This window comes from Globicephala melas, chromosome 16 (assembly GCF_963455315.2).
Source record: "Globicephala melas chromosome 16, mGloMel1.2, whole genome shotgun sequence".
Classification (NCBI taxonomy): domain Eukaryota; kingdom Metazoa; phylum Chordata; class Mammalia; order Artiodactyla; family Delphinidae; genus Globicephala; species Globicephala melas.
The window spans coordinates 13,845,927-13,909,742 of NC_083329.1; the positions used below are offsets into that span (position 1 = coordinate 13,845,927).

General features: G+C 40.5%; 2 protein-coding genes across 2 annotated transcripts in view; both read right to left on the minus strand.

Moving 5' to 3' along the window:
• The window catches only part of LOC115843400 (inactive pancreatic lipase-related protein 1), a 14,139-nt gene extending 3,054 nt beyond the window's left edge, over window positions 1–11,085 (minus strand). The window contains exons 1-10 of the mRNA XM_030839349.2: window positions 11,037–11,085; window positions 10,340–10,494; window positions 9,736–9,861; window positions 7,950–8,084; window positions 7,030–7,138; window positions 5,417–5,536; window positions 5,190–5,309; window positions 3,559–3,677; window positions 2,512–2,641; window positions 498–606 (exon numbers count right to left, since the gene is read on the minus strand). Coding sequence (XP_030695209.1) covers window positions 498–606; window positions 2,512–2,641; window positions 3,559–3,677; window positions 5,190–5,309; window positions 5,417–5,536; window positions 7,030–7,138; window positions 7,950–8,084; window positions 9,736–9,861; window positions 10,340–10,494; window positions 11,037–11,085 — 1,172 coding nt within the window. The remainder of the gene's footprint in view (window positions 1–497; window positions 607–2,511; window positions 2,642–3,558; window positions 3,678–5,189; window positions 5,310–5,416; window positions 5,537–7,029; window positions 7,139–7,949; window positions 8,085–9,735; window positions 9,862–10,339; window positions 10,495–11,036) is intronic.
• Window positions 11,086–19,700: 8,615 nt separating this feature from the next.
• On the minus strand, window positions 19,701–56,679 carry LOC115843396 (pancreatic triacylglycerol lipase). The gene is made up of 13 exons (XM_030839340.2): window positions 56,599–56,679; window positions 38,134–38,179; window positions 36,744–36,898; window positions 36,018–36,140; window positions 33,963–34,097; window positions 31,591–31,702; window positions 30,221–30,340; window positions 29,985–30,104; window positions 29,349–29,467; window positions 27,082–27,211; window positions 25,871–25,979; window positions 24,577–24,741; window positions 19,701–19,764 (listed from the first exon to the last, which is right to left on the minus strand). The coding sequence occupies exons 2-13, from the start codon at window positions 38,177–38,179 to the stop codon at window positions 19,701–19,703; spliced, it is 1,398 nt and encodes a 465-aa protein (XP_030695200.2). The 5' UTR covers window positions 56,599–56,679.
• Window positions 56,680–63,816: the final 7,137 nt, after the last annotated feature.

The window sequence follows — 63,816 nt, forward strand, 5'->3', positions numbered from 1 at the left end:
TCCCTGACCAGGGATCGAACCCGTGGCCCCCTGAAGTAGAAGTACAGAGTCTTAACCACTGGACAACCAGGGAAGTCCCTTAAACTACTATTTAACTAGTATTTCCTCAAACGTAAGTTAATTTACCCTCAAAACTTACCTATAGAAAACTATATAATTCCTTCATATTATTTTTTTCTGGTAGAATTATTTGTACAATAACAAGTTATCCACTAGTTTAACACAACAAACACGTGTGACTAGGCTAATCAGAAAATATGATATCTGGGCTAACATTAGATTTATCATAAAAAATCTGATCTATTGAGAGAGAAAGAATAAAATGCCTGGATTTATAATAGAGAAAAGAACACATGTTAGCAAAAATCTGAAGTTAACTTCAGTACATAAAGTAAATAATTTAGAATCCATTGATAAAGAGACAAGAAGTATATCAGTGCACGGATGTGAAGGCCGTGTGTATCAAGTGAGAGGTGGTACCGAAAAAGGAAATTTACTTGAAGACATTGTACTGGTGAGTGTTTCCCTTATTTCCAAACAAAGCGACTTTGATTTGACCAATGGCTCTTCTTCCAGACAGTGTTATAGAAACTCCGTATCTCCAGCCTGCACAGGACATAGAAAAGTTTTTATTCATGCACAAAACAATTGACAGAAATCTCAGGTTCTTGTCACATCCCTTACACTGAGGCATCGAAGTAGAAGTTCTACATGTTAACCTATGACTCAAACTAGGCCTTAAGGAGAAACACGTATCTGGCAGTGGACCCCTGTAGACTTGCCCGCCCAGGAAAGGGGTCACTAGCCACATGTGGCTGCTTAAATTTAAACCCAAATTAAATAAAACAAAAATCAATTCCTCGCTTTCCCTAGCCACCCTTTAAGGGCTGAATTGCCACATGTGGCTACTGATTACTGCATTGGACAACACAGAGCATTTCCATCATGGCAGAAAGTTCTGTTGGACAGCTCTGTTCTCGAAGGACAGTACTATGAGTTGAGGTGGAAAGAGAAGGAACAAGGGCTGGTCCCCACATTTGGAAAGGTAGTTCAGGGGTGCAGTCCTGGGAGCCTCAAGGGCAAGGTCTGTGTCTTCCCTCTGCCTCTCCAGGGCCCTGGGCAGTCTCCAACACAGTGGTCATCCAGATTTATGCCTGAAGGGCTGTCTTGGCGCCCAGGAGCTCACACACATACACAGGAACCTATACACACATGACCACACACTCATGCGCACATAAACACACACACACACACAAACATACATATACACATGCACACACATGCATACACACCACATACTCACATACACATTCACACATATGTATGTAAGCTCACAGACACATCCTTTGCCTAACCCCTACTTGTCCTTTACATGCTCAGAGGTGTTTTCCCTGCCCCTTCCTCTGATCAGGGCCAGGTCCGCTGTCCTGCCGTGTCACAGCAGCAAGCCGTCGAGCCAACACACTTGTAGCTAGCTGCTCAGTTTCAGTTTTCTCTGCCGGGTTATAAATTTCATGCTAGGGTGTCTTCTTCATCCCTGCACCACCCCACATCTAGCATAGCCTGTGGCCCATACATAAATGTTAGTTGAGGAATGAATATATGGTTTTGAATGTTTAATTTGTTGTTTTAAAATATTGGCAAGTATTTTGTGCATCACTACATCAGAGGAAGGATTGATTAACCAACGCCTTTTAAAAAAATATGTAAACAGTGATGGAAATGTTCTATACCTTGATTTTGGAGATGGTTACATGACTTTTTATTTATCAAAACTCAGAATTATACACTACAAAGGGTGACTTTGGCTGTATATAAATTATACCTCAATAAACCTGACTTAAAAAACTATATGAGACTTGTATATATTTATGTATTTATATAAACACAGTCTCTTTTTTACAGTACAATATCTTAGGGAACTGTCAGAAGGCAGGTTGGCACAAAGAGGCTGAAACATGCCTGACTCTACCCTATGTCCTAGCCCATTCAGCAGAATTTGGAGAGGAATTACCCCTTTCTGATCCCCTCCAACCCTCCACCAGAGAGGCACCCGCCATCAACGGGCATGAGGGACACATGGACAGAAGGCTGGAAGTTGAGGAGATTGGAACTGGGCTTCTTAAGTGGGCTAGATAAGCAAAGAGTTGGTACCAAATAAATTTTGAATGGATAGAACAGGTGCGGATGACACAATTTTTAAAATGCATAGGACAAGGAACTGTGAGGTGGTGAAAATTCAGAGAAGATGGCCACAGAGACAGGTAAATTGCTATTATCCCATGAATTATGCTGTTTGTGTCCACTCATTTCATGCCATAGAAACAAAATGAAAGTAAAGCAGACCCTTTCTAAATCCTTGGTTGAGTCTTAAATGGGGTGGTTTGGGTGGCTGTGTCCTTTTACTAAGATGAAATGTACCCACAAATATTTCAGGTTAGAGGCCACCCCTGTATGTAAAACAGAAAGGAAACCTCTTTTACTTGGGTGGGAAATCACAGCGCAACTTACGAGCAAATTTGCTGGAATCTCCCGTGTTCAGGAAGAATTTCTGCTGCTCCTCACGTGTCTTGCCAGCAAATCTATCAGCATAGTGGCCCATCTGCGGGCACCCTTCATCTGGACAGGGGAAGCACTTGTTCTAATGAGAAAGATGGATCCGGCTGTAAGGTGTGAATTTGTCTTTTTATGATCCACACGTCTGGGGAGCAATTTTCCTATAGTCTCAGTTTCCTCTTTCATAACTGGAAAGAGATTGGAATAGATGGTCTCTAAACTAACTTCATCCAGGGTGTAGTACCCAAGCCTGATGCACATCACATGAGAACTATTTGGGGAGCTTCAGAAAATATTGATGCCTGGGCCCCAGGTTAGATCAAATATGCCTTCCATCGAGTGGTATGCTGGTGAATGACTAACAGGCAACTCTGGGACAAAAAGTCCTGTAGAGTTTACCGATTTCTGTGGTGTAAATATGCTGTGGCTGGGGCCAACTTCAGGCTATCAACATGATGTCATTGAATGTGGGGTCGGGAATAGATGTTCACACCGGCTCTAGTGAGCCCGCATAGGCAGGCTCTGGGGTATCGTTTCGTGCATCTCTCTCCTTGTTGCCGGCTGCACACGGCACAAACTCCCAGCCCAGCGTGTAGAACCCCAGCATCCACCTTTCCTTCTCTCTGGCATGTAGATTCTTCTCTCCCACATTCCATACTTGCTCCGCCCCTGTCAGAAATGTGCACACCTTCCCCTCCTTCTAAACTCTATGATTTTCCAGCCAGATTCTAATTTTGCCCCTGCAGGAAGCCTTCCTAGATCATTGAATTGACTGCTCTACTCTCCGATTTCCCAGAATCTTCCGCTCCCACATGACTCTTCTAGAATTTTAGCTACCTCCTGCCTAAGGCTTTTTTCCCCCTCCACTCTACAGGACCGTGAACTCTGACATGCGGTGCAAAGCAAGTAGGGAATGATCAGACCCTGGTGAGAGAGTACTGCAGATCCCAACGCAGCAGGACGACAGCCCCCCTTGGGACTCAAGGTGGCATAATAGCTTACAGACTCAAAGTCCTTGTAGGAAGCACAGGGGTACGCAGCGAACCCATCGGGATTGAGGATGCTCTCCGAGTAATACTTGTAGCTTCTCAGGTGATTGCAAGCCACAAAGTCCCGGGTTCCTGGGTAAGCAAAGAGGGAAGTCTGCACAGGTGGTCAGGACCCCATGACAACTTCTCTGCCTCTCTCTCCAAGTGGGATGGTTCCAAAGTGGGACCATATTTTCAGAAATTGAAGATTAGTCCAAAATCCAGCCACAAAATGACAGTTAACATATAAAGGCTGCTTTCTGTGTGCCGGGCAATGTTCTGAGCACTTTACATGTATTGTCCCTGTGAGCTTCACCTTTCCTCAGAGGTGGGTAACTTACCATCCCCAATTACAGAAAGACATACAGGCTACAGCCTCAGATTTCAGATTTCAGCTAGGAAGCGGTGGAGCTGGGATTTAAACCCAAGCCCCTCTGGTGCTTGAGCCCAGGCCTCTAACCTCTGTTCCATTCTGTGTCCCAGGCACCAGGCTGGAGGCCCTCGAAGACACAACCAGATGTGACTTGACCTCCTAGGCATGACCAAACCTGGGCAAGGACACTGTCATGCCATGTTTAGGTGAATAAAAAGGAAGTAGCTTTAGGTGGCTTTATGTGAGCATGCCTTTCACTCTCATGTCTTGTTCCTTCTTAGAACCTTCCTTGGCTCCTATAAATTCCTGCCAAGGGGCAGATGTCGCACCACGCATTCCAGACCTGGCCTGAACTTGCTTGGCCGTTACTGATGGGGAGTCTAGGCTACTGGTTACTGGTTACTGGTTACTGATGGGGAGTCTAGGCTACTCTATCCGCGCAAAGCCTCCTAAAGCTGTGAAAGACACACACATAGGTCCTCATCCTTAATAGTTGCTTTGATGGTGTCCGTACTTGCCAAGCCATTACGCTCACGTTCAATGAAAGTCTTTACTCATTTGAGTTAAACCTGTGCGGTGCCAAATGATGAGTCTGGCTGAAAATCTCACCTGTTTGTTGCCATTTTGACCTTATTAGATACAGAGTCGGAGCTGTATCTGAAAGATGCCCTTTATCCCAGGTGTGCTGATCAATGATAAAGAATGGCCACCTTGAGTAGCACAGTCTCTGCTCTAACCTTCCTTAGCCGTGATTGCTTCTTTTTCTTTCCCCAACATAGAGGAGTGGTGACTCTCACGTGAATGGATTTGCCGTGGACATGATTGGGAATTCTGTCTATGGAGTGGAAGCCAGTTACATAAGCTTGAACCATATCACTGACTCCCAAGGGACAATTGGCAGAAAAATTCTCTTAGATTCAGGATATTTACTTTTATGGTATTTCCTTCCTTTATTAGGTAGCTATCAACTGATTGTTGGAGTTACAGCTCTAAGCAATGGTTTTGTAATTCTTTGTTGCTTGTTCACTCCAGGACACCACACAATGTATAAGGAAGTAAATCAGCAGAGCTGAGATATAACAAATGATACGTGGCTATATTTTTAAGAAATAAGGTCTAGAAGGGGGGATTGTATATTTTCAAAGAGCAGTGTGCTTTCGTTGTTAAGATTTGCTGTGGGAGTGGCGTTGCTCCCCCAGGGAAGTGATGTCCCCACTCTGCTCTGGCTTTACCTGCCCAGATGCCGTCTATGTCCACGATCTGTGACAGGGCATTCTTCTTGCATCCGGGCATTTCCTCTCCTCCGTTTGGGAAGAAATCAAGGTGACCCACGAGTTGTTTCGTTCCAAAGCCTGAAATGTTTAGAACAGCAATGAGCTTTTCATAATGCAGGGCTCTCATTAAAAGCACATGCTCTCACAATCGCACGTGCTTGCAGCTGGAACGTGGAGGGGCTCACCCATGAATGGGATCAGGGGAGCTGCATCCGTGTGGATCACATCAACAAAGTCAGCGTCGGAGGGATCGAGTCGGACCTCTTCAGGAGTACCCTCGAAACTTGCTTCTACAGGATCCAACCCTAAAAGAGATGGCCAGTGTTGCACACAATGGGCCTGGCTATAGGTGCCAGCAGGATTGAGGTTGTACAGTTGCCCAGGCTGTGCGCTACCTAACTCAAGGGATGCCATACCCTGGAGTTGTGCAGTGCCATGGCCGGGGTATGGAATATGGAGACATTGAATCTCAGTCATGCTCATTACATTCCAGTGGAGTGGATAGAGAAGGGCAGGTGAGCAAAGACATTTAGATTTTGTTTAGGCAAGGGCTTTTCTCCACATCAGATTCTCCCACTTACTTGTATATCTTTCTCCTTCAACATTCTCTTTCTCTTCCCAAGTTTGAAGGAAAAAGGGGCGAAATAGTATGGTATCACAATTCAAAACACAAATTCTGGGACTTGGGTACCTTGCTCCAAATCCCTATATTTTTTGAGCAAGTTGCATGACCTTGGATGAATCACTTGACTTCTTCTACACCTCAGTTTCCCCTTTTATAAAAGGGGGTAATAATAGAGCTATAAGATTAAATGAGATAATATATGTAGCATTTAGCACAGTGCCTGGCACATCATTATGGGTGTATAAGTAAATATTTAGAATTATATCTCTTATATCTCTGTTGTTTCGTTCCAAAGTCTGAAATGTTTGGAACAGCTATGAGCTTTTCATAATGCAGGGCTCTCATTAAAAGCACGTGCTCTCTATTTCCTTCTTGACGGGACTCCTAGATTTAACAATTGTTTTTGAAGGTTTCATCAGAGCAGATGAGAAGGCACAAACGTGATTGTCTGTTGAAAATAAAAGGGAACGTTCTTATAAAGGTAGAGACTTGAACCAAAAGACAGCAGAACCGGGATTGAATGTCAGTCCTACCACTGATTAGTTGTGTGACCTTGGGCAAGTCATTTGCTTCCCTCAGCCTTTTTCTTTAGTTCTGAGGATTAAATGAGAAAACGTAGAGCACTTTGCACAGTATTTGGGATAAGCAGGCACTTAATCTATGCTTACTATAATTATTATATTAGCATTATAATGACTATATTGATATACTTTGTGGTTATAATTTAAAGGCTTTGCTTGGGTTAAAAGGATGCTTTTGGTGTGATGGTGTCTGGGTTTCTTCTACCAACGAAGGCAGTGGAAGCAAAATTTTTGTGTTCTATTCTGCCCTTGATTTCAGAGAAGGGGGAAAGGAATGACATTATGGACCTGTCTTAATTATGTTTGCTCACGTTCATGCTAGCCTTACTCTGCATTTTCCTGGGTGTTCAGTCCTGCTGAGAGACCCACATCACCAGAAAATGGATGGGGACAGAGGCGGAGGAAGTAAAGAGAACAAAGACACCACTTCCCCTGTCACAAAGATAGGCTTCTGGGGGGGCTTCGTAAAATGCTCTGTGCAGACTCTAATCTGGATGGACTCTTTGGGCCCAGCTCCAAGCTAGGCTGCAGTCTTGTATACGCTCCGGGGCTACTGGGGACCAAACCTTGGGCCCCAGCCCTCAAGTCTTACCTGTAATCCTGCCCAGGCCTGGAGTCTTTCTCCCTGCCTCTCCTGCCACGTGGGCCCCCAGGCTGTGGCCGATGAGGTGGACTTGGGAAGGTAAGTAACTGTAGTCTGACTGGAGAGGGAAGATTGTCTTTTCAGGACATTTCTGTGCTGTGGTTTTTGCAAACCTAATGCCGGTACTCCTCTGCTGAAAACCTGCCACTGCCCGTAAGATCCAGCCCAGCCCTTTATGAAAGCCTCAGAGATCTTCTGACTCAACACCTGTTTTTCTAGACTCTTTTCTAGCTAGACCCTTAGTGGAACTTTCGGGCCCTCAGATATGTCGTAGTCTCTCACCTCTGGGTCTGGTTTAGCCTCCTCTTCCTGTTGTCATGTCTCCCCAACCACAAGTCAGTCCAGTTCACATCGACACAGCTCAGCCATTAGCTCTCAACTTAGACGTCTCTTCCTGAGAGACATCCTTAATCACCGACCCCCGCTCCCCAGACTGGATTAGCTGCCCCCTGACCCCCACACACACTCCTATAAAGCCTGTAACCACCCTTCCCCCTCCCCACATCAGAACCCTGATCACACTCAGTGGTCCCTGTAAGCTCCCCCAGGGCCTTCTCTTTATTCCCTAGCAGAGCTCCTGACAATATGCCCCCAAATATTGGATGAACAAACAAATGACACAAATTCAAAGTATTCACACCTGTTGGTCTCAGAGATGTTCACCCAGAAGTACTCATTTATTATAGGTGTACAGCGCCTTGAGCACAAACACCATAGGTTTTGATCTGAGGTGAGTTTTAGAAGTAAGACTCCAAGAGAAATATCAATTCTTTCTATTTCCTCTTTAAACAGGTAACCCTCAGCTGTGTCTTTACCCAGCAGAGACCGGTGGGTGCCGTGTGTCCCCTCGCAGCCCGGCCACCACTCACCTTGAGCATGGCCAGCATCTGGGCCACCTGGGCGCCCACCACACGCGCGTTGTTGGCAGCCTGCGTGTAGGTGGTCTGGGAGCCTCTTTTCCAGTCCACGCAGATGCAGTTCACCTTCTCCACCTTGAACATGTTCTGGTGTTGGAGAGACACCAGGGGGTTATCGTGGGGGCTCATGAAACCGCTTCCAACCAGAGCTCAGAAATGGTCGCTGAGAGTTACCACTGGCTGTCCTTCTGTCTCTTCCTAGCTGGGGCACAGGGATGAACTCGACTTCGTTAGGAATCCCGTTGCCAATAGGAGTTATCCCTCAGGGCAAAAGCTACAAGAAAGGCAAATCGATTCCCTCTCTAGTTCGTAGACTAATTAAAAGCTGACCACTCTCTGGTTTTCTTCGACCAGATTTAATCAGGTTGATTCAATAAGGTGGCTGAAACCAGGGCATCATTCAAAGAATCCTATTTCAAAAAGAAAAGGTCTCAAGCGCATTCTCCGGCAGCCAGGGTCTAAACGACCTTGTGGATTTGACTGCTAGGGGTCCTTTCAGCCTCTTGGCAAAGGCTGGACTTGCTTCACCCCAGGCTGCTGGGTATTTACGAAGTTTTAAGGTGGGAGGGAGGTGTCACTATTTTTACAGTCAGGACAGCACAGTATTTCATGGAGGAAACACACTAAAGATATTTTAAAAATAGAACTGCACTGATTTAAAAGATATTGAAGAATTCTGAAAGGGAAACTTCTTCTTGGATGTCAAAGGAACTGATATATCCTTAGAAGTTCTGCCGGGCAGGACGTATGACCAGCTGGAGTCTAAAATGGTACTATAAATTTAAAATCCACCTAGAATCTTTTCACATATACGATGCTAATATGTGTGATCACACACACACGGATACCAAAAACCGTTTTCTCAGGACTTTTATTTTTAAAGCAGCCCTGAGGAATCTCTTACAAACCTGGAGAATTTGGGATATAAACTATATCTTACAGTTTATACAAGAAGATACTTATTAATGATGGGACAGAAGCGATACCAAGAGTTAAATGGCTGGTACAACCAAGGTCAAATGCAGAAGGATTTTAATTTTCAGGGTTTGTAACTTTTCCTGTTGACATTTTAAGTCGGAGGGTGGAAGACAGGCTGCTAGGGTAAATTCTTAGGTGTCAGAAAAACGTACTGAATCAGTGAACACAAGAAAAGAAGGGACGATGGTATATCATGTGTATTTGTGTGTGCGTGCCTCTGCACATGTGTTTTTGTGTGTATGTGAACATGTGTTTGTTATTCTGTTGTCTATCGTTCTGAGCAAAAGATGCTCTGTTACAGTGGGTTTGGCATTTTCTATTCTGCCATTTGGGGCACCCCGTCAGTCGAAGCTCTCCGTATCTCAAATAAATGGTCACAGCACACATCTCTGACTCTCAGGGAAGTGGGAAAGCCTTGAACAAAAAGAACATAATCCTGCTTTTATAGGAACACAAAGTAGCCTCACTGAAATGGAAGCAGACAATATTTAGGCTTCGTTTAACCAGAAATGAGAGGACAGAAGTGTTTGTTCACGCAGCAGATGCCATTGCTTCAGGCTACAGATGTAGTCTAGAAACTTGGAAGGGGATTTTTATTTTGGTGAAGAGGCATTTTTATTGCATAAAGGTACCTCGATACGTCAGGATTTCCTGTTCCGAGCTCGCTAATTGAGATTGCGTAAAGGGAGGTGGAGACATTAGTGGGAAGCAGTGGCAGCTGCCCGCAGCGCAGGCCACAGGGGTTAGAGCCAGGCCCTACCTTGCACATGTCCACCAGCCAGCTCTCATCTCCCTTGCCTATGAAGCCGTGGATGATGAACCGGGTCTTCCTGTCTGTTTGGAAATTGGATGCCTCAATCGTTGATGGATCAGAGGGAATAAGAATCTGTGACAAACACAGAAGGGTTCCGTGTTTTTGCAGCCCAGCCACTTTAGCCTGTCTCTTTCTTCCCCATCTCTGCCTGTTCCAATGCACAACCTTTCAAAGTTTAGCAAAAAGCCACCTCTTTCAGGAAGCCTACCCTGACCTCTCTTTCCCTGCCCTACCTTCCAAAGTCAGGAATCACTACCTCTACTGGGTCTGGACTGTGGCTCATGGTCTTACACCTTCCATATGTTCTTCCATAAGCTCTTTGCCCAACACCAGAATCACATAACTAGCTAGAGGTTCTGGCAAATGTGAACCGTTCACTCATTCAAGCCAGCTTTTTTACCGGAGACCTACTCTGTCCAGGTCTGGCTAGGCCTGGGGGCAGCTGGCGGGATCGGGTAGAGGCAGAGGGTACAGAGGTAAGAACTCCTGGTCCCCCGGTGGGCACAGCCCCTCACCAGTTACAACAATGTTAAAATGGCAGAGGTCTCACTTGAAAGTTGTTTGGGTTCTCGTTGGTGTAGAGCAGGAAGCGAGTCCCGATGTCCTCAGGGCTCCAGGGGAGAACTTTCAGGGGCCTGATGGCGGTCCCAGCCCAGGGCTCAGAGTCAGAGAAGCACCCAATGGAATCATAGCAAACTTCCTTTCCTGTAAGAGAAAAGATGACCCTGCTCAGGGGTTAGCTCCCAAGGCTGGCCTGGTTACTCCCCTGCTTGGGGACAGGCTGAAGACCATGCAGACACTTGCCTCTGCCCCATCAACTCTCTCCTTGCCCCCCTCCCCCCGTGCCCACCTTCTGATCAGGGAACAGTCTCACTGAATCCCACAGAGACCTCTCTGCTTCGAACCACCGTCAAAACTTAAAAGTCCTGTGTTCCCTGCCTAGATCTTCCGATAGTTTTATTTGACTAATGTGATAATGGGCACTGGTAAGTCAATATGTTAACCCAGGCAGGTGTCTAATGCTTTATCTGGAAGAGTCTGGCCTCAGGCCTCCTGGACATGAAGGCAGGTTGGTGGGGAGATGCTCTGAGACGGACCCGCACAAACTGCAGCCCCAACCGTGTCTCTGTGGAAACTTGGAGCTGTCTGCAGCCGCTGGAAGCCCTGCCATGGCTGAAGCTTTCTCCGGCCAGTGCCGAGATGACGGGTTTATGCCCTTCCCAAGGGGCAGGTGGGATGTGTTTTACCTTTGGCTGCTCCCAGCAGGAAAAGAGTGAGTGTCCAGATGCTCACCATCTACAATAAATTCAGATATTTGGCCTCACCAAAAGCATGACCAGAGCAGTGAGCAGACTCCAGAATGCAAGGCTCGGGCTTCCCTGGTGGCGCAGTGGTTGAGAATCTGCCTGCTAATGCAGGGGACACGGGTTCAAGCCCTGGTCTGGGAGGATCCCACATGCCACAGAGCAACTAGGCCCGTGAGCCACAACTACTGAGCCTGCGCGTCTGGAGCCTGTGCTCCGCAACAAGAGAGGCTGCGATAGTGAGAGGCCCGCGCACCGCGATGAAGAGTGGCCCCCGCTTGCCACAACTAGAGAAAGCCCTCGCACAGAAACGAAGACCCAACACAGCCAAAAGTAAATAAATAAATAAAATTTTTAAAAAGTAACTGTACCATTTTTTTTTTAAAAAAAGGAATCTTAAAAAAAAAAAAAAAGAATGCAAGGCTCTTTGCCCCACCTCCCTCCTTCACAGCTGGCAGGAGACTTACCCTGTTGGATGTTCTAGGCCTTCCTTCTGGATCAAGTGCCCAGGCTGTTTTCTTATATTCGAGCCTTATCAATTGTACACTGCTTCGAGGAAACAGCAGGTGATTATAGAACATACTGTGTGCACTTAAAAGCTTAATCTGCACAAATACACAAAACAAGATTAATAATAGAGGTCAAATCTTCCCACAAGTCTGGGAAGATGAAAGAATGCTTGAATAAAAGGAGGTGAAAGGTCTCTAACTTTGCGCCTATGTACATGTGCCTGTAACTATGAGCTGAGTGGGCCCCACTTTCCAATTTTTTATTTTATCACCTAGTACAAGTCCCGCTGAGGACACTGCAGCAAACTCTAATCGTGGAGGGCTGTGTTTCTCACTTAGAATGGCTGGAAATGCCCTTGCAAATCGCTGATAGTGAAAGGAAGTGTCTAAGAAAACCTCCTCTTTCTTTTTGTCTGTCTGTCTATCTCTGTCTCTGGCAGTCTAGTAATACTTGAGCACATGAGCTTTGGAGACAGAGTCAACGGCCCCCATAATAGCCTCTGACCACAATCTCCCACTAACTAGTGTTCCAGTTACCTATTGCTATGGGATGAACCAACCCAAAATGTAAGCGTTTAAAACAATAACAATTATTATATTATCCTGCTATAATTTGGAATAGCTGTGTTCAGGAGCCCATAAAACCCATGTCACCAGACCACGTAATGTCTGTCGAGTTTCCTCAGACCGTCCAAAGTTTGCACACCTGTCCTACAAGACTCTACCCTCTGAGGCTGTCATGAATTACCCACTGACCCAAACATCTGTGAGCAGCTTGTCTGGTTCACACAACAAGCAGATAAGCCTTCACATGGCAAATGCCATTGGTGCCCTACCCCGCCCCCAAGTTAAATATGCCTCCGTGTCAAAGTTCGCTCTGCTCCTGAATAATCAGGACACTGGGGTCCAGGCTGGAGGGCCCTTCTATGAAGAAAACAGAAAAGACTTGCCCTAGAGTCATAAGGAAGAGCAGACAACAGTTAGTGAGGCTTAGTATGTGCAGTCAGAGTACTTTCCATGTATTACCTAATTTAAAGTCTTACAACAACCCCAGGTAGGTACCATTATTTGCCTCCCTTTACAGATGTGGAAACAGAGGGACAGGTCTTTCGTTGCCTATAAAGTCACACAGCTAATGAGTGATGAGATGGCATTTGAATCCAGAGTGAAATAAGGAGCTGCTGAATATCAGTTGTTCTGAGCAAGTTATCAACAAGTTTTGTTGAGTGTCAATCCACCGCGAAGAATAGGGGAAGTACTTACACAGAATAAGTTGAAATAGAAAATAAATGTCCCCCTTCTCCAGACTTAAGCCATCTGGTTGACCTAAATGATGAGGTATTCAAGCTTTGGAAGTCTGTTCATATGGTCCAGGCAGGTGCTGGAGCACTTGACAAAGACCATGGAGAAGACAAAGGCATTTATGCTTTCCTTTGACGTTGCAGTGCTGATGCAGGACGAGATTTGTGATAATCTAACAGTGGGTAAAATAGGTAATTTGGCTGATAGGAGATGTCAGATGACTCTGTCTGCCTCCTGGACCTCTTCTCTTCCTGCTGTCCACTTGACCTTCCCCACATGACCACAGTGGCCTCCATCAAACATGCCAAGTTCTTTCCTACTTCAGGGCCTTTGCACTTACCATTCCGGTGGCCTGAAACTCTCTTCCTTAGACCTCCATTGGGTTGGCTCCTTCTTGTCATTCAATTATTAGATTAAATGTCACCTTTTCAATGAGGCCACCCCTGGCCACCTTCGAATCCCCTCCACTGCCAGCCTCCTACCCAATCCCTAGCACCTTATTTGTTTCCTTCTCATCACTTTGTCACAAGTTATAATTATCTCTCTTGTTTTTCTATTTATTTGCAATCTTCCTTTTCCCACCTAGAATGCAATTCCATGTGGACACAGACCTCATTTACTTTGGCCACTGCTGTGCCCTCTGCCTTCTGACACTGACACTGCCTGACACTGAAGTGGTTATAAATTAATGAAAGAAAGAATGTACATATGAATAGAGTTCATAGACATTTTATCCTTATTCTCCGAGTGGATTTCAGTCCTGGGAGTGGTGAGAGGGCACAGTTCTAAGGAGGAGAAAAGATGTTGTTCTTCAGAGAAGCAAGAATATAAACATCTGATTAGATTTAGGAGAAACAATCTTCACATGATCTGTCACAGGTTCCCCAAAGGTCAGGCGCCCATGCCTACTTCCCCCTCAGCTCACCTCACTGCCAAGTTCATCTGTGGGTTCCACGCTCACCCCTGCAGAGCAGTTCAATGGTTGAAACTGCCTTAAGGTGATCAGAGCTCATGTGACGTCCTCTGGGCAGGAAAGGAAGGTTTAATCTCCAACAGCCGCTCGTGTGGGGTGGTGAGAGCAAGTGTGGGCTCCAGACACTCAAGGGGAGAGGCATGGGCATTTAGGGCTTAGTTTTTCCTTCTTAAAAAAATTCTTTTCACTCATGTTTGTAAATAGGTAATATATGCCCCTCTACATCTGATACAATACAGAGTTAAAAATGATGCTTCACCAGCTCCTTGTGTGTCCTTCCAAGATATTCTATCCACTATGAGTATATATATATATTATATTTTATTTAAAAACATACAAAATATAAATGATTAACAAATCCTATACATTATTTTGCAAACTGATTTTTTAAAATTAATTAATTATTTTAGTTTTGGCTGTGTTGGGTCTTCGTCGCTGTGCACGGGCTTTCTCTAGTTGTGACGAGCAGGGGCTACTCTTCATTGCGGTGCGTGGGCTTCTTATTGAGGTGACTTCTCTTGCGGTGGAGCAGGGGCTCTAGATGCACGGGGTTTCAGTAGTTGTGGCACGTGGGCTCAGTAGTTGTGGCTCATGGGCTCTAGAGCACAGGCTCAGTAGTTGTGGCACATGGGCTTAGTTGCTCCGTGGCATGTGGGATCTTCCCAGGCCAGGGATTGAACCCATGTCCCTTGCATTGGCAGGTGGATTCTTAACCACTGCGCCACCAAGGAAGCAATTGCAAACTGATTTTGAAAATTAATTATATGTCTTGAAAACCATTTGTTATCAGTGCATACAGATGTGTTCCAATCTTTTTACCTGCTGCACAGTATTCTGATATTTGGATATTCACTATCAGTCCTCTACTGATGAGTATGTGGTTGTTTCCAATCTTTTACTATTAAAAAGGATGCCTTACTGAATATTCTTTTTTTTTTTTTTTTTTTTTGCGGTACGCGGGCCTCTCACTGTTGTGGCCTCTCCCGTTGCGGAGCACAGGCTCCAGACACGCAGGCTCAGCGGCCATGGCTCGTGGGCCCAGCCGCTCCGTGGCATGTGGGATCTTCCCAGACTGGGGCATGAATCTGTGTCCCCTGCATCAGCAGGCGGACTCTCAACCACTGCGCCACCAGGGAAGCCCCCTGAATATTCTTATACATTTGTCTTCTGGATGGATGGTGTGTCTGTAGGATAAATTCCTACAAGTGGAATTTAAGGAGCAAAAGATATGTACATTGAACATGTTGATAGTGGTCTCTGCTCCTTGTGTATGTTGGCTACTCTCTCCACCCCACCCGTGAAACAACAGTGAAGGAGAGACGATTAACTATTTAAACAGTAACTTTTTAGAGGTATGTTAGTTATAGGGCTTTTGTTGTAAGCAACAGAAATCAATTCTGGATAGTTAATTTTTTTAAAAAAGGAGAGATTTGTTGGGAGAATATTGGGGCATCTCATGGAATCCATGAAGTTGTTGAACTGTGACACCCAGGGAAACCCAAGAAATGAAACCACTCTGGAGACCTCGGCAGGTCGTCCTCAGATCCCCTCCGCCCCTCTGTCCCTGAATTAATTAGCAATGGGATATGGGTCCTATTGGGAACGCCTGGATGTGCACCAAAAGATGGAGGTGAAGTTGTGAGCTGGGCACCTTCAGCAAGAAGTAAGTGGTTCTGCAGTAGTAAATTTAGCAATCCTAAATCAACTGACTCTACTTAATTTGTACCAAAGTGCACAGTTAGTGGCTCAGTGCCAGTGGGCAGGGGATTTGAAATAATGAAGAGATGATCTTCTTGAGTTATCAAGAGTGACTGGCAACACTGGGGAGTGGATTTGCTGATCAGGAAAGCTGATCAGGACTGTTGCATTATGTTGATAAGAAGAAGCAACCCTGTATTCATCAGCATTAGTTGTTCAAGAATAAGTGTGCTGTATCGAAGCACTTTGTTTTCTACAAACATCAAAAGCAAGTGAACCAAAAGGGCACCCTCACTTCTGATGACAGCAGTGAGGAAAAGGCAGTATAAGAAGGCCAGAGGGCTTCGCTGGTGGCGCAATTGTTGAGAGTCCGCCTGCCGATGCAGGGGACACGGGTTCGTGCCCCAGTCTGGGAAGATCTCACATGCCGCGGAGCGGCTGGGCCCGTGAGCCATGGCCGCTGAGCCTGCGCGTCTGGATCCTGTGCTCTGCAACGGGAGAGGCCACAACAGTGAGAGGCCCGCGTAATGCAAAAAAAAAAAAAAAAAAAAAGGCCAGAGTCTGGAGCCTGGGTTGACCCCTTGCTGTGAAAAGCCTCCTGACACCTGACCTGTTCCTTCCCCAGCCCCAGGCTTCCCCGGGTGGAGAAACAGTTTAGATGATGACAGATGGATTGTGAAAATGGTCACAGTTCTTTACCCCCTCCCCTTCCTGAAGCTGCCCTTTGCCATGTGATCTTGCAGCTTCTTCCATCAATAACTGGAGTCTATTACGCCACCACCTGAATCTGGGCTAGCTGTGTGACTTGGTTTGGCTATTAAACATGATGGCAGCAACATCTTGGAGCAGCTCAAATCCAGCCGACCCCTAAGTATGTGAGAGACCCAGACAGGATAAGCTGCGCTTCTGACTCAACCCACTCTGACTGCAGACACATGCGTGAATCCAGTCAAGACCAGAAGAAACACCTAGTTAACCTGGAGATTTGTGAGCAAACCTGTCTAAAGCCACCGAGTTTAGTGATGATTTGTTATGCAGCAGCTAACCAATACAGAAACTCAGCTCAGCCAGGCCTGGGATTCAGAGAGAGCAGCTCTCATTGCACTCACTGTCACCATTCTTGGGTACACAGAATCAGATGAGCGTCTATTCTTTTCTAAGACAGTGAGAAAACTCCCACATCTGTCAATATACGCCGTGCTCTAATGCACTGGCTCTTGTTTAAATGCCCTGAGGGATTTAATTGGACAAAGCCCCTAGCAAGACTGGGGTCTAAGCTGCTTCTCCTTTAAAGCCTCTTAGACCAGTTCATTCACTCCACACTAGATGGAAAGATTCCTGGGCGAGGCTGTTAAATAAGAGTAACAACTGAAATATGTTGAATGAACTTATATCCTGGTCAGATTCAGGGAATTAAGGCAGGACTCATGTGCCTACAAATCTGTGGATCTCTTCTGAAAATGCGACTTCATTTCCACCAGACAGCTTTCCTGTCTTCAAGATGTATGACGCCTTGAAAGTCACAAAGGTGAAGAATGAGGTTGCCAGCCATTATCTGCCATGTCCACACATCCAGATGGAGCCGAGTAGCTGCCTTCCTCTAGCCAGTCAGCTCTGTCCTTGTTTTCTCCTTCAATTTCAAGTTCACAATGTATAGATACCTTGCCATCTTGTAAGAGAACGATCTTGTAAATTTGAGGGGAGGAGTAGGTTGGCTCAAGCTGGGTTCTAGCAGCCCCTTAATTCCAGAGAAGTGTTTGCCCTGTAAAAGCTGTTTTCTAAGTCTTTTTCACAGCCTGGACACTCACCTGCATTCGTTTGAACCACAGCTCTAAATATCCCTTGAACTGGTTGAATGTCTCCCTGGGTTTGTAGTAACAGAAGTGGGGGGTGCAAAACTTTGCCTTATCATCAGTCAACCATTGACTTCTTTCTTTTTCTTTCATCAGAGATGCCCTGTCTGTGGGATGTGAATTCAGGTTCTGAGTGTAGCTCAGACTTCCCAAAGTCCTTGAGGGCCGTTGGTAGATTCCACCCGTTCTTGTGGGCTGGCTAACAAGTGAAAGTCTCAGGGCAGACAGACTCTGGTGCCAACTGGGGAGAATTAGGCCCAAAAGTCTGCACCCTCAATAGGGGGGCCTGGGAATTTCCAGAACAGCCCCAGCTTTCAGGATCCCAGAGTACCTGAAAGTTCTGGGCCAAGTAGAGCAGGATTTAGATCAAGAAATGGATCAGAACTTGCATTCCATGCAAGTACCAATTGGATTGATTTAAACCCCAAACATGGGTCAAGTCACTGCCCTTCTCAAAGCCCTTTGGGGGTCTCTGCTCCTCACTTAGAGAATCTTCCATCATCTGATGGTCATGGACCTTCAGAAGCAGGCACTGGGTCCCCCTTTTGCTCACAGTGTGTTCTTCGTGCCTAGCAGAGTGCCTTACACACATTAGGTGCTCAACATGTGCTTGTCAGAGCAATAAGTGGTCAATCGAGCCCAATCTGTTCCCATCTCCCATGACTCCCCTCTCTGAACATGGTCTACAACATGTAACACACTGCAGTTTGCCAAACACTCCATGGTCAGGTACTATACTTTTGGACAAGCTGTCCCCTCTATTGGAATGCTCACCCCTGGTCTTATTTTAGGCTCCCCTGAATACAGAGTCTGAGATAAGGGCTTGGGTGCAGAGAGTTTATCTGGGAAGTGACTCTAGGAAGCACGAGTAAGGGGAGTGGAGAGTAGGAGGAAAAGTGTTACTGGGGATTGACTCTGCTGCGCAATCTGAACCACAGAGAGAAAGTGTCAGAATTGTTCATAGGATGGGTACCTGGGGCACAGGCTACCCTACCCTTGGCCCCTACACTCCTTGGGGAGGCTTAACCCCCTTTTCTTTCCCTTTACTTACTTTATATAGCCTTTCTCCATCCTACCCCTGCTCTCAACCTCTCTCCCCAAATCAAATGCCAACGCTTCTTTCCTCCCAGGATAGTAACTCATACTTCCTGACACTGTTTCATAACTGTTTCCTTGTCCAGCTCCCTCATCAGACTACAACCTCCTGGAGGGTGAGAAATGTAGTTTATTTATTTTACATCCTTCTTGCCAACAGCAGTGTCTGGAATATAGTAATGGGGGCTCCATAAATGTTTGTTGAATTAAGTAATGTATTTAATTCAGTTCCAATGAGGAAATGACCAAGCTGGTGTCATTTCCAGAGAAATCCAAAAAGGAACAAGGTGGGACACTGTGGTGGCCACAGAGGTGTGCCGCTCAGATCCCTTCAGGAAAACCTGCTGCAGGACCAGAGATGACTGGCAGCCCAGCTGCCGCCCCTTGGATCCGCGGGGCACTCACACAGAGGCCACGCTGCTGCCGGCTGCATCAACCCATGGCTGAGCACGGCATGGGTACAAGAGCCCGTCTACTCCTGCCTGAAGTAGGATTCCTGCCAAGGGTCACCTTCCCTTGGGGACTCCCCATCGACCTGGCCAAGACTTTCTCAGACATTTGCTGAGGGCTGGGGCTCTTCCCACCCAATCTTTCCTTCCTTTCCCCTCTCATGGGTGTTAGACCTGCACTGAGGTCTGAAGTGTCTCCTGCCTACTCCTGCTCTCTCCTCTTTCATCCATCACAGACATTTCCCTGGCGTCTGATTCTCAGAGGGCCCAACTGACACAGACACAGAAATAGACATGGCCAAGGATTTGAAAGAGAAAAGTTCAGATTAGAACTGGAGACTCCCTATGTGTCAATCCTCCTGAGATATCGATTAAAGATGATGGAAAAAGTGGCAAAGGTGGGTACTTATCATGTGTGCCCACCACCAACAAGAGGGTCACTTTGGACCTGGAAGCCTGCCTTAAGTGATCAGAATGACATCAGTAATAGTAATGGGCATGACGTCAGTATCAAGTAAACAATATTCCCAAGTTCAAATGCCAGGTAACATGTAGCAAAATTCAACAGTCATTTGTGGGTTTTCAGACCAGCTCCAAATATTGGAACTTAATCACATTATCCAAACATTTCATTGGAAATAATGGACATGATGGCAAAGAAAGGAATGTAGTGCTTCACCACTAGATTTTATTAGCAGTAAGATTCAGTGTTCACATGTCAGCAGCTCCTAACACAGGGTGAGGGTAAGCAGAATATCTTCCCTCACAGTTTCTTGGCTACAGAAGTTGAACCTGGGGAGAGAAAACAAAAAGTCAGCTCTTCCTGACACACAGTTGGTGTGTGGAGTTTGATGACAGCCACTTCCTTCCCCTCAGGCTGAGTGAGTGGCACACTCTGTGCCCCAAACTAGACACTGGCCGAGTGAATACCTCTTGGGTATAAAGGACTGCATTTTCCTTTCTAATTTTATCCCATGGCTATGCAATAGCAGAAAGAAGAGGTATCATTGGACACGCCAGAGGACACGGAGGGTCCATCTGTCACATCCCCAAAGCACCTACTAAACACGGCACACCGTCAGTGAATGCACCTGAGGAAGAGTAGGGTCAGCGGCATGACAAGAAATCAGCCAGAGTAAAGATCCTGAGGTCCTGGTGTTACAGTGGCTAGGCATTCTTATTTTAATTCAGTATTGAATTGAATGACTAATTTACTCATTAAGACTGAGCAATACTTAGGAGGCTTTGGAGCTAACGTTCTTTAATAAGATACAGAAGCATATATAAAGTGCCTGGCACATAAAAAATGCTCAGAAAAATGCTCTTTTCTCTTCATCTTCATTTTCTTCTCTGTAATCTAATGGCTAGTCGATGTGCAAATAGCAAATTAAAGAAAGGTTAGGGGCAGGACAGGAACAAAGATGCAGACGTAGAGAACGGACTTGAGGACATGGGGAGGGGGAAGGGTAAGCTGGGACAAAGAGAGAGTAGCATGGACATATCTACACTACCAAATGTAAAATAGCTAGCTAGTGGGAAGCAGCTGCATAGCACAGGGAGATCAGCTCGGTGCTCTGTGTCCCCCTAGAGGGGTGGGATAGGGAGGGTGGGAGGGAGATGCAAGAGGGAGGGGATATGGGGATATATGTATACGTATAGCTGATTCACTTTGTTATGCAGCAGAAACTAAAACAACAAGGTAAAGCAATTATACTCCAATAAAGATGTTAAAATAAATAAATATTTTAAAAAAGAAAAAAATAAGAAAAATATTGGACAAGATGAAACTCAGTGCAAATTAGTGAAGGACTTTGACTAAAAGCTCCCTCTCATTTGATGGCAATCCGTAAGTTAATGTTGTTCTTCATTTTTCCCATTAGAATATAATAAATTAAGATACACCATCAAAAAAACCCCTAATATTGAAAAGGGTCACAAGAAGTGAAGGGCACACAGTATATATAAATAAAGGTGATCTGAATTTCTATTGTGGTAGTTAAGGATTTGCTGAAGTCAGATTTCCTGCACATGAATTCTGGCATTGAGCTTTCACTGAATTATCTGTAAAATGGGGATAATAACAGTACTTATTTCCCATCACCACAATCAAGAGAGTAAACATATCCATTATTCCAAAATTTTCCTCCTATCCTTTGTAATCTCTCCTTCCCATCCCTTTCCACCTTCCCTTTCCCCAGGCAACCACTGGCCTACTGTCGTTATAGACTACTTTGAATTGTGTAAAATTTTATATGAATGGAATCAAAGGTGTATGCACTCTTGTTTAGCTTCTTTCATTCAGTATAATTTTGTTCAGTATAATTATTTTGAGATTCATCTATGTTGCTGCATGTATCACTAGTTTGTTCCTTTTCACTGCTGAGTAGTATTCCATTGTACAGAAGACCACAATTTGTTTATCCATTCCCTTGTTGGTGGACTTTCGGTTATTTCCAGATTTTGACTATTGCAATAAAAGGTAATATGAATATTTATGTACAAATCTTTGTATAAATATATGCTTTCTTTTCTCTTGGGTAAATACATAAAAGAGAAACACAGCTGAATTTTAGGTAGGTGTATGTTTGGCCTTTTAGGAAACTATCAAAGAGTTTTCCAAAGTGGTTGCATCATTTTACATTCCCATCAACAGTTATATGAGAATTCAAGTTTCTTCACATCCTCACCAGTGCTTGATATTGTCAATCTTTTAAATTTTAGCCATTTAAATAAGTTTATGTTGGTATCTCATTGTGGTTTTAATTTGCATTTCCCTAATAATTAATAGAATACCATTTTCTGTTCTTTCACTTCTAATCTATTTGTGTCTTTATATTTAAAGTACATTTCATGTAGGTAGCATACGGTTGTGTATTGAGTTTTTAAAATCCAGTTAAACAATCTCTGCCTTCTAATTGTCGTATTTTAATTTAATACATTTATTGATACGGTTATTATCTTGCAAGTTGTTCCCTATGCTGTTTTTCCCCCTTTTTATGCCTTAAAAAATTCCATTTAACCTCCTTTTTTGGCTTATTAGCTATAGTTCTTTGTTTTACTATTTTAGCGGTTGCTTTAGAATTTATACCATATATTTTTAACATCACATTTTACCTTCAAGTGGTAATATTTTAATTTACATATGGTATAAGAACATGATAAGAGTGTGTTTCCATTTCTCCCTCCTACCTAATGCCTGATGGCATTGTTCTCATATATTTTACTTATACACGTTATAACAGCCCCTCCCCCAAATATTGCCATTACTTTTTAAACTGTCAATTATTTTTAAAGACTTAAATAACCATATTTTAAAATCTCATACGTTTCCCAACGTAGTTACTATCTCCTACGCTCTTAACGCCTTTCTGTAGATTCTTTTACAACCAGAATAACTTTCCTTTCTCTGAAGACTTTCCTTTAACATTTCTCATGGTGTTGATGGGTTGGTGATGAATTCTTTCAGCTTTGATATGTCTGAAGAGTCTTTATTTCATCTTTTCCTTTGAATGATACTTTTGTGGATATAGAATTCTAGGTTAACGGTTTTTTCCTTTCAGTACTTTAAAGATGTTGTTCCACTGTTTTCTCACTTGCATTGTTTTTTATGTGGAATCTGCCTGTAATTGTTATCTTTATTCCTCTGTAGGTAATGTGTGTTTTTTCTCTGGCTGCTTTTAAGTTTTCCTCTTTATAACTGGTTTTGAGGAGTTTGATTTTCATGTGTGTTAGCATAGTTCTCTTCATGTTTTTTGTGGTATCACTTGGATCTATATGTTTACAGTTTTCACTATGTTTGAAATTTTTGAAGCCATTATTTCTTCAGATATATATTTCTCTCCTTCCTCCTTTGGAGTCTTCAATGAGAACTATATTAGACTTCTTGTTATTTCACAGATCACTGATATTCTTTTCATCAAAAATTTTTTTTCTCTCTGTGTTTCATTTTGGATACTTTCTATTACCTCTTCAACTCCACTAATCTTTTCTCTCACAATGTCTAATCTGCTCTTTCATTTCAGATATTGTAGTTCTCATCTCTAGAAACTCAACTTGGGCCTTTTTTCTATATATAGGCCATACCTCTACTGACCTTTTTAAACCAATGGAATACAGGTTTACTAACTGTTTGAATCTATGTCTGCTATTCTAACAGTTGTGTCGGCTCTGGTTTGGTTTCAATTGATTGATTTTCTCATTATAGGTTGTGTTTTCCTGCTTCTTTATATACATGGAAAACTTTCATTTAATGTCATATATTGTGGATTTTAGCCTGTTAACTGCTGGATAATTTTGTATTCCTATAAATTTTCTTGAGCTCTGTTCTGGGGTGCAGTTATCTGGAAACAGTTTGATCCTTTCAGGTCTTGCTAATTCTAGGCTAATTTTTTTTCCTGCTACTGAGGGAAGACCTTCTTAAATACTCTACCCAACATTTCCTGAATTATGAGCTTTTCTGGTCTGGTTGGAGGAAACAAGTACTGTTCCCAGCCCTGCAAGAGTACTGGGTACTATTCTCTCTAATCCTTTCAGGTGGATACTTCACAGACCTTGGCTAGTTTCCTCATATATATGTGCTGATCAGTCCTCTGCTGAATGTTTAAGGAAATTGCCCAGCTCCCTGAGATTTCCTCTCTGTAGCTCTCTCCTCTCTGGTCCTCTGTCCCGTGAAGTCCAGTTGCCTTGGATTTTTTGGATTCTTAGTTCTGTTTCTTCAACTCAGGTAGTTTACTGGGTTCTGCCTGAATTTTTCCTCTTTGTGTGACATCCTGGAGACTCTGTCAAGGCAGTAAGCCAGGAAAATTTGAAGACTCTACCTTTTTGTTTCTTATCTCTCAGAGATCACTTTCCTTTGTTGCCTAATGTTCAGAGTCTTGAAAACTGTGGTTTGATTATATTTTGTCTGAATCTTTGTTTGTTTCAGTTAGGAAGGTAAATCTGGGCTCTTGTTACTCCATCTTTGCCAGAAGCAGAAGTCTCCACACTGGACTTACATGAGGACTGAACGATATGACGGCAGAAGCAGCATAGCACCGTGCCTCAGAATTTGGCTTTATACTCAAAACACTTGGGCTGATATTGGTATTGTTATGATTATCATCATCATCATCACCTCATTGCTTCTGGTAGTTCACTCTGGTAAATATCCGTTGGTTCACACACACTTTGGTCTTGATTAGAACCAAGAGTTGACCTTTGTCTTCACTAAAAGGACTAATGACACAGGACAATCTATTTGTATTCCTTGATAAGTTGTTTTCTCGGTAATTTAAGTGGCAATTTGGTGAACCCAGGAAGCTTGGGGAAGATACACATAGCACAAGGCACAGCTGCTAAATGAACTCTTTCTTTTCACCTTAGGATTGTGAAGCCAGATTCTCATTCTAACACTTGTATCCGATCATACAACAGTCAGCTACAAATCTATCAAAGTTGTTTTCCTAAAGATGTACACTTTCTTCTAAAGAAACAAAAGGTATTAGGAAGCAGTGGTGACTGAGATATAGGAGAACCACTGTAGGTGACTTAAAGTTGTCTTTCAATGGGAGTAGAATTATAAACGTGACTCAATGATTCAAATCTCTTTGGATTTTTATTACTTACACTTTTCCATCATTGCGTTCCACACTGATCTTGGATGCTCCCACTCTGGGTCGAGTTGGGTTGATCACGTTATTGTACCAAATAAATTTAACCTTCTGCACATCTCCAACTTCCACATCTGAGTCAAATTCATTGGAATGAGTACTGTCTGGTTGGAGAATGCCCCTTGGGAATGAAGAAGTTAATAAAAACATACATGAATATACATAAACATACATATAAATATACACATATATGTTTCTAAAAGCAGTTAACAATGTATCTCTAGTAAGATGATTGATAGTACATTTGTGAATCTAATGGTTAAATAAGTGTAGACATGTATGCCAACTCAGTGGTAGTTCATTTGCCATCAATATTTCATACTACTTTGAAGTCATCCTTATTTTCATAAAACTTCAAACATGTTATAGTCACAATCCTCCCACAATTTAATAAATGATGACATCATTATATCATCCTTTTCCAGTTGTTTTGTGGGTAGAATAATTATTTAGTGATTATAAATCATGCATCAAAATAAACATCTGTGGTTTTCTCAGGAAATAGCAGAGAAAACATTTAGAAACAGAGTTCTAAAATGTATTAAGGTACAAGGGTGAAATAGTCTCTTCCCTTTAATGACACATGGCAGTACTGTACTTCTGAAGGGGTTCAGAACAAGTCTCCCCAGAATGTGCCACTTTGGCAGGTGGACTATTTTGAGCTGAAGGAAATCAAGACCCAGCAGACTCAAGGATAACTTTTACCTCTCCCTTAACTGCCTAAAAGAATTTAGATAGAAGGCCTGGTTCAGGAAGGGAACTATCACCTGAGATAGCTACAAGGAATATGGGCTAGGTGTGCTAGGCTGGTGGGGAGCTCAGCTGGGCCTGGAGATCAAATTCCTCTCCGTGTCCTGTTGTCTCTGCCTGTCATGGCAAACCTTTGTGCACCAAACCTTTGTTCTTCCCATCTTACTGTGGATCGTCTTTCTCCCCTTTGAAGTTCCAGACCCCTGTCCCTTCTCCTTAGCTCAGAATGGCATATAAGCCTCAATTGTCTCACTGCCTGTGGGTCTCATATTCTTCTGGGACCCCCATATGTACATAATTAAATTAGTTTTTCCCCCTGTTAATCTGTCCTATGTTAATTTGATTACCAGACCAGCCAAAGAGCCAAGAAAGGTAAAGGGAAAAAACCTTTCCTTCCCTATGTTCCCATATAGTAATGAATAAACTCTTATGTCCATGATATACATTGTATGTGTGAAGTATTCCAACATTGAAGGAGCTTAGAGTAGTAGTTTACTCACTTGAAAATTTCATACTGCTTAGAGTTTCCTCTATCTCCAAACAAAGAAACTAGTATGTGTCCTCTAACCTTCTTTCCAGACAGTGTGACAGCCACCTTATACCTCCAACCTGCAAGGGGGAAATATTTGCAAACTATCAGCTTTTAGGAAAATTATTCTGGAAACAGGCTAACTTGGATTCCACTACTGCTGAATTTTGAATAATTTTTGTATGGTTTTGGTAGTTCTTCTAATCAAATAGTGATGGATATTCCTTTAACTAAATGTTCAGAGGGCAGACATTGGGGGAGGGGAGGAACACAGACCCTTTCCAAAGTCAAAAGATTTCAAGCCAAGGGACTAAGTTATATATTTTGTTTTCAATTTTTTTAACCTAACAATTTATTCTTGAACATTATAAGAACTTTATGTTAAAAGATAATGGAAAAATAATAGTGTGGTATTTTCATCAGTTTATTTCATTTTTACAGATCACAAAATTTTAGAGTACTGTCATCTTTTTGTCTAAATAATCTATATTTATCTTTAACATTCTATAATTCAACTTTTCATCACCATTGGAATTGTATTAATTTATGGTAACCATTTTATGGTACTAGTCAATAGTGAACTACAATTTTTTGCCATTTAGAGCTAGCCTGGGCCAAACTGGGAAGGGGATAAAATTTAGCTTTAGTTTTTACAATGCAGCTAATAACCCTATTGACTCCCATCAAATAGTTTTCCTCCTCTATTACCCAGAAAAGAAACCCAGGGTCTGTCCCCAAGTCTCACCATTCCTGCATTCGCTGATTCCCATCACACATGGAGTCTACAATCCTAATATCTCTGGAATCTGTCACCTCCTTTCCACTCCCACAACCTCTGCCATCTCTCTCCTGGGTTGCTTTTCTGCTTCTAAAAACCTCAGAATTTTGCACAGTGAAACTTTTAATAGCGTATGAAGAGGCTGGAGCAGAAGAAGCCTCCTGAATTTGGTACCAGAATCAACTGTGAAGAAATTTATTTTTGCATCATTGATAATTCAGGCCCTAAACTCTGTTCTGCCACCCAAATTAGCATGTTCACATTGAGCATGGCATTGATGTGTTTTTCCATTTTGGGGAGGAGTGTTTAAAACTTTTGTACAGAAAAGCAATTTCACATATTTCCACTGGATGTGATAAGATACATAGTATTGAGAATTTAAGACAAATAAAATAGGGGCTTACGGGCAAAATTGCTGGCATCACCGGTGTTTAGATAAAATACCTGGCCCACTTCTTTGGTTTTCCCAGGAAATCTATCAGCATAATGACCCATCTGCGGGCAGCCTTCACTTGGACAGGGGAAGCACTTGTTCTAAGGAGAATAAACAAATGATGAATGAGGAGGCTCTTTTTTTAAAAGTGTACCATCTTATTCTACGTGTTGAATTTTCAAATATTTTAAAGCCAATCGTCTTCTGATAGTAAAAGAAGACTTTAACAGTATCTCAACAAAGGTTAAAAATGTCTCATTATTTACAATGATAAGTCAGCAATTTCACTATTAAATAACATGACACTAGCATAAATATTATAAAAATTAACTAAGAGAATTTATTTATTTATTTACATTTTAATCCTTTCTCTTTTGCCTCTCTAAGTTGTTCTGGTTGCCCCAAGACACCCATCTGCCTTTAGGTGGTTAGAATTTATTTTAGAAAAATTGCAAAAGAAAGAGCAGGAGGTGATAATCAGCTTCTGGCTCACAAAATAGGACTCACTGGGAGGACAATAGACTTAAAAGTCAAGCTTTTCTCAATTTTCTCTAGCTCCCACTTAGCATATCAAGTCTGGAAGATTCAGATCTCAGAATTCTCCCAGTGTGAAGGGAAGATGCTCTAGTTGGTCAGTCAGGCTTAGCCATGAGGTCTGGAGAAGATGGATATCATATAGGAAAATGTCCTTTTTTCGTGGGCCAAGAAACTGCAAGGAGAAGAGAAGGAGGGGGATGAACAGAGGCGGAGGCAGATGGACATAAAAATTCCTGCTATGAAAGGGCAAGGCTGCCCCACAGTAGAGGAAAGTGGTGAACTCCTGAATCAGTGGACCAGATGGGGAATGGGCTGAATCTCAGGGTCCGCATTCAGCAAAAGCTAAGGGAAACTGAGCCAGCCAGGAAGAAATGGCCAAAGCTCTCTGAGAGCATTGCCCAAGCCAGTAGCTTGGACATGCCCAGACATCACCTGCAGATGACAGCTATGAGCCCGTCAAGAAGGCGGACCCCCAAGCCTCCTCTCTGCGCTCCACACACACACTGACCACCACCACCATGATCACCTTGCCCAATACCAGCTTGGAGAGAGGTGGTCCAAAGGCTGAGAAATCTGCAAAACTGAGAATTGTTTTCCTATAAAAGTGTCTGAGCATCACTTAAAAGGACTGTTTATATTATTGAATCAGATTAAATTTTAACTGGATGAAACCTAAAGCTTCTGTGTTTGTTTGTTTTCCCCATTACCTAGAAAATACGGATTTGGGAAGAAAATAAAAATAAAGTTAGACCAAAGAAGGGGGGGCATTCTCGTTGCATATGCAAGCTACATTGTGAATAGAATATGCACCCAGCCCCTCTCCCCTACACATAATAGCTAACATTGGTTGAACGCTAATTATTATATTTTAGGTTCTGGGCTAAGCAATTAAAACATGTTATCTTATTAAATCCTCCCACCAAATCTATGGAATCTACCATTTTATTTACATTTTGAAATGAAGGAAGTGCCTTAGAGAAGTTAAGTATTTTGCCCCGAATCATTCAACTATTTAATGGTAGAACCAGGAATCAGATCCTGTCTCTTCATTGCTAAAGTATATCTACTTGATAATTATAATTTCACCTAGCATGTTACTTGAAAATTTACATATTAAATAACATAGGGTATACATTTTTATTTGAAAAAAAATTATTGTGAAAGGAAAAGCAATAGTAAAAAAAAAGCCAGGCAATTGATATGTCATATTCAAGATCAGATTTAAGGATCCCAACTTAGATATTTAGAGAATACCAAAAAAAAGATGGACACTCAAAAAAAAATCTTGGCAATTATGAGACTGCACAGAAATGTCCACATGCCCATAATCATATACCTTTATAAGGTTAACATTTAAAACAAGTTGTTCATGTTCATCAGCATCCTGCAACCATAGATCAGATTTCCATAGACAATTTTTGCACTTAGAATTATTTCCAAACCAAGTGTGAACATTTAGCTGACACATACAGAAGTGATAGAGAGCAAGGTAGATTTGGGATATTTCAGTTTACAAGCGCATTTCTCCAAAGTTCTCCAATGCTTTATCACTATTAAAATAAACATGTATTATTGAAAGTATAAATCATGTGGCAGTCATATAGTAACATTCACTGAATGCATGTCATGTATAGTGAACCACACTGGTCATGAGAAGCGATGGTCACAAAATTCTTTAGGTGCAAGATAGAATCTACTTACTGCACTGAAAACGCTGTAAGAGGCACAAGGAAATCCAGCAAAGCCATCAGGGTTGAGGATGCTATCAGCATAATACTTGTAGCTTCTTAAGTGATTACAGGCCGCAAAGTTGCGTGTTCCTTTAAAATCAGACATGATTACACATCAGTGACAGATTTTATTTTTCCAAGTTAATGCCATGGTCAGAATACAGTTGTTAAATAGATTTTTCTAATTAGTGTGAACTCATGGCAGTCACAGAACAAAATCATTTATGAAGGGTAGTTATGATTTGAGATGCAAGCAGAATTTAATATAATCTGTTTAAGATTATAATAGTTATGCCATAGCTAAATGAAATGGAAAAATAACTCTAGGAGGAAAAGATTGGTTTGTAAGGGATAGGTATGATTGAGTAGTGAATTCCCTGAATTAGATCCTTGAAAAGTTGACTACAAATACACTTTCTTTCCTATAGTCTTCTCATGTCCACCTCCGCCAGTGAAAACCTGTATCTTGGGGATACAACTAAAAGTTCTTTGTTATAGAAAATGTGAGACCTGTACAATACCAAAATATTTAGCAAGTTTATCAAAAGGAAACACAGATTCACACCCCACCCCCAAGAAAATCTCTTCATATACATAATCATTGTACCTTCCCAGATCCCATCTATGTCAACAATCTGAGAGAGAGCATTCTTCTTACATCCGGGCATTTCCTTTCCTCCATTTGGAAAGAAATCTAGGTGGCCCACAACTTGGCTCATTCCAAAACCTGAGGAATTTTAAAATATGGGAAAGTTGATGTTAATGTAAAGACTCAAAACACTCTAAAACACTCTTATGTATAGACTCAAAAAACACTCCAGGGGGACAAATTGAGGAACTCACCCAGGTTGGGGATTATGGGGGCAGCGTCTGTGTGAATTACATCCACAAATTGGGCATCACTGGGGTCCAATCGGACTAATTCAGGTGTGCCCTCAAAGCACGGTTCTGCTGGATCCAACCCTAAAATAGATAGGATGCGTCATGTCAGTGTCTATCAGTGGACATGCATGTTCACCTTTCTCTTTAGAGACCTGAGTGCAGCTTTGGTGGTAATCATGAGTAATGCATGCAAAGAAATAAGCTGGTTCTTCCCTATCTCACCAATTTCTAAGGGAAATCTGTGTCTAATTTACTATTTGCATTAAAGTGAATTTTCCTCAAACCATGGAATTTGGCCCTACTTACGGATGCTTAAGTCATTGGGACAATCCCTGTCAATAGCACAGTTACAACAGAAGAGCCAGACTCTGGGAAACACTGGACTCCTAAGAGATTTTCAAGCTAAAAGAGTTCCACCTATACTATAAAGTCCTGTGAGGGCAAGGATCTTGGCTTTCACAGTCACTGCGACCATAGCTTGGCAAGTGCCTGACTGAGCAGGCTCTCATAAGCATTTATGGACTATGAGAAAGAATGTTCTCTCCAGCAAGTTAAAGAGATATCCCAGACACCCCCACCGATGCAAATGTAACCAACTTATCCAAAGTATTAAAAAAGAGAATCAGGGGGTCAGAGACAGGGGATTTGGGAAGAACATAAAGAAGGGAAGATGCAAGAATAAAGTAATCATTTCCTGAAATAGTCACTTCTCAGATCCAGGATAGCAAAGTCTTTCTTATAAAGTTACAAGGTTGTTGTAGGACCTGGGTATCCAACATATGACTCCATTGGCTAAAGGCAACCAGTCTGAGATTTGTAAAATCATATTTTTTATCTAATTAGCAGCATGTAGCCCGGGCAGCCCAGGACACCCAGACTATCTGTCCCCACCACTCTCGGGTTGTGGTTCATGAGGACTGGACTAATTATCAATTGCTATGAAGCAGAATATAATTAATGATACATTTTTGAGCTCTTTGGGTTTAATTCTATTGCTTCTATTATTTATGCCATTTCTTCTATTCACCAAACTCATCCTTTGTGAATACCCGACAAAGAGAAAATAGATATGAATAGGACATCCAGATGTTCTTAATTCACATTTTAGTCACATGCAGTATTTATATGTTAAACAGGGCTCTGTAGACTAAAGATTGGTATTAATAACAAATTCATAAGGTCTCAGAACGCACCGATTTCTCTGATCATGTGATCTAATTCGGAAAATGTGAAAACTTGTCTCCTCAGGTAAAAGCAGGTCTGTGCCAAATTTCTGTCCTTTTAGACCCCGTATAGGCTTCATTTAGTCCAACTTTGCAGCTTTGACCAACCTGTGATACGTCCAATGGTCCCATTTGTCCTCCTTCCTGACTCACCAGCAGCGTGGGCACCTAGACTGTGGCCAATGACGTGGACCTTGGAAGGTGAGTATCCAAGTGACGACTGTTGGAAAGAAAACTTCTTCAGAATGTTTTCAAACTAGCAAAATTCACGATGGGCAGAAAAGAGAACGCTCTGAAAACTCAATTTTTAAGAAGAGAAGCTTCTCCTTTAAAGCAGTCAATTTTCATGGATTTTTCTTTTCATTTATCACGAGAAATGGCGATGGTGTAATGTTTAAACTGGTGGAAGTAGTGTTCTCTTTTATTGTTCTACTACGTAGAGGGGACTCTTGATGGATATCAGGACTTGTTACCCAGAGGTGGTGAAGCAGTATTTGGATTAGAAAGTAATGATTATTCTTCAATAAATGGTGTTGTGAAAACTTGACAGCTACATGCAAAAGAATAAAACTGGACCGCTTTCTTACACTATATACAAAAATAAACTCAAAATGTATTCAAGACTTAAATGTAAGACCCGAAACCATAAAACTCCAGGAAGAAGCATAGACAGTATATTCTTTGACATCCATCTTAGCCATAGGTTTTGGATCTGTCTCCTCACGCAAAGGAAACAAAAGCAAAAATAAACAAACGGAACTACCTCAAACCAAAAAGCTTTCGCACAGTGAGGGAAACCATCAGCAAAACAAAAAGGCGACCTACTAAACGGGAGAAGATATTTGCAAATTATATATTTGGTAAGAGTTTAATATTCAGAGTGGACAAGGAACTCACGTAACTCAATATAAAAATACATAATCTGATTTAAAAAATGAGGCGAGAACCTGAATAGACATTTTTCCAAGTCAGACATACGGATGGCCAACAGACATATGAAAAGATGCTCAACATCACTAATCACCAGGGAAGAGCAAATCAAAACCACAATGAGGTACCACCTCCCACTTGTCAGAATGGCCATCATCTAAAAGACAACAGATAATAAGCATTGGCGAGGATGTGGAGAAAAGTGAACCCTCATGTACTATTGGTAGGAATGTAACTTGGTAGAGCTACTGTGGAAAACAGTAGGGAGGTTCTTCAAAAAATTAGAAATAGAACTTCCATATGGTCCAGCAATTCCACTGCTGGTTATCTTTCTGAAGAAAATGAAAACATGAATTCCAAAGGATATATGCACCCTTATGTTTATTGCAGAATTGTTTACAATAGCCAAGCAATGGAAAAGACCTAAGTGTCTGTCAATAGATGAGTAGATAAAGAAGATGTGGTACAGACATACCATGTTTTATTATGCTTTGCTTTACTGTGCTTCACAGATATTATGTTTTTTGCAAACTGAAGGTTTGTGGCAACACTGCATTGAGCAAGTCTATCGGCACCATTTTTCCAACAGTATTTGTTCACTTTGGGTCTCTGTGTTACATTTTGGTAATTCTCTCAATATTTTAAACTTTTTCATTATTATAATATTTCTCATGGTGATCAGTGACTTTTTTTTTTTTTTTGCGGTATGCGGCCTCTCACTGCTGTGGCCTCTCCCGTTGCAGAGCACAGGCTCCGGACGCGCAGGCTCAGCGGCCATGGCTCACGGGCCTAGCCGCTCCGCGGCATGTGGGATCTTCACGAACCCATGTGCCCTGCATTGGCAGGCGGACTCTCAACCACTGCGCCATCAGGGAAGCCCAGTGACCTTTGATATTACTATTGTAATTGTTTCGGGGCGTCACAAACTGCACTCAAGTAAGATGGTGAACTTAATCAATAACTGATCTGCCAGCTCCACAAACCAGACATTGCAATACATATTTTGGCACCTGAAACTAATAGAATATTGTGTGTCAACTATACTTCAATTTACAAAGAAAAAAGAAAAAGAAAAAAATTAAAAAAGAATAAAAGAAAAGAATAATGAAAGCAATTACTTAAGCACTTTCAGGTTTAACATTTTGTAAGTTTTTAGTTACCAAATCAGGTTAGCTTGTCATCATTGTGCTTCTCTTAAAAAAATAAAAACAAACAAACAACAAAACCTCTACTTTAATCTTCAGGTTGACATTATCATATCAACTCGGCTTAATAACTGGTAAAATTAAAAGAACTAATGATGGAATTCAGTAGAAACAACCTACCTGGTTGCTTGAAAAATAGCACTTAAAAATCAGTTTATTCACCTTAGTAGGCATATTGATGAAGCCCAAATCTAGATTTTTTTTTGCATTTTTCTTTTTAATCAAGGAGAATGCCAACTCTAAGTAGAAAAATACTTTACCAGTTATCATACATACAGCAATTATTCTGGAAGAGAATCCAGAGAGCAATGTGCATGGGCTTTTGTATAACCCAGAGGTAGTTACCTCAAGAACGTCAACGAAATACGCCACTTCTGCTCCCACAATCCGGATGTTCTGTGAGGCTTGTGTGTACCCAGTTCGTGAGCCACTTTTCCAGTCTACACAGATGCAGTTCACACTTTCCACTTTAAACAGGTTCTGATGGAAGAGACACAATAAATAAGTAAATAATTCAACATCTTTCCTAATTACTAATTAACACTCTTGAAGACCAGGATAAATTCCCTCCTTGACCTACACAATATCATGCTCGCTTTTTAACCCCAAACCAATAAACAAAACTTTTAATCTGTTATGGTTATGGAATCCTTTTTAAAGCTTAACATTGGCTCCAAACTAGAGATTTGGCCATAATGGGAACGGGATTCTTGGGATTTCTACAGCAACAGATGCATAGACATTTGTTGCAGGGAAAAGTGTATAAAATATGGTACAATGGGTTGTCTCATTAGAGCATCATAAACATCACAAGACATTGTCCCTTACTAGACTGTACCTCAGGGCATTGCCTGTCTTGTTCACTTCTGTATCCTCAGTGCCTGGAAAAGTTCCTGGCACATAGTAGGCACTCAGTAAATATCTACTAAATAATAGAATAAATGAAAGACTATGTTAGGACCCTTTAAATATAGGTATTGAAGGCAAATGAATAAGCTTCTCCATGATGGAAATACTAATCAAAATTTTTGTGCGAACACGTTTTATTGTACATGACTGAAGTTATTTCACATAAAAATATAAACTTTCAGATATCTGCTGGAAGCCTTTTTGGATGGGGGTCAATGATAGTTTCATGAATGCTAGATCTGGCAGGAATTTTATTTATTTGAGTATTTATTTATGCATATCCCCACCTGTTTTCCAAGAAGAATTTGAGAATGCAGCAATATTAGAAACCATCTCCAATTGTTTCATTTTACAGATAGAAAAATCCAAAGAGGGGAAACGATTTGCTAGTGTCCTGGTTAGCTAAAGAAAGAATCAGAACTTGAATCTACTGCATATAAACTCCTAATTTAATGTACTCATTCCTCCATTACAATGCCCAAAGCCAAGTCAAATGCAAGAAAAACACATCTGCTTTCGGATCTCAGAAATAAATTGTATACGCATATCTGAAAATCTACATACCTTTTGAGCTGAGAATCATTTATTTATTTTTTCTTCACTGTAGTATAGAAATCTATTACTACCCTCCCTTCTACCCCAGCCCAATAATCATCATCTATAAATTATTTTCGAAGACAAGTTGTGGTTTTACTGATTATTTTTCAACTTGTGTAGTTAATTAGCCCCTTCATTTTAACTGTCTTCAAGATCAGTCGAAACTCTCTGGAGTTAACTCGATCAGCCTTTGGCTTGAGTCAGAGGCAGGCCTGAAATAAGACCTCTAAAGAAATGATTGCATCTTTGCGCCACAGCTGGCCACAAAATCTTGATGAAGAAATGAATCAATGACAATGTTCCTTAAGCACTAGCAGTTACTGGAAAATTTATTCTGTTTGATTTTCTGTCTTTTAATTCTTCATTATCACAGGGCACATAGCCAAAGGCAAATTTAAGAAAATAGGATCACTACTGCTGAAACAACAGAAGCCAGAAATGAAAATCTACACAGTTTTCTTAGCTATTGCTACCATAGGAGATAAAAGAGTAGCAAGGGAAAATAATTAGTTTGGGCAAAATGAGTTATCTTAGTTCTTCACACAGAAATCAAAGCCTATTGAAGAGACTAAAAGCTATTGAAAATGCAACAAATGTTGCATCAGTATGGCAACATCCGTTGCTAAAATTTAGAAATATCTCTGTATTAGTTATTAAATAATCGCTACCCAGAGCCACCAAATGCCTGCCAGCCTTGCTGCTCTGACTGTCCCAGGTCCCCTCCACCCCGTGTCACCTCCTGGACCTCCTCTGGGAACCCCAGGCCCAGTGGGGTCAGAGGATCCTCCAGCCTCATGGTGGCAGGCATCTGTCCTGCCTGGGTAGGGCCTTGCCTTCTCTGTTGTTAATTATCACTCTGGAAACAAACTTTCCTTAAGAGATTTACAGTCTCACCTTGCAAATGTTGTGCAGCCAGCTTTCTTCTCCCTTGTCTATGAATCCATGAATAATAAAGACAGTTTTTCTATTTGTTTTGAAATTGGAGTCTGTGATAGTAGATGGATCTGCAACGAGTTTCTATTTGGGGGAGAAAAATGTTTAATGTCAAGTTTCTGAAAATATCAAATAGAACTGTTACGAGGAGGGAAGTGGCAGATGGGAGAAGACTCCTGGGACTTGGGATCCTTGTGAGTAAGGATTCTCTCATTACAACCAAGCTATTCGCAATTATCACCAAGTCGATACTTTCCAGATGTCATGACATTTTTGCATTTGCTCTACTTGGGGTAATATGTCTGCTATAATATTGGTGGTAGGGTCTTGTCTCCACCCAAAGGAAGGCTATGTACGTGTGTGTGCGTGTTTTATAGATACAAAGTATGTTGGGAGGTTATACATAATACTTAGAGATTATATATATGTAATATCCATATTTAGAATATTGTATTAAATGGTACCATAGAGGTAGAATAAAAATAATATCAAGTAATGTATACTTTAAACAAATTATCAAACAAACCTTTTATAAACAAGTTATATAAAATAATACGGTCACTGTGCTAACAGTCTGCAGAGGTGCAAATTCCACTGTCTGATTTGTTCTCTTTAGAAGACAAAATTCAGTATCCTTATTACATAAAACAGATGAAACTTAGTTCTGAAAACCATGAGTGTTCTTACTTGAAAGTTGTCTGGGTTCTCGTTAGTGTATAGGAGGAAACGAGTGTTGACATCTTTTGGAGACCAGGGCAAGATTTTGAGGGGTCTTTCTACAATTCCTGCCCAAGGGGAATCATCACTGAAGCAACCAAGTCTTTCATAGCAGATTTCTTTTCCTGCAATCACCCAGAAGTGTTAGTTTCACCAGGATGTTCTTTTTGATGGTCTCTCTGACAATACATGAGTTAAACTACATTTTGTGGCATATTTTCTTCCTCCACATCTTCAAACACCTTCCTTTATACACACTCACAAAACAGCTTCAACAGACAACATCCAGCTAAAGACAGGCTGCTGCTTCTCATTTCCACTATGTAGGACCGCCTCACTCCCCTTCTGCCTCTGTCCAGTCCCATGCCAGGACTCATTTGAGCCTCTCAACTCAGATGTCTTCTCTGGGCCCTTGGTGCCCAAGAAGGGAGCAGTCTGGTGTCCCCAGGTCTTGGTAGTAGGGGATGAGGCGCTTATCTCCTCGTAAACATCTTCTGGCATTGGGCTTTGGGTTGAGAGCTTAAGTTTCGTGCAAATGCCAAAACTTTACGTCTCTCCCTGGGTGAGTATTTAGGTCTCTGACCTATATCTGAGGGGCATCCTAGATTCTTGTGATGAAGAAGCTGCCCACAAATAATCAAACAGAAAACCCATGGTTTGACACAGCTCTGTGCTTGAATGTTAACCCATAAAAGAACAACACAAAGGAAGGGTTCTCCAGGGGGATAAAGTCTCCATTAATAGTGGGAGCAGGAATAGGAGGAGTAGTCGTTGTGGGCGCTGCATTCTTGATATGTGCCACGTGCCGGGCAAGATGATCTACGTGACTTATCACACCTAAGCCTCACAGTTACCCTACAACAGGGGTGGCATTATATGCCCAGTTCACAGATGAAGACAGTGAAGCACAGAGAGGTTAAGAATTTTACTCAGGGAAATACAGTTGTGGCTGATGGAACCAGGGTTCAAAGCTTACGCTTGACTCCGAGCTAGGGTTGCTAAATTTAGCAAATGAAAATACAAGTTAAGTTTGAGTTTCAGATAAACAATAAATTTTTTATTATAACAATAACAATAAATTTAAATTTTCTTAACTTTAAATTTTATTTATTATAATGATAAATTTTATCATTTATATAACTATGTCACATATTCTTCGTTTTACCTGAAATTCAACTTTAACTGGGCGTCTTAGTTTTTATCTGGCAGCCCTACTCCCAGTGCTGTGCTCCTAATCATGGATCTGTCCCCCTTGCTCTACTGCTCATCCTCATAGTAGCTGGAATTCAGGTGTTGTAGCCCTTCTTCCAAGTATTGAGCAGCAAGTCTCTTCCAGCATGACATAAATAGTTTTTCTTACCTACTACTGCTCCCAGCAACAGCGAAAGTGTCCAGATTAGCAGCATCTAAATAAAATTTTAAAATATAATTAAGTCTGGCTAAGTAAGTTCTTAAAAGATTGGGATAATTCAAGTTCAGTTAGACCTCTGAGGGAAAATGGGTAAATTCGACTAAATTAGACCTGGTAAACATGTTCCAGACTCACCATGGCAGTTCTGTCAAGTTCTGCCCACAAGATAGCACCTAGAGGTCCTTTTATAGGCAAAGCTTATCTTTTTGAGCAGTTCCGTGGAAAAGTGGCATGAGAAAAGAGGAGGTTCCAAGGATGTATTTCTAATTTTAATCATAAATAAACCAAGATTGATAGAGTAGGTAAAGTTTTCCACAGTACTTTTAGAAAGATGAGAAAAGGGTAGATAAGCACAGTTCTCTTTCAATGTGATTATACAATGCTTAGAATCACCATAATTTCATTGTAGTGAAGGTTGTAGCCTGCCCGTTTTTTAGTTTACAGTTCTCTGTGCAGGTCTGTGGGTATGGGTGAAATGCAATTGTTTTCATAGACTTGATAGCAGCAGTCTTGACCACAAATACCAAAAGCTTACCAGCTCATGCAGTTTTTGTACAACCTTGCCTTACCTTCCGAAACAGTGAAATAGAGGCATTTCTTCAAGAGAGTTCATTTCTTTTAGGAAAGATGTTGACAGTTTATTTTGATAGTCCATAGGACTAGTTTATTTCTCAACAATAACATGGAGGAAAGAATAAATGAACTGATGAAAGGAACTGGGGGTACTTCTAAGAACATAGAGGTGAAATCAGTGACCCCATCACCAAATGAAATTGTGCATAAGAGAAAAACAAAATTCAACTTGGAAAAAAATGGTCTGGGAAATATAATATGGAAGAGAAGTATTTGATAGAAAAGAACTGGTATGTTTTCAGTTGGTGATCGCATTGCTTAAAATTAATTTCAAAAAGACTGGGATAGGCTACTATATTTAAGAGACTGGAGCATTTGGCCTGACAGCATCACAGCTATAGGTCGAATCATATGAAATTGTCACGTTTGTAGGTCAAAAATGGTCAGAGAATTCAGTTCCCTGACAACGTTTACAGGTACAGAAAAAAAGCGAGAAAATTATTTGTGTATGAAGAAAATTCAGGAATGTTGGGCAAGGGAAATGTTAAAATCAGGACAGAAGTTGCAAGGAAGGAATCCCATGGGTGAGAGCAGTGGCGAAGTCCCACTGAATCCTTCATGTCTCAGCATTTAATCCTATCCTTAGGGACTCCTCTCCAGCTCTGATTAGGTTGGTTTCCCTCTCTCCTCTAGAAACACCTCCCTTCAGAGCTAGCCTCATTTGACACCCATCACAATCAGTTGTGGATCATAAACTCTGAGAAAGCTGGAATTCTCCAGGCCTTGTCTTACGTCAGCATCTAGACATGTTGACATGAAGCAGGCCCTGAACACATCCCCCATGAATGAAGGAACAAACAAATGAGGAAATGAATATAAAAAGCAATATAGTTTGAATAATTTCTATAGGAACAACTGCCTACACAATCTCACAGTAAAGAACTGTGATTTTTAACTGAAAACAAGCAAAGTAAACAAACCAAAAAAAAAAGGAGCCAATGTTCACTCTGGAGTTGACTATAAAATAAAATACCTTCTGTGTGAATTACCAACTAATTCACACAAGATTTCTAAGTTGGCATTTTAGATAGTACAAAATTTAATCCATAGTTAAGGAGACATTTGTTCAATATAGGTTGTAGAATTAGAACCAAAAGTCACTAAGTTCTGAAACAGAGACTAGAGTTCATGGAGAATTTTTTTTTTAATAAACTAAAATAAGTTCAAATTTTATAGTGTTTTGGGAAGAGTCAATTTCCCAAACTGTTATAAAAGCTAAGAAAGGAATTGTATGTAATCAGCAGTCTATCATGTCAATTCTGGATGAATGACTTCCCCTAAACTCAATCTCACTGAACCCTTTAGTTGGGTTGTAAAATTTTATGAACTATATTGTTTCATTCAGATCACTAACATGCTATTTATGTCTGTTTATAGTGTGTATAGGAGAGATTGCTGGCCTCTTCCTACAGGGAATAGAACTAAACTCTATTACCCAATCTGTCTTGCAGTATGATGTGCACATGATCAACTGGCCAATGAGATGTGAGTGCACACACGCACATCAATTCTAGTCTTGTTCATAAAAAACCCACACATGATCTGTCGTATGCCTTCCTTTCTGTGGCATGATGCAGACAAGAACAGTGACTTTGAAGGCCGTGTGTTGAAGCTGGTGGAACCATAAGCTGGAAGGAGCCTGGGTTCCCTGCTTAGATGAAAGCCACCCATCAATCGCAAACACCCATTTTGAACTGTACATAAGCAAGAAATAAATTCCTATTATGTTAAGCCACTGATATTTCAGGGCTACATCAACTAGCATTACCTCAACCAACAAAGATTATTTTATTGTGCAATGACTTCTCCTACTTCCAAGAACAGTTCAGGTACCAAACATTGAATCCTCGGTTGCAAATTTTACCATGAGATTTGGATGCAAACATTATGCAAAACATTAATACTTTGCCAGTTTACTTTCCAATTCTTGGCTTAAAAAATCCCCTTTCCTGCCACTTCCCAAATTATAAAAAGTAATTGCCCAATTCTTCACTCTATTTTTGTAGAATTTTAATTTTACTGGGTATTTTTCAGTTCAGACCCTGATAGTGACCATTGTTTCACAAGCAACCTGAGGCCATATGATACTTCAAGGTTTAGTGAGAATTCACCCAGTGTTGCCTGGGCCCCCAGATGCAACTTACTTGTAGTTAGAGCAGTTCAGTGTGCTGGGTACCTAGGAAACCCTCAAGCACCACAGGCAGGTGGATTGGAGCTACCACCAAAATTCTGCCCTCCACTAGCTTTTGTTACTCCTCACATGTCAGGACTGTGGGCTAGAGGGTGGGCCCTGTGAAGGCTGATAGAGCCACGGCAGTCCTTCTCCAGCTATTGCATGGCACTGAAAGTGGGCTTTCATTGAAAAATAATTCTATGTCTCCTGGATTCAGCAGAGCCCTACATAACACTGATTCAGTTTTGACTCTGAAACCTTGGACATTTAAAAATAAAAAGATAAACTTAGATGTTTCTAATCCAGTAGCCATGTTTGCAGAGGAGTTAAATATTGACATATGTTTAGGCTCTGATTCTGGCAGCCTTGTGATAACAAACTCCAGGTGAGAGAAAGAAAGACCCTGGGACACCTGTGCAGACAGATAACTGACATGTTAGCCAAACGGGGTCTCATTTACTTAACCTTCACAGAGCCTGTCATGTCCTCCCTTATCCTGCTCAGCCCACAGCCAGGGCCTTCGATGGGAGGGAGAATATGCCTACACGAGAATGCCAGACTTCCCTGAGCAGAAGGAGACCGCAATAATCTGAGGGTTATTGTGGCCTCACACCTTCCAGAGCAACCGTCCTGCCAAATGTGAGATGTTTCTGGGACTTCCCTGGAGGCGCAGTGGTTAAGAATCCGCCTGCCAATGCAGGGGACACAGGTTTGAGCCATGGTCCGGGAAGATCCCACATGCCACGGAGCAACTGAGCCCGTGCACCTCAACTACTGAGCCTGCGAGCCACAGCTAATGAGCCCATGTGCCACAACTACTGAAGCCCATGCACCTAGAGCCCATGCCCTGCAACAAGAGAAGCCACTGCAATGAGAAGCCCGTGCACCGCAACGAAGAGTAGCCCCCGCTTGCTGCAACTAGAGAAAGCCCTCACGCAGCAGTGAAGACCCAATGCAGCCAAAAATAAATTAATTAATTAATTTTAAAAAACCCACCAAAACACTTTGTAGCTGAGTGTGCTTATTAAAAAAAAAAAAAAAACAAACGTGAGGAATTTCAGTTCCCCCAGACTCAGGGACTGAAATTACAGTCAACCCTCCTCTGTTATGTATAAAGATGGTTTACTTTGTGAAAAAGAAGAACAAGCATACTTAACATTTTATAGCATTGATTATTCAGTTTTACATACTTATAAAGTATGCATTTAATGTCCTGCAGAACCTATGGAAGCTTTAGCTATTTTTCTTATGAGGATAGTGAGACTCAGAGAGTTTAAGCAACATTTCCAGGGTCACAGTGTTGGTAAGCAGGAGAGCTAAGTCTTGGGGACAAATTCTTTCCTCCAGCTCCAGATGACTTGCGTAAATCTACAAAAGGCCACGTTCTCCAAGGCTGTGTTACAGTTGATCTAAAAATGGTCAAGAATGGGTACCGTAGAAGATGTTAAATGTGTATGTATATATATATATGTATAAGACTGGGTATCTGCTTTCCAAAACAAAGCCACACATACTTTTTAGATAACTTGTTTTATTTGTATTTTGTTCCCTTACTACTAATGCAGCAAATGGCAGTATTTTTTCAAACGGAAATGCAACTTTTGTGATATTAACTATGATAGTCATTTCTTCCCTGGGCCATCACACTTCTAATTGCTTTTCTTGCCCTCGGGACACTGTCTATCCTCTACACACTGCCTGATAGTCAGGTTTAAAATGCAGACTGGCCACTATTGTTTTTAAAACCCCAGCCCTGTGCTTTCTAGATCAGCACAGCCTAATAGGAATATACTGTAAGCCACATTTTAAAAAGTAAAAAGAAATAGGTGAAATATATTTTAATAACTTATTTAATCTAAAATACCCAAAATATTATCGTTTCAACATGTGGCACATTTCAAGGGACCACATGTGGCTAGCACCTATCATATCAGAGAGCACAATTCTAGATCAAATTAACTCTTCTTATCACAAGTAAAGCTTTACAGATATGGTTACCTTCTCTGAGGTTTTTAACCTTGTTGCATACCCATTTGGTCCATTTTCCAGTCACTTTGAACTCCTTTCAAGACATGAGCTCTCAAGAGAGTTTAATGGGATCCAACTACAGGGTACTTAACGAATGGAATAACAAGATTTTCCAGATGTCATTGAGCAGGAAGAGAGAGCAAATAGGTAGAGAGATGCAAAATTCAACAGACCCAGAGATCACAGCTTGGATACTGAGAGCTATGGTGAAAGAGGGACAAAAGAGAGATAGCAAGCAAAGGAAAAAGAAAAAAGAAAGAAAGAAAAATATTAAACTAATAATTTGTACCAATTTTTTTTTATACCTAAGATGCTTTGGGGGTCAGACAATTAGAAACGACCTGAAGAACCTCACAGAGAGGCAGGCAAAGCCAGAGGCTGTCTCACCATGTGCATTTCATAACCAACCTTGTAAGGCAAGTAGCAAAGTCCACTTAAAAAATTATAAGCTGAAGGATTTCTACTTCTAGTAAGGATGGAGCAACTGGTATCAGACTTGCCCTTTTACCATAAATAATTAAAAGTTTGGGAAAAAAAATATATAAATGATTTGCAAAGACTGAACAATGGGTAGTACAAGACTGTAATAAATGGAAAAAAAAGGAAAACAAATGAGGTGAGACCTTCAATCACTGGACCCCAGCACAAGGAGGGAGATTCCTATTAGAGCAAGGCAGGCTCATTTTGCTGAGGAGATAGAGAGCAGAGGCTAAAGTAGTTAGAATTTGCAGAGCAAAGTACTGGAGAGCAGGAAGCTATGAAGATGGAGAGTTTTCAGAAATTGGCACGGGTGTCCGCTTGCATCTCTGGATAAATACTAAGCTGTGTTTGCAAAGAGTAAGATCTATGAGGCTGATTAATAAAACAACTGTTAGGGAAAGACCAAATATCTAAGGGAATTTATAATCTGAACAACTCCTGGAGTAATTAATAGTGCATAAGGAAAATCACAGTCAACACAATAACAGATAATTAAGCCAATTACATTTTTTTTGTTTATACGATGACTAGAACTTTGTCTAGAGAGTACTGAACACGTAGCTGAAAAGCAAATACTTCAGATGAGGCAGTAATTTGGATAACCGAAGTTATATTAAATATAGTTTAAAGTGAAATTCCATTTTCTCTTAAATATCCTTTCCTGGATAAGCAGTTATATAAAGTATTTCTTAAATGTATGAGAAAATTGTGTGAGTCATAAAAATTACTGGAAATAACATCCTACTTTTTATGGGTGATATCATTCCCTAGTCATTGCCATGTCATGACAAATACTTTCCTCAATTAAACATTACAGGAAGGGCAAAGATATCTTGCAAAGCTCTCTGAGTTGAGAATGCTACTAGAATAGCCACTTCTTAAGTGTTTACACACCATAAATTCTCTTACGAAATCAGACTCGATTACACATTAAAGACAATTTTTTTCCTAGTTAGTATCCTGATCAGGATATACCAATGGGATAGATTACTGTCAATTGGATCAGAATCACATTGAGAGACAAATTACAGTCATGAAGGAAAGTTTGTACCTTATGATTCATTTTTTAGTTTCCAAGAGCTGTTCTGAATAGTTAGATCATAGATAAATGTGTGAAAAAATTTACAAAAAAGACTGATTCCTTTAGATGAGTCTAACTCATTAGTGGATAATCAGAATCAGCTCAATGTTTATAACAAATATAATTTCTCCAACAGTTTTCCTAGCTTTCCCTAATCTAGTAGAATCCTCACAGAATACTGGAAGTTTTCAGAATAATATTTGAACTTCTTTTGCATAAAGAAAAAGAAGTACATAATATCAACTATTTAGCAAGATTGACAAAACATAATACTTTCCCAGGAAAATCTCTTTATACACATAATGGTTTTACAGTCCCCAGACTCAGTCTCCATCTGCAGAGTGTAGGAGAGAATTCTTTTTACATATGATATCTCTTTCCCTTTATTTGTTAGAAATCTGGATTCCTGCTACTCAAAGTGTGGTCCATGGGCCAGCAGGGTCAGCGTCACCTGGGAGCTAATTAGTTAGGAATGCAAAAGCCACCTGAATCCGCTGAGTCGGAATCTGCATTTTAACAGGGTCTGCAGGAGATTTTGTGGCGCATTGAAATTTGAGAAACACGAATCTGGATGGCCCCAATTTGGCTCATTCCAAAACCTGACATACTTTAAAAGGGAGAAGGTGAGGTTACTAAATTGCCAACGAAAGAATAAGAGCTGATCACCCTTGGAAACTGGGGTCAAGGAGCTTATCCATTTAGAGATGTTGGGAACTGCATCTATCAATACAAATATAGCAAATGAACCCCCTGAATGAGGTCTTTAAAGCACCTGACCTGGGGTAAAATTTATATGGGAAACACATGCTCTGCCAACTCCAAGATTAGCATCAGTAAAAAAAGAACATCGGGCTTCCCTGGTGGCGCAGTGGTTGAGAGTCCGCCTGCCGATGCAGAGGACACGGGTTCGTGCCCCGGTCCGGGAAGATCCCACATGCCGCGGAGCGGCTGGGCCCGTGAGCCATGGCTGCTGAGCCTGCGTGTCTGGAGCCTGTGCTCCGCAATGGGAGAGGCCACAACAGTGAGAGGCCCGCGTACCGCAAAAAAAAAAAAAAAAAAAAAGAACATCATGCTTACCACCTACCCCTGGACACTGGATTTCTAATCACATGGTCCAGGACTGAAAACACTTGGAAACCACTCTCACAGGCTAACATGTAACTATTTGAAGTTCCCTCTTAAATGCATTGCGTTCTTAACCCAGAGCTGCAGGATGGACAGGCTGTGATTTGCCTGGTGGCCCCATCTGTTCTCCTTTCAGCTTCCCCAGGAGCTGGGAGCCCAGGGGTCTCCAGTGATGTGAACCTCAGAAGACAAGTGCCCACTTTTGGAGAGTAAAATTTCTTCAGAATGTGCCGAAATGAGTCGATAATAAAATATTGTATGCAGTGGGAACCTCTGGCACCTTGATTTGCCAAGATAATCTGACAATAACATCTACAAAGGAACAAGGGGATTTAGGTCCACTTGAGGGAAGATATGAAAACATTCCAAATATTCCTTAGCCATGATATTTTTCTTTATTCTTATAAAGAAAATAAAAGTACATCTAATTCTTAAGGCATCAATAGTTGTCATGGGTCATTATCTTGCCCCTCTACTGTGAAAAGAAAGCTAAATTTAATGATGAGTCATTTTAAGATCTTGCTATTAGAAAGTAACCTAGGAAATTGCTTTAAAAACTAATAATGAATTAGTTACTTAATCCCATGAAATTCAAGTCTAAGAAGGTTTTCATACCTCTTCCTGCTCAGTTCAGCTTTTCATTTGTTTCTTGAGTTTCCCTATAGCACAACCAATTTGATATTTTGGATGATTTATATCAATTTGTTAAAACTGAAACTAATAACGGATGAAATTCAGTTTAGAGACCAAATTAATTAATTAAATTGCTTTAGATATATTTATATCTTTTAAGCAGAACTTATTGCAAATGAGGTCAAGCTGGCTTCTGAATGAAGTTTAAAAATCATTGTCATTCACAGTAGTTTTCTGTTGAATTAAGGGGAGAATGTGTATAGATGATCACACTTATACAAATGCTTTGGAACAAACTCCTGAGAGTGGAGCCTGTGGAACCTGGTAACAGGTCAGGTTTTTTTCATTTGTTTGTTTTTTTGACATGGCACATTTTGTAATTAGAAGTGTTTGTGATTTTCCTCTTGACCATGTGAAAAAAAGGGGAAATGCCTTGGGAGACTACTTTGCAGTGTTACCTGGTCCACAGTTATCTGCCCAACACCCACAAAAGATGCATGTCAGCTCCCACCACCACTCTGTGGGACCCAAGTTTATGTCTTTAGTGTACTTTCGCTCCTGTCAACACAGTCGTATTTATTTCTTTCACCTGAAAAGTGCACGAACTCTCTAGAGAAGTAGTAAATTATTCAGGAAACAAGTGTCTTCTCTTTGAACACATTTTGGGGAATAACATAATATCACTTCTATCTTATACATTCTCATGCACAGGGTTAATCTAATGGCAACAAACAATGGGACAGAAAGAATTTAAACATTACAATCCTATATATGTAGTCTCATATATTTTAATATTGAATTCGCCAGAAGTTTACTCTGAGTGAGAAACTGAATTTTGAGAATTTTACTGTAATATAGGCATAGATATTTTATTTTTTAATGTATAAAACGTAGTATCATGGGCTGTAAGCAGGCTAACTATTGCAGTGCTATATGCAAGATTCTTCCACTAGAGGGCCCCTCAACTAAATATATATATTGAAGGGAAGTGAAAAAAGGTTTTTTGGGTTTTTTCATGATTAAAAGATTAAAAAACAATCAAAAGACTTTTTAATCTCTGCCATTAATGTATATCAGTGGAAAGTTATTTCAAATGAAAACATACAGCTATTCAACCAGAGCTATATAAGGTGGCAAGTCTATGATTAGAGGAGAATGTCATAAACAAAATAAAAAATAAAATCCTACTGTGTTAGCGCTGGATGGAAACCTTAAAAATAATTAATTTAGAAATACCCTAACCTCATTCCAAATACTATTCTTAGTAAAGGAAGAAATCTTAGAAATAATTTTTAACATATTCAATTTCACCAAAATTGGAGACACCAAGGCTCAAAGAGGGGAAGTCATTTGCCCAGGGCCAGAGCACCAGTTACTGCACAGCCTGGACAAGACTCCAAGCCCCGGTCAGTTCCATGCTTTCCCCACTATTCTCTAATGTAACAGTATTCTCCACCTCTATCAACATCCCTATCTATCTATCTATCTGGAATAAATCCTTCTGATTCTCAAGTACTGGGAAAAGTCCCTGAAGCCCCCGACTTTGGGGCTGAGCGAGAGGTAATACTGCAGTTTTCATCACTAGAGGTGGAACTGTGCCCCTCCTGCCACACACCTATGGCCTTAAATTATGTCCCAGGCTTCCCTTCAGGTGTTGCTGTGGTTATTTCTGATTATATAAATTCATCGATTTTAATTTCTACTGTCTTATTTTAATTTATCTATTGGTTTTTAGTAGTTGCTCTAGGGAGACATATATCTTTAATTTTTCACAGTCTACTTAGAGTTAATATTGTACCACTTCACATAAACGTTAACAACTTTGCAAGTGCTTAGGTCCATTTTCCACCCTTCACTGTCCTTTATGCTATAGTTGTCATATCTATTACATGTATATAACATGACTCATCCCACAGGACGATATTAAAATCAAGTAACAGATTAAAAAAATTATGAGTGGAAAGATGATGTTTATTTGCCCACATATTTACCATTTCCTGTGTGTTTCATTCCAAGTTTCTGGCTTTGGAATAGCTTGTAGTTCGGTGGACATGCATTCGCTTTGTTTTCTTTGATCTGAAAATGGCTTCCTTTCACTTCATTCTTGTTTTTAAAATACATTGTTTTATTTTGCAACTGCTTTCCCATATGATTTTCTCTCCCATATGATTTTATCCCCATTTTGTGACAAGCTATTGAGGACAGGGTACTAAGCGACTTACTCAAGACAACATAGCCAGGAGGTAGAGTAAATCAGGACTTAAATCCAGATCCTCTGACTTGAAATTCCACAATCTTTCTATTACGTCAGTTATTTATAAGCAGGAACATGAAGGGATGAAATTGCGGTAACTCAGAAAAGTAGTTAATGTGTGGATTAGGGATGACAGGAAGAGGAATAAAAGGCCTCCTAACGAGAGAGACTTCAGACTACTGAGGAAAGTACTCTGGATGCAGACGGAAGAGTCCTCTAGGTTAAAAAAAAATTCAATGTAAAGAGACTATTCTTGCCTAAAATTATGGCGTACAGTAAGATTCAGGCTACAAAAGAATGGTTGTTGAGAGCAGAGGACTTTCACATTGTAAAGGACTTTCCCAGGAAACTTCCATTTCTGTTAGCTCTCAAGTTAACCCAAATTGAGAAATAGCAATTAGGAACAGAAACAGCAATAGAATGAGGAACAGAAGTATGGTTATTAAGCCCTAGTCAAGATAGACGGGACAGAAGGCTTATATTTTAAGGATTGGTATTATGTCTTTGAAAACGGAAAAACAAACTTTTCTGCAATCAGAATACCAGCAGGAATCATCCCAAACCAGATTTACCAATGGAGCTTAAATTTCAGGGCCCCCTTCAAGTGCATGGGTTCTTTGAGCTGTTTTCAAAATCTTTTTTTAAAAATTAAGGTATAATTGACATATAACATCTTATTGGTTTCAGATGTACAACGTAATGATTCACTATTTGTGTATATTGCAAAATGATCACCACAATAAGTCCAGTTAACATCCATTCCCACACATAGTTACAATTCTTTTTTCTTGTGATGAAAACTTTTAAGATCTACTCTCTAAGCAACTTTCAAATATGCAATATACGGCTATAACTATAATCACCAGGCTGTACATTACATCCCATGAACTATTTATTTTATAACTGGAAGTTTGTACCTTTTGACCTCCTTAACCCATATCACTTGTCCCCAGCCCCACCCTCACCTCTGGCAACCACCAATCTGGTCTCTGTATCTACAAGCTTGGGGTTTTTTGTTGTTGCTTTGTTTTGTTTTGTTTTGTTTTTAGATTCTGCATGTAAGTGAGATCATACAGTATTTGTCTTTCTCTGTCTGACGTACTTCACTTAGCATAATGCCCTCAAGGTCCATCTATGTTATTGCAAATGGCAAGATTTCATTCTTTTTTACGGCTGAGTATTCCACTTGTTGCATTTTGTGTGTGTGTTTGTGTATGTGCATGCCTCCTTGTGTATATATATATGTATGTATATATCACATCTTTATTCACTCATCCATCGATGGACAGTTAGGTTGCTTCCATATCTTGGTTATTGTAAATAATGCTGCTATAAACATAGGGACGCATGTATCCTTTTGAGTTAGTGTTTTTGTTTTCTTCTCACTTCATTCTTGAAGGATATTTTGCTGGATATAGATATATGGCTGGATGGCTTTTTTCCTTTAGCACTTTAAAGACATTCTATTTTCTTCTGGCCTTTAGATTCCTGATGAGAAGTGAGCAGCTATTTAAATCATGTGTAATATGTTGTTTTTCCCTGGCTGCTCTCAAGAGTTTATCTTCAGTTTTCAGCATTTTGATTATATTGTGCCCAGGTGCGGTTTTCTTTGCATTTTTCCTTCCTGGAGTTTGCTAAGCTTGCTGAATCTGTAAATGTACATCTTTCAACAAATTTGGAAATTTTTTTTCTAATATTTGTTCTGTACCACCTGTCTCTTTTCTTCTGGGACTCAAATTATAATAAGTACGTCAGACTTTTTGATATTGTTCCACAGGCCCTTGAGGCTCTATTCTTTATTTTTTTTTCAATCTTTTTCTCTGTTCTTAAGATTGGATAATTTCTACTGATCTATGTTCAAGTTCTTCTATCATTATCAATCTTCTATGAAGCCCATCTGTGGAATTTTTAATTCATATATTTTATGTTTTCACGTTGGAATTTCCAATTGATTCTTTTTTATAGTTTTTATTTCTCTTTTGAGGTTTTCCTCTGTGTTCATTCCTTATGACAGTTTCCTTTATACCATTGAACATATTAACATAACCAGGGAAATGCAAATTAAGATCACAATAAGATACCACTATACCTATTAGATTGGCTAAAATTTAAGACTGACAATACTAAGCATTGACAAGAATATGGAGAAACTGGAAAATACAATGCTAGTAGGTATGTAATAAGCTATAACCACTTAGGAAAAAATATTTCTGGGTTTCTTAAAGTTAAACATACACTTACCAAATGACCCAGTCATTCTATTCCTAGGTATTTACCCAAGAAAAATGAAAACGTGTCCACATGAAGACTTACATATGAAAGCTCATAGCATCTTTCTTCCCAATAGCCAAACCAGGGAAAACCCAATGTCCATCAACAGATAAATGGGTTAACAAAATATGACATGTCCATGCAGTGGAATAATACTCATCAATATAAAGGAGTGGCCTACTGATACTTGCAAGAACATGGATGAATCTCAAAATCATCACGCTGAGTGAAAGAAGCCAGAAACAAAAGACTATGTACTGCCTGACTCCATTTCTTTAAAATTCTAGAAAATATAAGTGAATCGTTTTTGCACACATGAAAAAATTAGTGGTTGCTTGGAGCCAGGCTAGAGGACTGTAAAGGGGCAAGAAGGAACTTGGGGGGCGGGGTATATCTTCATTATGGTGGTGGTTTACCGGCTTATGTAATTGTCAGAACTCATCAAATCGTACATTTTAAATGAGTGCAGTTTATTTTAAATAACAAAATTTATAACAAAGTTGATTAAAAAATAGCCCTATGAGGAAATGCTACTAAAATCCTCATTTCATAGAAAAAAGCAACTAATGAAAGGATATATTTATTACATGGAAGAAGAAAAATAATACCAATGTAATACATTAATTAAAATTAAATTACATAAATGACTTGGGCTTACTGATTCTAAAGATCTCCAAACATACAATTTCACTATTTGAAGCTATCTAGACTTTAAAATTTAACATTTTAAAAATTAAGAGCTTATGTAGAACAAAGTGCACATACATTAAGTGAACCACTTGATTAATTTTTATGCTTGTACACACCCATGTAACCATCACTCAAATCAAGATATGGAATATTCCAGCACCCAGAAGACTTCCTCAGGACCCCTTCGAGTCAGAAATTACTCCCAATGAATGACCAATGGATGACCAATGAATGATGACCTATATCACCTTTGCTTATTAGTTTTGTCTGTTTTTGAGCTTCGTATAAGTGGAATCACATGGTATGTATTCTTTTGTGTCTGACAGTTTTCACACAATATTATGTCTGTGAGAATAATTCATGTTGTTGAATGTATCAGTAGTTCCTTCTTTCTTAACATTGTGTGTTATTTCACTGCATGAACATACCACAATTTATTTAGCCACTTTATTATTGGCAGACAATGAGTTGTCTCTGGTTTTCGGCTATTACAGTATGCTATGAGTATTTGGAAACACATATCTTTGGCAAGAATAAACCATAATTTCTGGTGGAAAAGTAGAATTATAGCATCATAAATAAAAAAGCATTGTAAGTTTAACTTTATTTTGATTAGATAAAATAAATAGGCATTAAATAAGAAAATAATAAGTAATCTTGAAGTTTGCTTTTGTTATCGTTAGAGGAGCAGATGTTAATATCTTCCCCAGAGGAGGATTCCAGAATGGCTCCTCATGGAAAATGATGTGGAAAGCATTCGAGAATGGGCTTCAAGTTTATCCAGAATGTTATTTGAGGACCTCTGTCTGCCAAATGGTACTTGATGAGTTAAAATTAAGTTTGTTTCCACATCTTGGCTATTGTGAATTGTTGCAATGAACATGAGAATGCTAATATCTTTTTGAGTTCTTGATTTCAATTCTTTCAGATAATTACCCAGAAATGGAATCGCTGGATTGCACGGTAGTTCTATTTTGAAATTTTTGAGGAACCTCCATATAGTTTTCCATAGCAGCTTCACCATTTTGCATTCCCACTAACATTGTACAAGGGTTCCAAATTCTCCATATCCTCAGTAACACTTGTTGTCTTTTGTTCTTTTGATAATAGCCAATCTGATAAGTGTGAGGTGATATCCTATTGTGATTTTGATTTGTATTTCCCTGATGATTTGTGACACTGAGCATTTTTCATGCACTTATTGGCCATTTTTATGTCTTCTTTGGAGAAAGGGCTATTCAAGTCCTTAGCCCATTTTTAAAGTGAGTTATTAGTTTTCATGATATTGAGTTGTGTCCATTGTCAGAAGAATGGATAAAGAAGATGTAGCATATACACGTAATGGAATATTATTTAGCCTCTAAAAAGAAGGAAATTCTGTAATACGTGACAATGTGGATGAAACTTGAGGACGGAGCTAAATGAAATAAAGTTGCAGAAGGACAAATACTGCATGATTCCACTTATATGAGGTATTGAAACTAGTTAAACCCATAGAAACAGAGGGTGGAATGGTGGTTGCCAGTTGCTGGAAAAGGGAAATGGAGAGTTACTAATCAAAAGGCATAGAATTTCAGTTAAGCAAAATGAATAAGCTCTAGACATCTGCTGTATAACATTGTACCTAGAGTCAACAATACGGTATTGTGCACTTAAAAATTTGTTAAGAGGGTAGATCTCATGTTAAGTGTTCTTCACACACACACACACACACACACACACACACACACACACACACATTGTAGTAGGTATTTCTTTTGCCTCTATCCTCCCTCCCAGAAGCTCACATCCAAACATCGAAACAAATGTGTCAACAATTGACTTCAACATCAGCAGCAATAATGCTCTTTTCTAAGCAAGGAAATGTCTTATCCCTGGCATTTCTCAGGTCAGCATACTTTCAGACTCTTTTATTTCCCACTCATTGCTGGTAGCCAGGACCATTAATTCAGAGGGAGAAGTAATACTGGTTTTTGATTTTCTTGGTTGAGGCTTTAAACTGAGGGCATAATGGTCCCATCTTGGTTAGAAGTCTTTCCTTTTCATGTGTGAATTTTTCCCTCTCTGGCAGCAGCTGGGGATATCCTGGATTCAAGTGCACTTATAAACGAAACAATGTGCAGATTTCTTTCAAGATTCTAAAGGTACTTTATAAATACAGATTTTGAAGAAAAAATATTTAGCATATCCAAACGTTTACCCATTTAGTAATTTGAAAGCATAGGATTTTAGCACTTTACAAAAGCTTTCATAAGACATCTCCTTCAACACAGTATCTGTGTTTATCTGCCATTGCACCCAACAGCAGCATCTACAAACAAGTCCAAAAAATTGTTGACTCTAGCTTTCAAAGAATGGAAAAATAACTGAAATAATTCAATTTAAAAATGTGGTAAAACACGCATCACATAAAATGTACCATCTTAACCATTCTGAAGTGTAGAGTTCAGGCATTAAATACATTCACATTGCTGTGCTGTCACCGGCACCATCCATCTCCCGAACTCTTTTCACTTTGCTAAACTGAAACTCTGTGCCTGTGAAAGAATAACTCCATACGCTCCCCTCCCCATGGTCCCTGGCAACTGCCATTCTACTTTCTGTGTCTATGAGGTTGACTACTCTGGGTACCTCATTTAAGTGGAATCATACAGCATTTGTCCTTTGGTAACTGATTTATTTCACTTAGAACCGTGTTCTCAAGTTTCATCCATGTTGCAACTTGTGTTAGATTTTCCTTCCTTTTCAGCGCCAAGTAATATTCCATTATATGTATGTACCACGTTTTGCTTATTCATTCATCCATGGATGGTCAGTTGGGTTGTTTCCACCTTTTGACTATTCTGAACATTGCTGCTATGAACACGGGTGTACAGATATCTGTTCAAGGGCTTGCTTTCAATTTCTTTGGGTCTATATCCAGAAGTGGAATTGCTGGATCATATGGTAATTCTATTTAATAATTCAATTTTTAAAAACTTTAAAACATTTGTAATAATATTGTATGAGTCCTATTATATTAAGGGCACAAACAGGAAAACCTATCATATGGTTATAAAGTCAGAGAGGTGGCTACCTCTGAGCAGGGGAGGCTGACTGGACAGGGCCAGCAGAGACCTCTCCAGGGTGATGGAAATGTTTTACATCTTGATCGGGGTAGAGGTTACACAGTATACATAAGAATGCATCAAGCCATACATTTAAGCCATATCGTACATTTTACTTTATGTAAATTATACCTAAACAAACTCTCAAAGATATTTAACAGTGATATTTTTAAGCTGATATGGCACAGAAAACTCAGAGCCACGATATATTTAATTTTAATATAGATAGATAGGTATGAAATAAGTTTTACATATTTAAAAAAGCATTTGTAATATCTAAGTAGGACAAATTTTCCCAGTTCACCAGGCAGTTTCAGGAGGTTCCATATATCATGCTAGAATATAAATGCCCTTTTATGGATAAATGTTTTCTTTTGCCTGTAATTCCATGGATAAAGAACAAAAAAAGAGCAAAGTTTCCAAGGATATGTTTCCTATGTTAACCATTGAAAATTTATATCATTAACAATTGAGGGAAGGTCATAAGTGTATACATTAAATTTATCTTTACATCTGAGTAATCAATGCTTAAATGAGTCACTATTTCAATGCAGTTCATTTTTATTCCACAATTCTGAGTATATATATATATATATATATACTTATGGTTGAAAAGAACTTTGTTACCACAGAGCCTGTTAGGGAAGGCTGCCAAACAAACATTAAAAGGTACCTGCCCTCGTATTTTTTCTATGAACAGCTTGTCTAACCCACAGTAAATTCAGAAACAGAAAATTAAAGATAATTCTTCACTGCTAACCCAACCAAATAATTCCGTCATTCTAGAAAAATGGGTGTATTTTGACTTAGAATAATGTATGCCTGGCTAATTTACCTCTCGACAATAATGCAGAAGAAAAGGTGACCTAAATGAAGGAGCTGTGGTTAAAGCATAAAGGAAGAATGAGTTACAGACCACCAATAAAATTATGAGAGAGTAAGCTGAGATTCAATTTGGAAAATTCCATCAGGGAAAAAAATAGTCAGAAAAGATCTTCTGGTGAGGAGAACTGGAGACTTATGTGTACAGCATCTGCCTGGCCTACCGGCTCCTATGCACCCTGTGAGGCCAGCAGCAGAGCTTCCCGAGAGTCAGTGCCTTTGCGTCCTGAATATGTGTCCCTAAAAATGATGACTCCGTGCCCAGATAACACAGCAGGTACAGAAAAAAGAAAGCAAGATAAATAAAAGGGCAGAGAACTTTGTGTATAATGAATGATCAAGAAGTTTGGTGAGTGACCTGCTTGTAACGACACACACAGAGAGAAGAACTAGTTCTGACAAAATCAGATTAGTTATGGATAGAGGAAGAGTGAATTATCTTGTACAATAGGCCTAGTCACACCAGCTGCCTGTAAAATCTTGCACAGGGATTTTAATGAGCTCTCATTATCTCAGAACTGGGTTAAAACATCAGAGAACAGAGACTTCTAAGAATCAGAGTCCTAATTCTTCACGGCATCTGGTCATGCGAACATCAAGCTAACCTTTCTGTCACAGCCAGAGCCTGCGCTTGTCACAAAGGTGAGCTCTGCACAGCTTCTCCAGTTGGCTACTTAGAAAACATACCATCGAATCCCTAATAACAACAGCCTTTGCTATTTATAACTGTGTTCAAAGCTTATTTACTAATCACAGCGTTTGAATTGCACGTTCACCTATCTCCCATTCCATAAATCCATGGGAATAAAGCAGAGAGAAGGGGCGTGGGAGAGGGAGAGGGACTTACTTTAGTTCTTAAATAGCTTTAAAAATTAACATTGAATTGTCACAAAATAATACTTGTAAAATATGTGTATGGCAAAAAGAATCATGATAAAGTGACTGTTAATCCTTTGCTCAAAACCTCCCAATAGTGTCACGTCTCCCTCAGAGGAAAACCAAAATCTTCCTTGAGATCCACTCCCACCTGGCCCCTCCCACCTGGCCTCCTACTCACCTTTCCCCCACTTGGCTCCAGCCACCTGACTTCTTGCTATTCCTGGAGGGCTGACTTCTCCCATCTCAGGCCTCAGTCCTTCCTCTGCCTGCAGCTCTCCAGCTGAGCCACACGTCCTCAGGGCTTCACCCCAATGCCACCTCCACAGCCAGTGTTCCCTGGCCACCCTATATACAATTTCAACTCACCCCAGTCAGCACTTCCTCATCTCCTTCTGTGCTTCATTTGTAAAATTCTTAGCATCTATCACTAAATAACATATACTGTTTATTAATCATGTTTGTTGTCTATCTCTAAGCACCAGAAGTTAGCTCCAAAAAACAGAGTGTCTGTTCTGTTCACTGTCATTTCCCCTGACACACTGAGAGCTCTGAATAAGTATTTGTTGAGCGCGTACATGAGGAAGCACCCTGTATCCAGCACCCAACTGAAGGAATAGGACAAATCCCCTGCATGACCCTCCTCCATTCCATCCTTTCCTCCTCGATCAGAGGTGGCCATGAATCTTGTTTATCACTCCCCTGCTTTTTAAAAAAATACTGTGTGTGTCTGAAACACAATATGTGTTTATATGCCTACAAATATACTGTTTAGTTTTGCACATCTTTGACTTTCTATAAATGCAATCATTACGTATGCATTCTTCTGCGATTTGGTTTTTTCATTCAACAGTGTGTCTTTGAAGTTCATCCATGTTACGTGTAGCTTTGGTTCAGTTTTTGCCACTGTATAGTATTATACTGTATGATTATACCACCATTAATTTATCCATTTTTCTGTTTATTGATATTTGGATTGTATTTGGTTTTAGTGTTACAAAAATTGTGAACATTCTTTTATTTATTTATGTATTTTTGCCTGTGTTGGGTCTTCGTTTTTGTGCGAGGTCTTTCTCCAGTTGCGACGAGCGGGGCCACTCTTCATCGCGGTGCGTGGGCCGCTCACGGTCGCGGCCTCTCCCGTTGCAGAGCACAGGCTCCAGACGCGCAGGCTCAGTAGTTGTGGCTCACGGGCCCAGCCGCTCCGCGGCATGTGGGATCTTCCCAGACCAGGGCTCGAATCCGTGTCCCCTGCATCAGCAGGCAGATTCTTAACCACTGCGCCACCAGGGAAGCCCCTCTGTGGACATCCTTATACATGACCTTGCGATTGTGTGCTTCCAGATCTGGGGCTGGACTTGAAAGTTTGTAGGGTCTTCTGTTCTTAGTCTTTATTGGATAGTGTCAAATTATTTCCAAAGAGATTGTTCCAACTTACATTTCCATCAGCACTGCTCTGGTTGCTCCACATTCTCACAATAACTGGATATTATCAGACTTTCCTAGTTTTGCCAATCTGTTGGCAGTAAAACCACCTCGTGGTTTCAGTCAGTGTTTCCTTGATTATCAATGCTATTAAGTGTCTTTTCTTTGGCTCTTTGGGTTTTTTCCTCTGTAAGTGCCTCTTGACCATTTTTTATTTGGTTATTTTTTTCTATTGTATTTGTAAGCATTCCTTACATATTCTGGATAAAAATATCTTGTTTGTTAAGAATGTTGCACTATATCCTTCTGATTGTGGGATTGTGGGATTTTTACTTTCTTTATGTTTTCTTTTTGTGAACAGAAGTTCTTAATTTTAGTGTAATTAAATATATATTATTTTCTTTGTCAGGTATCCTTTTTAACTCAGAAGTTAGATATCTGATACTGTCTTCTAATTGTTTTATAGTTCTTCCTTTTATATTTGTCTTAATCCACCTGGAATAGATTTTTTAGAATGTATAGTATGATGTAGGGGGGTCCAACTTCATGTGTATGACCAATTGTCCAAGCACTATTTGTTGAAAAGTCCAATCTTCCCACTGGCCTGCAGATGCCAGTTTCACAATGTATCATTTCCATATTTGTTCGGGTCTTTGTCTTTTGTTCCATTGATCTGTCTACCCTTTTACTCAACATTTATTCTTTTAATTTAATTTTTATTTTATTGTGGTAAGAACACTTTATATGAGATCTACCCTTTTAACTTTTTTTTTTTTTTTTTTGCGGTACGCGGGCCTCTCACTGTGCGGCCTCTCCCGCTGCGGAGCACAGGCTCCGGACGCGCAGGCTCAGCAGCCATGGCTCACGGGCCCAGCCTCTCCGCGGCATGTGGGATCTTCCCGGACCGGGGCACGAACCCATGTCCCCTGCATCGGCAGGCGGACTCTCAACCACTGCGCCACCAGGGAAGACTCATATCTTTAACTGCATAATACAGATGGTTATCTACAGGCAAAATGTTATACAATAGATCTTTTGAACTTATTCACCTTGCATAACTGAAACTTTATACCTGTTAATTAACAACACCTCATTTAAAAAACACTTTAGAAAGCTACTTCCTTAACATAACAATAATACTTCTCAGGAACCAATGCTTAATGATGAAAGACTAGAAGCATTTTCATTTACACCGGATGCTCATTATTTATTATAATTTAAGTTGTTCTGAAGGTGTTAAATAATGCAGCAATTCAGTAACAAGTAATACACAGCTGGGAAGGAGGGGGCAATATTCTCTTGTTTCCAGATGCTATCACTATATTTATGAAAAAACCATTGAAAACAATAAGAGAATTCTGTAAAGTGGTCAGTTATAAACATTATATGCAAAATTCAACAGATTCCTTTCTGTGGAAACAATTTATATCACAAAAGAGAGTCTACTCACAAAAACAATAAGAGACTAAATATCTAGGAATCCCAAGAGTAACTAACAGCAAATACCTATTGAGGGTGAGGGATTTTTTATGCTATCACTTAATCCTCAAAGTAAACTGTGGTTATGTGTTATTACTATACTCATTTTGTAACTGAAAGACCTGAGCTGCGGAAGGGTTTAATAGCTTCCCAAAATCATTCATAGACCACAGCAGAGTCAGGATTTGAACCAAAGTTCATGATTTTAACCACTAGGCAAGAGTGCCACTCTACCTTTTACAAAGAAAATCATAGGACTCTACTAAGGGATCAGAAAAATGCCCAATTCAGTGGACACATGTGAAGAGGATGGCTGCATGTAATGAAGGATGTCAGTTCTTATCAGATTATATTTGAATTAATGCAAACCCAATAAAATCCTGACAGAACTTTTTTTTTTTTATTTTTTTTTATTTTTATTTATTTATTTTTTTTAAACATCTTTATTGGAGCATAATTGCTTTACAATGGTATGTTAGTTTCAGCTTCACAACAAAGTGAATCAGTTATATATATACATATGTTCCCATATCTCTTCCCGCTTGCGTCACCCTCCCTCCCACCCTCCCTATCCCACCCCTCCAGGCGGTCACACCTAGGGGTGAAACAGGAATAAAGACACAGACTTACTAGAGAATGGACTTGAGGCTATGGGGAGGGGGAAGGGTAAACGGTGACAAAGCAATAAAGAGGCATGGACATGTATACACTACCAAACGTAAGGTAGATAGCTAGTGGGAAGCAGCCGCATAGCACAGGGAGATCAGCTCGGTGCTGTGAGAACTTTTTTTAACGTAACAACTTTATTGATTTATAATTATTCATATCAGGATTTTTTTCTTAATTTGCCAAATGATTCTAAGTTCTAGAAGTCTAAACATGGAAATTCTGACAAGAGGGTAACTTGTCTAAGCTGATACTAAAATATACGATAAAGCCATATTTATTAGAATAATGAGGTACTGGGGTAGAAATAGACCAGGGCCCCCAAGCTGGAGCAACTTTGCCCCTCAAAGACATTTGGCAATATCTGGTGACATTTTTGATTGTTACAACTCAGGGATGGGGTGCTACTGGCATTGGGTGGATAGAGGTCAGGGACGCTGCTAAAAATCCTACAGTACCCAGGAGAGCACCTCACTCCCACCCCAGCCAGTAATTTGGCCCCAAATAAAGAATAATCTGGCCCCCAAATGTCAATAGTGCCAAGGCAGAGAAACTAAAATAGACAAGTGAATAGAACAGAGTAGAGAAAGTAGCATTAGACCTCAGCATCTATAGAAATATAATCTAATATAAAGGTGTCATTAAACCAGTGGAACATTATGATTAATTAATGAACCATTTGAAAAAAAAATTAAAGTCAATCCTAACCTCATTTCTTACACCAAATCTGACAGTGCATAAAGGTTAAAAACATCTCCACAGAATAAAAACAAAGACAAAATAAAAACCACAACCTGGGGAAAATAAGTGCAATATATAGGTCAGACAAAAAATTAATATCCCTGATATACAAAGAGTTTTTATAAACTGATAAGGAGAAGACAAACCACACAGATAAAATAGGCAAAGCACATAAACAGGATGTTCAGAAATTAAAAATATGTATAAATATAATAATGAACAGTGAAAATTACATATAAAAAACAAAATATATAAAATGTAATAATGAAGTATAATAATGAGAGATGCAAATTACAATGAGATATCATTTTGACAAGCAAAAAACCAAAAGCCCGCAATGACTGAAGACACAGACTTTTGAGTCAAATCTGGAACAAATCCTGCAGAGCCCTCTCTTACTGGCAGTAATAAGTATTACTAGCAATGTAAGCCTTCTATCCTCCAGTCTTGGGAAAGCTACAAAGGGCATCCACTGCGATTATGGTTACGTAGTGAATAGTCTAAATTTATGTGGCCCAAATGCTGGATTAACAGCGTTCTTTTTAGACGGACCTTATTTGACTGTATAAATCTATGCAAATTCATTTTTTCTGGTGCACATTTACTGGAGGCCGTGTCAGGAAATTTATTAGCTGCAATGATTTATTCAGGTCTCTAGAGTGCCATTTATTCCCCAGTAGAAGAGTAGTTCAGAATATTCCAGTACTTCATTATTCAATGATTTCCCCCTAAAATCCATTCAAATTCAAGTTAAAAAAAAATCTCCTGTGGCGCTGCAAACATCCTTAATGGTTTGGGCCACAGCGTTATGAATATTTCTGAAGAAATGATATTTGTCCATATCCCCAGTATCTTGAATGGAGCTATTCTATATGAGAGAGAAAAAAATTCCCTCTCCATTTGCTGTCCCTAAATTAAAATTCATGATTTGGTAGAGCACTTGAATACAACCCTTGTTTCTTATCATGTCTGTGGGAATTGTGATTCCCAGGCAGCCTGACGTCAAGTGAAACCCAAAATCTCAGTGCAGGAAACACCCCAAAAACCCAAATACCCAGTGCTGCCCGGGTCCTCAGACACCATTTCCGTGGGGCTGAAGTTGCCCAGTGGGCCAGTAACAGAGGGCCGTCAAACAGCACAGGTGGGCTGCGTGGACTTGCCACAAAAACCTGTCCTCCAGTCACACGTCACATCTTGAGACAGCCCAACCATGAGCACCCTTGCTCAGCTCAGGTCCCCAACAGTCACAGCTGCTGGCAGGAGGAAAGGCAGTTCTCATGAATCTGCTCTCCTTTCTGAGCACAAGGATGTCACTAAGGCCCGTGGGTTCGATGAGAGAATGACTCAGAAACCAAAGCATTTAGAAGAGAAAAGAAGACGTTTACTTGCAGAGAAGTTGCAAGGAAGTCATGCTTCAGGAAGATCAACTCATTAAATAAAACACCCAACAGGAATGTAAGAAAAAAACATAAGATTACCAAAGTCACCAGGCTGATATTAGTCTGTTAATAGCGAACCTATTCACAAAAACTGGACACATCTTTAGCCAACAGCTCTGCAAAAGTTAAGGATAAAGTTATTCTATTATGGAGTTAACTTACAGAAATGCTCAAAATCTTCCACTTGTTCCCCAACTTTCTTGAAATGAATGAATTCCAAAGTCCTTACCACATCCTATAAGGCTGGTCTCTCTTCTCCCTGACGTTATGTCCTCTCCTTCCTCCCTTGTGCTCTGACCAAACTGTACCCTGTGCTGTTTTTCAAACACACAGGCTCTTACCTGAGGCAAATATTTGTCGAATAAATTCGTGAGCATGAGTTTGAAAGTATGAGAAACAAGGACTTGCAGAAAGATCACCAGTTGTTCCCGTGGCTTCCCACGTGGCTTCTAGAGAGGTGGCAGTGACTGGATTTCGAGAATGATGCTCATCAGAGCAGCGGAATTCCACAAAGGGCCTGGGGATACAGGCCTGACAGCCTTTAACCTCTCCTCTCTCCTCGGTTCTTCTCAAGAAGAGGCATCGTCTCCTGCTTCCCTCACACCTGGCGGCACTGGGGAGCCGCCCTCACCAGCGATCCTCGCTGCTACACTAGCGTTACGTGGGTATCTGTACAGTAATTCCCTCCTGGGCATGAAATCTTGCCCTTCAGTGCTCTTCTGCAGCCCAGCCCCACTGTGCTATTTTTTCTCAACCTCTTTTAAAGTATTCTCTGTCTGCTTAGCAGGCTATTAAGGTGTCTGAATATGCCTATGCATGTAGGACTTCTTGGGGACAGGGGGTGGGTAGAGGGAAGAGGCCTTCTTTCACAATATCTCAAACTTCATTGGCAGGTATATAAAGCTTGGTTACATCCTAGAGCTCCCAAATGGTAATCACAAGACTTGTCACAAGCCACTACTCAGTAAAAGGGATCAAAAAAGGAAAGAGCTAAAATTTGTCAGAACCAGTGAAGATAGCCTGGTTGTTGTGAGCTGTGATAAAAAAGAGGGGGGAAGAAACCCACCAAGCTAATAATTTGTGCTGAAATTTTTCTTTTGTTCCCTAATTAAGATATAGGCTTGTGATCAACCTTTGTTTCTCAACCTTGGCTGCACATTGGAATCATTTGAAGATCTTTAAAGAAAATACTGATGCCTGGGACACACCTCAGGGATGCTGATGTAAATTGGGCTACAGAGTGGTCTAGATGTTGGGATTTTCAAAGCTCTTCCTGAGATTCTGGTGTGTGCTTTAATATGACCAGTTAAAATGATATGGAATGATATGGTATAATCAGTTATAATGATGATGGCCCAATGCTTAATTCAACCAGCTACCTATACTAACAAGTACAATTGGCAAATATCTTTGAGATCACACATAAGTATAGGCACAAGTTGAGTCACTGTGCTGTAGATACCAGTTGGTGTGTTTTACAGAGAATGAAGAATAGCTGAGAATCCAGCATTCTAAACACCTTAAAGGAGGATATTAAGGAGCTTTCTTCTTTTTTCTTAAAACTATGCCTATTTGGCTGCAGGAATAGAGGTGCAGGAAGTGGAGGGGAAAATTATCAAGTGACAGTAAATATTAAAATCTTGGAGATC

Coding starts and splice junctions, on each gene's coding strand:
- LOC115843396 (XM_030839340.2), bottom strand. CDS start 38,179: ATGCTGCTAATCTGGACACTTTCGCTGTTGCTGGGAGCAGTAGTAG. Junction 31,703..33,962: donor ATTTCGTTGACGTTCTTGAG/GTAACTACCTCT, acceptor TCTTTCCAACAG/TCGTCACTTGGATACTCACC. Junction 30,105..30,220: donor CCCCATAATCCCCAACCTGG/GTGAGTTCCTCA, acceptor AAAATTCCTCAG/GTTTTGGAATGAGCCAAGTT.